General features: G+C 44.2%; 2 protein-coding genes across 2 annotated transcripts; one reads left to right on the plus strand and one right to left on the minus strand.

Annotated features, from left to right (window-relative positions):
• The first annotated feature begins 28053 nt into the window (after positions 1-28053).
• SNRPG (small nuclear ribonucleoprotein polypeptide G) lies at positions 28054-40091 on the plus strand. The gene is made up of 4 exons (XM_055399607.2): positions 28054-28162; positions 31799-31821; positions 32536-32660; positions 39912-40091. Exons 1-4 carry the CDS (start codon positions 28131-28133, stop codon positions 39960-39962), a joined length of 231 nt encoding a protein of 76 aa, XP_055255582.1. The 5' UTR covers positions 28054-28130; the 3' UTR covers positions 39963-40091.
• A 532-nt stretch (positions 40092-40623) lies between these two features.
• On the minus strand, positions 40624-60182 carry PCYOX1 (prenylcysteine oxidase 1). Its single transcript, XM_055399606.2, has 6 exons — positions 60002-60182; positions 58683-58889; positions 57489-57663; positions 44795-45006; positions 44293-44445; positions 40624-43859 (listed from the first exon to the last, which is right to left on the minus strand). Exons 1-6 carry the CDS (start codon positions 60120-60122, stop codon positions 43201-43203), a joined length of 1527 nt encoding a protein of 508 aa, XP_055255581.1. The 5' UTR covers positions 60123-60182; the 3' UTR covers positions 40624-43200.
• Between the last annotated feature and the right edge of the window lie 4779 nt (positions 60183-64961).

Genomic DNA, 64961 nt, shown 5'->3' on the forward strand with positions numbered 1-64961 from the left:
TCCTTACAGCAAAGCAATGCCATTCACCTAACTGCTTTTGGGAAAGGGGTTCTCTGGCTTAAGGGCCCCTCTTTGTCAGGGTCACTTAGCCAGCTATAAAGTATTTCTAACTGGACCTATCTCTGTGTCTTAACAGATGTCTCTGGAGCATCTTTCTAGGTCCAACCATGACGTGCATGGAGTGTTGCCCTCCTAGAGTCACAAGTGGTCCTCCTGGCAATATTGTTACCTTGAGTTAGAGAGAAAATCAAGCTGGGATATCACAGCCCTTTGTTATCTGTGCCTTCTGGGGGCCAGTTTCAGAGGAAGCCAACCCCGGGAGGGAACCCCAGGACCGATGTTTGGGAGAGGAGCACCTCAGTGGGGGCATCAGTTAGTGGCCAGTTTGGATATAGGAGTGCTTCCCTCTTTCCCTGCTGTATTTCTAATTCTAACATCAAGTAAAAATAGAATTTCCTGTTGATCTGATAAGAAATTCCTGTTTTCCCAAGGAGCAGGGCAGACTATATCGGGGGCATGGACAGCAAGGTTTACCAACTACTTCCGAAATGGATGACTACAGAAAGGAGTGGCCCAGTGGGCCCCTGTTTAAATTTATTTATTTTTAAAGTGTAAAGACAGCTCATACCAAGAAGAATCACAGGGTGTGATTAATGAGTTCCTACAAACATTGAAGACCTTGGCTGGCTTTGGAAAAGTTCTTTCTGCTGGTTCCCTGGAGCCTGGGTATTTTTAGTTGCCAGATGCAATTTGGTCCAGATACTCAGGCTGAGATGCTGAACCTCACACGTGGAATGTGGAGTATCAGGGTGGCAACCTGCACAGGGAATGTGGGTACCAGGCCCCAACCTTTGCCCCAAACCCCTAGTCACCACAACTTGTGGTCTGGTCCTAGGGGAGTCCAGAGCCTATGGCTCAGCTGTCGCTGCTGCACTTGCTTCTCATAAACAGTTCAAAGAGTTTGTCCCTAATGGACATCTGAGGCTTTGGGGTCTTCTAGCATCCACTTCCTATTCCTTCTGTTAATGGCTCACGCATTTCCACTTGGAGAATCACTTCTTCTTCCCAGTGTGCAGCCTTGATGGAACTGTCTGTCAAGGATTCTTGCCCTCCCCTGCTCAAGTGGCCCATCAATCAGACTCTCTCCTGGGGTTTGGAACCTTGAGTAGAGTGATGCAAAGACAGAAAAATGTCCATTACCCATTTACCCCAGCAGTCAGCCTCTGACCCCTGAACCCTGGGACCTGTCTGGCACCTGCCCTTTAGAGCCTGATTGTTCATGCCTCCTGGGATTCCCAGGTGGCACAGAGGTAAAAGGAGATACAGGTTTGATCCCTGAGTCAGAAAGATCCCCTGGAGGAGAGCATGACAATGCACTCTAGTAATCTTGCCTGGAGAATTTCATGGACAGAGGAGCCTGGCGGGCTACAGTCCACGGGGTCACAAAGAATCAGACACAACTGAGTGACTAAGCACAGCACACACACATTCATTCCTCCAATTCTATGGGCTATCCAGGTGCCTTCTGAAGACCTCATTTTCTGATACTTATAAGTAAAGCACTGCAACGAATGTACCAGTGTACTGACGGTGAGTCAGAGTTGTCACCTTGCATGTCTCCTAACAGGGAAGCACTAGTCATAGCACAGATATGTGATCCTGGACTGATGTAGAAGCACCTCACACCAGACAGCTCCTCAGCCATTTAACGACTCCATGAGGAAGGCAAGCAGCCATCACAGCACCTTTTGAGAAATGAGGAGGTGGACTTTCAGAGACCCACCCAGCAGCTACACAGCCTGGGGATGGAAGAGCCATCATGTAAATGCTGGTCTGTTTCCTACCCCCAACCTAGGATGATCTCTGCCAGACTGTACTCTCCCCCAGCCTCTTGAGATGAAGTGGAGCCATTTCCCCGGGTTGGGGGCTATCTGCTCTTTAACCTCTTCTGCCTATTGATGCCAACGTCCTGGTTTACCAGTAACTAAAACTGGGAACATAAACCCTGAGTGCAAAGTCTGACGTGCATCCAAGCAAAGAACCCATAAAAACACATCATCAAAGTCATTTTTAAAATGTCATCAGGATCGCATGTGCATGTTCCTACTGACTCTTCACAATAGCCAAAATGTGGAACAGTCCAAATGTCCATTAATGGATGAAAGTGAAAAGTGAAAATTGCTTGGTTGTGTTCGACTCTTTGCAACCCCATGAGCTATACAGTCCATGGAATTCTCCAGGCTAGAATACTGGAGTGGGTAGCCATTCCCTTCTCCAGGGGATCTTCCAAACCCAGGGATCAAATCCAGGTCTCCTGCACTGCAGACGGATTCTTTATCAGCTGAGCCACAAGGAAAGCCCCTTAATGGATGAACAGATACACACACTTTGGTATATCCATACAATGAACATTATTTTTCCATTAAAAAAATAAAGTACTAATGTACTCTAGTGGGTGAACCATGAAAATATACTAAGTGAAAGAAACCAGGCACAAAATGTCACATGTTATATGATTCCACATATATGTGATACTCCGAAGAGACAAACTTAGAGAGAAGATGGTTGCCAAGTGCTGGAGGAGAGGGAAGGATGGGAAGAAACTGCTTAATAATTACAGGGTTTAATTTAAATGATAGAAAAGTTTTGGAACCAGATAAAGGTGGTGGATGCAAAACATTATGAATGTTCTAAATGCCCTGGATTACTCACTCTAAAATGGTTAGTTTGTGTTATGTGAATTTTATCTCAATAAATCGTATAAATACTTCAGGGGATAAAATTATGATAAAACAGATTTGAGCAAAACAAGAATATCATTGGGAGCCATCCTTTCCTTTTAATTCCTATTAATCTCCCTGACTCCTTTCTCTTCCTCAGTCAAGCGTTCACAGTCATCTGTCACCACAGGAATTCCTCACACCATGTTTTACTCACAATGTTTGCTCTCTCAACAATGCCCAGTGACACTCCAGTGACTAGAGATGAAGACTCAGCTGGGTCTTCAAAGTCTTCCAACCTCGACATCTAAACTTCCAGCATCCCCTCGACTTTAGCCAGACTGCTCTCCCCTCTGCCACTGGTTACTGATGTATCTGTGCTCTTCCTGAGCCCAGCTCCCCTGAGAGAGATGGTGTCTTTGAACCTTCATCCTCTATAAAAGTTGGTGATGATGATGATTTGATGATGACGATGAAGATGATGTAATTAAACCACTGCCACTGCTATCAACAATAGCTTCTCATCTGCCCCAGCTCTCCTAGGTATTTTAGAGTGGGGTGAGGATTTGTTGTTGTTGTTTAGTCGCTCATGTCTGCTCTTCATGACCCTACAGACCGCGGCCTGCCAGGCTCCTCTGTCCATGGGAATTCCCTGACAAGAATACTGGAGTGGGTTGCCATTCCACTTTCAGGACCAGGGGTCAAACCCACGTCCAGAAGGATTTTTTACTACTGAGCCACCAGGGAAGCCCAGGGTGAAGATGCTTCCCATCAAATTGAGACACTTCTTCTGAGCTGCTTGTGTGTGGGGTGGGCTCTAGTGTTAAGTGTTCTGGTGACTATTTCTTGCCTTTTTCCTTCTGCATTAGATACAGTGCAGCTTTCTCTCACTCTGCATTTCTACCACGATAACCTCTACTCCCTTTTGTTTTACATTTCCCCTTAACCTCTCCCCTGGTTGATACGTAGAATTTGGTATTTGTATGACCCATTGAGCCTAGACAATGGGGCATTGGAGCCAAGATACCAGGACAATCACCATCTATCAAGAATCTTCCTCTGTGGTGGTACAGTGTGTTAGCAGGCCAAGAGGCCCTAAGAAGAAGATAAAACAAGATCTCTGAGAACAAACATATTTGATTTGTGGGCGAAGTGCCATGGATGGGCTGGTTTCCTCTCTCTTTTGTTGCATGCAGGATGTAGCTGAATTAGATCATGGGAGGGGCTGGATGGAGGCAGTCATGGTGTGGTGGTGGTGCTTAGGCATGTTCGACCCTTTGAGGCCCCACGGACTTGTAGCCCACCAAGCTTCTCTGTCCGTGGGATTTTTCACGCAAGAATACCGGAGCGGGTTGCCACTCCAGGAGATCTTCCTAACCTAGGGATCAAACCCACATCTCTTGCGTCTCCTGCATTTGCAGGTGGATTCTTTACCACTGCACTACCTGGGAAGCCCAAAATGTTGCCATGGGGGCATCACTACTGGGGGTATGTAATTATTTGTTTGAGGTTTTAGCGGGTTGAATGGCTATATGTGTGTCTGTTTCCTCCTGATTGATAGCTTTTGTCAAATGTACACTTTTGCACAAGGCTGTAAGCTGCCCAGCCCAGGGTCAACAGGCATCTTGGAATCAAGGAGCACGAAGATTCTGAGAACTGAATTTCAGGGACAACACGGGCATCCAAAGAAGAAAGGGTATTCCAGGAACACTTCACATTCTCTATCTTGTGTAGTATTGACAATAATTGTAGCTAGAGAGACCTAAAACTCTCCACGTTAGAGGTGAGGAAACAGACTCAGAATTTTAGCCAAGCCACATACCTAGTGCCTGTGGAAGGTGAACTGAATCCCGAGGTCTCTGCTCTCCCCCCACTCTAATATCAGTTCCCCTCTTCTCTGCTTTCTTATTCATTCCTTGGAGCTCTTCTGAAAATGGTCTGGCCTTAGATTAGCTGCCCCACATGTAGGATCTCTTTCTGGGACTCCTACAGTACATACAGTACAAGTGAATTGTGTTACTTACTTGAATATTTATTTTATAATCTTCTAATCTATTCTCACCTGAGTCTCCTAATGAGTCAGAAAGGAAGAGAGCAGGGTACAACCTTTAAAAGAATGACACAGACATTGAGGACAGGACAGAAACTGGTTAGAACAAACCAGCCTCAAGCTGGCAGAAGATTTGACTTCCAGTAGATCTTGAACCTCCGTATATGCTCACTGTAATACATTAGCATCTAAATGATACACCTACAGGTGCCATGACAGTTCTGAAGAAAAACGCCAAGAAGTGAGCCATGATGCAATTCCTGGAAATCCCTGCCCCTTCCCCAAATCTGTTGGAATAATCCTTCCACTCATTAGCCCCTGAAACTACCCAGCCCATAGAAACTAACCACCCCGTATTTCTTGGCTGCACTTTCTGAGACAGACCACACTCTCTGTCTATGGACTGCATCTTGCCCTCAATAAATCTGCTTTCATTTTACTCTGGCTTTTTCTTGAATTCTTTCCTGCAGGAAGTTAAGGACCCTCACTTGGCAGCCGATCCCTGGGACTCACCCAATGCCTCTCAAATCCCGTGTATTCCTACAATGGTATATTTTGTATTTATTTCAAGCACGTGTATCTGTAACCTTGATAAAAACACAAATTCCTTGAGAGAGGACAACTGCTCTGCTCCCCACTGCCCAGCCCTGGCTAGAAAAATACTAAATAAGTAGGAAATGACCACTCTGCCCTGGGATCGGAACATTTAAATGGTCCTTAAAGATTGTTCTCACCCAGGACCAGACCACTCTAGAAACTCCTCAGTGATCACATGAGCAAATGAAGAATGAAATATATTGTTTCAACTGACTTCACTACCTCTAGTCCCTTTTGCCCTTAGATAGCAATCTATCAGTTCTTCTAGGAGAAAAGAAAGTTATTCTTTACAGGGTTTTGGCTCTCAAAATTCCAGAGTTGACGATCACCACTACTGAAATTCATTTAGGGGACATACTGACTCTGCTTTTAAAAGCAGTGGAGGTTCACAACACCTTATCCTAAACTCTCGGAACCAGGTGTGTTTTAGAATTCATAATGCTTCAGATTTCAGGAAGGTGATGTGGTGCCTATACGGTATACCCTGTAATGACCCCAGCAGGCTCCAAAGCAGCACCTCATTAAAAGTGAAAGTGAGGTTGTGTCCGACTGTTTGGGATCCCATGGACTGTAGCCTGCCTGGCTCCTCTGTCCATGGAATTCTCCAGGCAAGGGTACTGGAGTGGGTTCCCATTTCCTTCTCCAGGGGATCTTCCTACCCAGGGATCGAACCTGGGTCTTCTGCATTGCAGGAAGATTCTTTACCAGCTGAGCCACCAGGGAAGCCCAGCACCTCATTAGTATTTCTAAATAAAGCTGCATCCCACATCAGGAGAGGTTTTGCTTCCAAATGAGTTTTGACACCAACCACACAATTTTCAGAGCTTTCCGACTTCAGAATCATATGCAGACCTCTCATAGATAATAATTGTTCATGTTTATTATATGACAGACATCCTGCTAAATGCCTACTATGAGTTACTTCATATAATCCACCAACAGCACTGAGAAGTAGGTTCTCATTTTACTTCCATTTCACAGATGAGGAAACTGAAGCTGAAAGAGGTCAGCGACATGCCCAAAAATCACACAGAGATAGCCTGGGAGGAGAGCTCCATGAGTAGTTAAAGGCACCACCACCCATTCCCCCTTCTCTGTAGTCCCCTCTGGGGGTGAGTAGGATGGTGGACCTAGCAAAAGCAAATGATTCCCGTGGGTCCCAGGCTATGGGCCTGGGCAGATTTTACCCACAGGCCTGGAGAGGTAGAGTCTCAGGTCTTGAAAGCAAAAGACAAGAGGAAATCAGCCGTCTTCCTGAACTCACTAAACCCCAGCCTTGACCGTGACCGAGACAAGCAAGACGTGAGCATGAGGGTCTTCAGAGCGCAGGTTGAGAGCAAGAGGTCTGAGCTCAGCTCACGGGGGTCAAAGCCCATAACTAGCTGGGGGATGCTGGGCAAACTTCCTTGTTAAGTTTCAGTTCCCTCGTTTGTATGATAAGATTTCGTGATGCTTCTTCACAAGACTGTTGGGAAGATTAAATGAAACAATTCATGGAGATGGAACGCCTGACACTGAGTGGGTCCTCAATATTGGCTTTAAATACAACCTGAAATAGAAAAAACAGGATCATAAACTGAGATAACCCAAGAGGAAAGGCATGGATTCTCTGATCGTTCAGTGTGCAACTGCCCCATCTGAATCGTTTTGCTGCTAAAGACACCCTCGTTTCACAGTCCTTCACCACTCAGCCGCCCTAGACTGAGGGCTTGAGATGGCAAGAGCAATGCCATGGGGGCCTCAGGAAGTCAAGCATATCCAGAACCGGCCACATAGAGATGGTGTGGCTGTTTTACATGGGCTCAGGTGAAAGGTGGGAGTTATGGTGGCCTGGGCTGAAGCATAGCAGCTCCAGCAAAGACCTTGACCTGCAGTCTCTGAGCCGGCTCAAAGACAAATGGATCGGTCACTACCCCTGTCAGTTCATTCTTCACAAACATCCTGGAAGTGGCCTTGATCGCCCATGGTTTTCCTCTGCACCCCTGAGACTATCGGAAATAATGGTCAGTCCTCACTGATAAGCAGTTTGCCCTTCCCCCACCAAACAGGGGCCATCAGAAATGGCCCCCTGGGGTAGCACAACCAGTCAGCCTTTCACCTGGCCCCTGAGGCACCAAGATTTGTCTAAAAGGGAAAGTGTTAGTCATTCAGTCCTGTCTGACTCTTTGCGACCCCAAGGACTATAGCCCAGCAGGCTCCCCTGTCCATGGAATTCTCCAGGCAAGATATTGTAGTGAGCAGCCCTTTCCTCCTCCAGGGGATCCTCCTGACTCAGGGATTGAACCTGGGTCTCCACCACTGCAGGCAGATTGTTTACCATCTGAGCCACCAGGGAAGCCCAAGATTTGCCTGAGAGAAAGCTAACAAAGCCACACTTCACAGGATCTTTCAGAGCCAACCCTGACATCACCTCAGGCCCGGCCACGTTCTACAAAACGCTCACTCACTCATGGAGACTCCGCGCCTGAGAAGCCTTCGGCTCACCCACAAACTCACAGCCAGACACAGGCAGCAAGCAAAGTTGCAGGAAGGCGGGGCGTTTGACCACCCACCACTGTGTCCCCAGGGAAGATGGCATTTGGCAAATGGTACAGGTGCTTAACAAACGTGTGCTGAGTGAATAAAGAAAAGGACATGCACCTCTTGGATGGTGCAGCCTGTGGCTCAGCGTCCCCCCAGGGGGTGTCTCTGCCTGGGCCTCTCCATCCCAGCTGCAGCTCCTCCTGGCCGGCCTGGGAGCTCATCTGAGCACAAGACCCCACACCTGAGGCTGGAGGAACTCGCACCAAAGCCGGAGGAGTCTGCCCCCACTGGCCGCTCTGACAGCGCTGTCAGGTGGGGCCTGTCAAGCCCCTCTTTAAATCTCACAATGTCTCTCTTGTTCCATAGACAGACCTGCTATTAGGAACGTTCCAGACCAGAGCTCAGCTGCTCCGAAGAGCAATAATTAAATCAGCAGACTGTGACGTCTGCTTTGGGTTCCTTTCACACCTGTCTGTCAGTGGGATTACTGGCTAAAAGAAGGTCTTGGCTGGGCCCAGACTGGTGAGCATCTGACACAAATATCCAGAAAGCCTGGGTCCAGTGGGGAAGGAGGCGGTGGCCATGTGCGGGACAGCTTCTAAGACCCACACAGCAACTCCCTGACATTTCTGGGGGACTGCCCTGTAGCCCAGGGGAGCTGCAGGAGGGGTTGGAATGAAGGAAGAGAATCGCAGAAGCTTATGAATATAGGCTGGGAATATTGCTCCCTTCTTGAGTATTTACTGAGTTCTCCTGAGCAGCATGGCTGCACCAGCTTCTCTGTCTCTCGGTTTCCTCCTCAAGTGGCCCAGACTTCAGCAGTTTCTACAGGCTGACGAAAGCACAGTGTGTGCCCGCGAGAGACAGTCCGGAAATATCTGCCAACTGGGCAGGGGCAGAAATGGGTGACAGCCCAGGTTGGAGGCTCTGCTGCTGGGTTCCCCGCCCTTCCTTGCACAGCTCAGTGGCCCGCCCTGGACAGTATCCTGGGTTTGGGGCAACAGGCTCGGGGGAGCGAGTAGAAGAAGCCTCTGGGCTCCCAGGGGCTATGGAATTGGGGGTCAGCTTATCGTTTTCCTCTCTCAGGACCCCATGGCCTTCTGTAAATAACACTGTCGACTGAAAAAAGATCCACAACTTGAGAGTGGGTGAGTTGTTTCCTTTGGGGTGAAATGAGGACTGCAGCCCAGGAGGCAGCACTCCAGTTAGCTCTGAGACTGCTCCAAAGAGGCAGTGGGGGAAGATCAGTATATAAGATTTTGGTGAAGGGGGAGTTCAGTGCAATCAAGCACTTACTTTACAAGAGGTTTTCTCCTAGTCACGAGGATCTGATGTCATCATGAAGGAATTTAGTGGTTTTCTAGATATGAGGACATGCAAGGATCGGGATCATAACATCAGTTCCTGAAAATATCCACCTATCTAAAGACCTGTCCCACCAGGTTCCTTGGAGCACAGAGTGCCTCACTCCACCCTGAACTCCCTCTCGGGGTCCTGAAGGTCAACAGCTGCAGCAGCACACGGTTCAGTTTCCACATAAGCAGAGGGCAAATGCCCTTGTTGTTCAGTCATTGGCAGCGCGCTTCAGTTCAGTTCAGTTCAGTTCCGTTCAGTTCTCAGTCGTGTCCGACTCTTTGCAACCCCATAAATCACAGCACGCCAGGCCTCCCCGTCCATCACCAACTCCCGGAGTTCACTCAAACTCATGTCCATCGAGTCGGTGATGCCATCCAGGCATCTCATTCTCTGTCGTCCCCGTCTCCTCCCGCCCCCAATCCCTCCCAGCATCAGAGTCTTTTCCAGGGAGTCAACTTAGCAAGAGCCAATTTGTGGTTGACAGTGCCCCCTTGTGGTCATAAATTAGACCATACTGATGCTAAAGCTGAAACTGCAATACTTTGGCCATCTCATGCGACGAGTTGACTCACTGGAAGAGACTCTGATGCTGGGAAGGATTGGGGGCAGGAGGAGAGAATGAGATGGCTGGATGGCATCACCGACTCTATGGACATGAGTTTGAGTGAACCCCGGGAGTTGGTGATGGACAGGGAGGCCTGGCTTGCTGTGATTCATGGGGTCGCGAAGAGTCGACACGACTGAGCGACTGAACTGAACTGGGGAGGTATTTCATGACCATTTTGTCCCGCGTTGCAAGGAGGCTCGTTCCCAGCTCCGAAGAAGATTTTAACAGATGGGACACTCAATGTGCTATTGCTGGACTAGGTCTTAATTGTCAAAGATCTTTCTGGACACCTGTCTTCTAGTTATGGTCCAGGAATGTATTCCCTCTCATTGCATCTTCCCATATCTAGAGTTAGACAGTTACAATCATTGATCACGTCAGTTCAGTTCAGTTGCTCAGTCGTGTCTGACTCTGCGACCCCAGGGATGGAAGCATGCCAGGCACATACCGAGCTATATATTTGATCAACTGCATCAAGTCATCATTATTTTCATTGGAGGCTCAGTCATACACTTGTAACACAAGAAACAATAATCTTGTAAAATAGGCAAAATACATACAATATCGCTAATAACATTCGTGGAATTATAAGCATATATTTCAGCCATGAGCCTCCTATGCCAAACCAGTTTTTTAAAAGGTCATCAAGACTAGGGAATGGGTCACTTAAGGCAGAAATCTGATTTTTTCATATGGCTCATCAAATGTGTTACATTAAGTAAAAGTCGCTCAGTCGTGTCCTACTCTTTGCAACCCCATGGATTTTGGCCCGCCAGGCTCCTCTGTCCATAGAATTCTCCAGGCCAGAATACTGGAGTGGGTTGCCATTACCTTCTCCAGGGGATCTTCCCAACCCAGCAATTGAACCATGTCTCCCACATTACAGGCGGATTCTTTACCGTCTGAGCCAAGATTCATCAGGTATGAAAACAGCATTCAGTTCGAATTATAGTACAAGTACCTACCTGAGGTGCTATAATGTGTGAAGGGCCTTGCAGTTTTGTAGCACCACCTGTCTCATCATAGAGATCTCAGAATTCAATAGGCTAATAGCCCGGTTACTACCATCTAAAGCGTATGAAAGTTGTTAAGGCTTTGATATGGCCAATTACATCCTCCAATCGCATTGAAGGAACAACAAAAAAAAAAAAAAAAATTAGCTGCTAAATGGTCTTACTGGTAGAATACAGATGTCTTAACTCATCAAGCTCACATCAATGTTAAGATTGTCTCGAGTTCAGTTCAGTTCAGTTCAGTTGCTCAGTCATGTCTGACTCTTCACGACCCCATAAATCACAGCACGCCAGGCCTCCCTGTCTATCACCAACTCCTGGAGTTCACTCAAACTCATGTCCATCGAGTCGGTGATGCCATCCAGCCATCTCATTCTCTGTTGTCCCCTCCTCCTCCTGCCCCCAATCCCTCCCAGCATCAGAGTCTTTTCCAGTGAGTCAACTCGTTGCATGAGGTGGCCAAAGTATTGGAGCTTCAGCTTTAGCATCAGTCCTTCCAATGAACACCCAGGACTGATCTCCTTTAGAATGGACTGGTTGGATCTCCTTGCAGTTCAAGGGACTCTCAAGAGTCTTCTCCAACACCACAGTTCAAAAGCTTCAATTCTTCGGCGATCAGCTTTCTTCACAGTCCAACTCTCATCTAACTTGTTATGTATACGACCTTGAGTACATGGGAATACCAGGCTACACCTTCCTATCCATCCGGTTAGAAGCCAAGCCATAAATGAGTACCACAAATCCACTGAGTTCCTTGCCACTCACTCTCTCTAAGGGTGATAGTAGGCATATCATAAGGCACTCAGCCTAGTTTCATAATATCACTAGGGTGATCATCCTTGGTATAATTTAATTGCTCCCAACACAGAGGAACTTTTAAACTTAAATGACCATAGGCCTGATGTTAACCATGTAGATCCATCCCATAATTGTGGGAGTTTTTCTTTCAGTAGACAAGAGGTTACAGGTTTTTTGGATTGAGACTCAGCTTGTCACTCTGAGTGTCCCTAAGAGAAAACTTAAATCTATGGCCAGGGTCAGAGCAGGTATTATTAACTGGCCAGGTGAGAGAATCTCATCTAGTAATATCTTGAATAGACAGAACAGAACTCAACTCTCTTCTAAAATAAATTTCCTAGGGGGGTATCCAATCAAAGTCCTGGAGGGGAGAAATCCACCAAGGTAACCCAGAAGTACTAGACACAGGTAATTGGCCACAACACAACAATGGGATTGAGTTTTAAACTAGCGTGGAATCGTGTCCATGATAGAAAATGTTTGATTGATACGCAGAGGTCCAAGAAATCAAGAAAGCATTATAAATGATCGTACGAATCAGGCCCAGCATCTTAGGCAAGCTGTCTACTCTTGATGTCGTCTTCTCATCCTAGTGTAGTGCAGTTTCCTCGGCTTGAGCATCATTTTAAGGTGAGATTGAGGTCAGCACTCCTCTCTATAGACCAGTCTGGTGTAGGGGCCTTTGGAAGTGGGAATTAATCCAAGAGTCAATTTCCCTTCAATTTCACTGTGCATGAGCTAGTGAAGAGTATCTGATTAAAAGGTCCTTCCATCCAGGTTGGAGACAGTTCCTTAAATTATGTCTTTTTCCTGCATAGAGGCAGATGGCAAATGCCCTTGTTGTTCAGTCATTGGCAATGCTCTTGGCAAGTGCCAATTTGTAGTAGACAGCACACAACCTGGAATTTCGGACAATCCCAGCTGGTTGTCCAGGAGAAAGGAGAAAAAAAAAAAAACACAGATGGCCCACTGAGCTCTGCCCCATTCCAGGTCCCATAAACACAAATGATCAAAAATACTTGGGGCCCTGGAAAGGATACCTTCTGCACCAGGGTCCAAGGGTGAGGCCACAGGCTCTGAGACAAGCAAGAGCAGCACCTAGAAGGGGAAGTAGAGGCAATGGTCACCTCCCATGGGGACCTGCGGGTCTCTGGTCTGGGGGCCTCTGGGGAGGAAAGCTGGGAACAGAAGCATCTCTGGAGCTCAGAAAGGCCTAGAAGAAAATGACGGAGGAGGCCAGTTGATTCTCACCTAGAAAGGAGTCCAACTAAGGTCTGTCACGGTTTTCCTTGTAGCTCAAAATTGTAATGAAATAAAAAGCAGAAAAGCCTGTCATTATCATCAAGGGAGTTTTCTAAAGGGAAACTTCTACTTGGGACCATGGAAGAGGTTCCATTGAATGATCAGCTGCAGCTGCCACCTGGGCACATTGAGTTTTTGTGCCACAAGGCTGGAAAGCAAGGAGTGGACTCACTGCCCTGGCAGGGTGGACTGACATGTTCACAGGAAGGGGTCAGGCAGCTGTGACCCAGTGGGAGCCAGGAGGGAGAGGTAAGGGCACCAGGCCATTCCCTCAGGTGCCCCTTGGTACTCCGTGCCCCAATCTTGACAGTAAATGAAAAATGAAGTCGTCATGGTCTTTGAAGAGCACTGATGAGACTCAGACATCTCAGGGATAAGGGTCTCTCTGGGTCACAGCACCAGGGAAGCTGCTGAGGCCAGCAGAAGGGCTGACCGAGGGCATGGGCAACTAGGAGGGAGATGTGGGCATTAGATGTAGCCATTAGATCAGCTGCGGTTTGTCTCATTTCTTCATGGAAGCGTCCGCCAGGAAAAGAGACCACCAGAATTCCAGAGGATCTGCTTCCAGAACTTAAAAGTGGGTCTGAGTGGTGCAAAGCCGGACCACTGAAGCTTCTGTGATGAGCAGCCCAGATGCCCCTTCAGGGCTAATGGACTTATTCCCTCAGCTGCTACAAGTGCTGCCAGCTGAGAACCCCCTTCAGTATCGCCTTGGTGGTAGAGGGTTGCCTCACCCCAAATCACACCCTCTCCCTGGGACAACTTGCACCCAATTTGACTTGACTCGGGAGGATAAAAGCCTGTACCATCACCACCGCTCAGGATGACTCTGAAGGTCCGAGCTCCCCACGGGGTTGGTGCAGTTGACGAGGGCTTTGTTACCGCTGCACCTGCCCCCACTTTCCCCTCAGCCGAGTCCTAACCCTTCCTTCCGCAGATGTCCATCCCAAGAGCACCCCCTAATCAACCTTGCACTCTGCACGCTGGTCCCACCTCCGTCTGGTGTACTGGCATACAGCCAAGCACCCCAGCACATGTCTGATGAAATAAATACACCCCCTGAAGTTTGTTCACTCCGTATGCATTATCGACTGATACTAAAAACTTAAATAATATTATTAGAGCAGATTGAAATGATCCCCTCCTCTGTATACACCAACCTCAGGGGGAAGCCCTGGAGTCACCTCCAGGAAGCCCTCGGGGGTTCTGAAAACCAAGAGTTTAGGTCCTCGCTCAAGGCAGAAGGGAATCCCACAGGGACACTGGCCCAATGCTAGAATGTCTGCATCTGACCTCACTTCTGTTCGGTGAGCTGAGGCGTCAGCCTGCTCCTCTCACTGCCCCACCCTCACCCATCTGAACTACCCGGCCTCCTCCCCAAGTGGTGTAAGAGAGCAAGTGAGATCTGCAAATGTTGTATTTGGAAGGATATTTTAGACGGTAAAGGGCTACACAAAAATAAAAGAGTATCATTTAGCAGATGGCCCATGAACTGTATTCACTCACAGTGTGCATGGTTGATTCTGGACACTCATCCCCTAGTGCTGGATTAAGCAAGACATCAATATGACCTGTCCCCAGTACATCCACCATCTTCTTCATCTGGTTTTAAGACTCAAATAAAATAACAAATGTGAGCGCGTTGAATATCATCCTAGTGTGTATAGGTTTGCTAAACTGTGGGTGGGCTGGGGCTGCCAAGAAGGGTGGATTGGAAGCAGAAGGGAAGACACGGAGTTCCACACCTTCTCCACTACTTACTAACATGGAAAGTGAAAGTGTCATTCACTCAGTTGTGTCCGACTCTTCGTGATCCCATGGACTGTAGACCGCCAGGCTCCACAGTCCTTGGATTTCTCCAGGCAAGATATACTGGAGTGGGTTGCCATTCCCTTCTCCAGCAGATCTTCCCAACCCAAGGATTGAACCAGGGTCTTCTGCATTTCAGGCAGATATTTTTTTACCATCTGAGCCACCAGGGAAGCCCCCTACTGGCTTGGTGGCTTTGGACAAATCACCTAAATTTGCCTCCATGAAATGGGACTAGTGGCCCAAGCTTTATTGTCCTCGTGTGCTCAGTCGCTTTAGTCATGTCCAACTCTTTGGACAGCTTACGGAGGCCTATGGACTGTAGCCCACCAGGCTCCCCTGTCCATGGGCATTCTCCAGGCAAGAATACTGGAGTGGGTTGCCATGTGAAGGCCCGAGTTTTTCCGTCCTTACAGAGTTTTAATTCTATTTTTTTCTTTTTTGGAAGGTCAGTGAAAATATGTGCTCGGAAGCATTTGGGATCAATTGAGACCAAAAGACAAAGTCCTTACCTCTTATAAATGGAGAAGTTAAACTGAACCCAGGGCTTTGACTCCCAAGTTCAACCTCTTTCCACACTGGGTCAGATCTTAGGACTAAAAATAACAATAGGAACAGCAATTACCACTGTGATCACCACCAACTTCAAAATAACCTCAGGCCACTTGGCACATCTGTGTTCATTAGATGGCCCCCCTGAGCTGAGGGAGTACAGCCTAGTGAGAGTAACAAGGTCTCTATTTCAGACCCCGCTCACACGTGCTGCCAGGTACCCTTGGGCAGGGCACGGCGTTGGCAGCCCCACTGGTTATCACCTTAAGTTTTGAGTTGTTCGGCACCAGAGCGGCTGTGTGCTCAACCTTTCACTATTTTGAAGGCTGTCCCCTCGCAGAGCAGTGAAATCAGTGAGCCAAGAGAGAAACGTGCCAACCTGACAAACACGGTGCCACCCTTCATCCCTGCCTTTCCTAGGAGAGAACAAGGGGAAGGTGAGCGGCCTGGAAGCAGAGGGAGGAGACGAGGGGAAGGAGAGCCCAGCAGGTGGTCGGGACGCCATCGTGGGAAGTTCTCAGCTTCCAGACACCAACAGGGCATTGTCAAACTTCCCTTAGGGAGGGAACATAGGGACAAGGGAGTTTTGAACATTCCCTGCACTTCGAAAGGGCATCTCCATTCCTGTTGTGAACTTTTCCCCATAGCCAGGAGGTCTTGCCGCCCACAAGGCAGCGTAGAAGCCCATTACGCCAGTGGGAAGAGGAGCCAAGTCTCTGGGGTGAGACGGGAGGTGCCAGGTTTGCTTCCGAACTTCCCAGCATACAAGCCCAGTGGCGTCCCTTGCCCTTTCTCTCTCCACGGATCACACACCCCTTCCCTTCATTCTGGGTGTGGACCAACAACATCCTGCCTTGGCAGGGAATGACCCAAACAAGACCTGTGACACACAGGGTTCCATCCACTGCCAGCCTCAGATGGACAACCTCGATAACTGGCGAATGTCACGTAGTAATTTGTAGATGAAGACGATCAGCAGGGATGCCACCTTGTGTGTTTCTAGGTCAGAATGAGTTTCTGGATCGGCGGGCGGAGCGGGGGTGGGTTGGGGTGTCAAGGTGTTATCTGAGAACACAGAGTTTCAAGTCAGCTTACCTAAATTCAAGTTCTGACTCAGCTACTTACCCATCCTACTCATGACTTAAGTAAGCTAATCTCTTGAAGTCTATTTCCTTATCTAGAAAATGGGATTCATGCTCACGTCACAGAGTCACTGTGAATTAAAAACAAAAGTATTTGTGACGAACAAAAGGCTGAACTGAGGCGGGATGGGGTGAAGGTAAAGAACATGATACTTGGGGTTAAAGAGCTCTGCGCTGGATCCCACAGTTTCACTGTTCACTCAGGCTGGACCTTGGGCAGGCACTGAAATATTTTTTTTTTTTATGTAGACTTAATTTTTCAGAGTAGTCTTAGGTTCACAGCAGAGCTGAGCAGGAATTACAGAGACTTCATGTCCCCCATCTCTCCAACCCAGAGCCTTGCCATCATCACCATCCTTCGCAATGGTGATACACTTGTTAGAAATGATGAGCCTACATTGTCACCCAAAGTCTATAGTTTACATCAAGTTTCACTCTTGATGGTATGCCTTCAACCACTGTCTATTGACACATATGCACCAGTACTGTATCACACAGAATGGTTTCACCGCCCTCAAAATCTCTGCGCTCTGACTCTTCATCCCTCCCTCCTTCCAGCCCTGGCAACCATTGGTCTTTTTACTGTCGCCATAGTTTTGCCTTTTTCAGAATGTCATGTAGTTGGATTCATATCCCATGGAATCTTTTCAGGTAGACTTCTTAGTAATGTGCGTTTAAGTTTCCTCCATATCTGTTCATGGCCTGATAGCTCGCTTCTATTTAGCACTGAATAGTAATCCATTGTCTGGATGTGTGTGTGTGTGTGTGTGTGCACGTGATCAGTTGTGTCTGACTCTTTGTGACCCCAAGGACTATAGCCCACCAGGTTCTTCTGTCCATGGAATTTTCCAGGCAAGAATACGGGAGTGGGTTGCCATTTCCTTCTCCAGGGGATCTCCCCGACCCAGGGGTCAAAGTCACATCTTCTGTGTCTGCTGCATTGGCAGATGGATCCTTTACAACGGAGCCACCTTGGAAGCCACATCAAGATGTACCACACTTTACTTATCCACCCACCTACTGAAGGACATCTTGATTGCTTCCAAGTTTGGGCAATTATGAATGAAGCTGCTATCAACCTCCACATGCAGGTTTTTGTATGGAAATACGTTTCCAATTCATCTGGGTAAATACCAAAAAGCACAACTGTGGATCATATGGTTGCTATAACTTTTCTGAGCCTCATCTTCATGATGTTTGATTGAGCTACTGCACATGAAACAGTTTGCACAGCATCCAGCACATAGGCAGTGCTCAACTAGTGGAAGCTTTGTTTGTTATTCTACTCAACTGTCAGTGAAAACACTAATGCTTGGATGTGAATCCAAGCACTGTCTGAGGGGAATGACATATGGGTACATCATTGTCATGGATCATCTCTCTAGAGTCCAAGAAGGCACAGAACAACACAAAATGCCGGAAGGCTATTGGACTAAGGACCACCACCACTGAAGAGGAATGTGGCTCCAAAGCGAAGCCCTGCCCATAGCCAGAAGCTCAGATGTGATGAAAACAAGGACCTTTTTGTTTTCCCTTTTCGCCTACTTCCTGTATACTCACATCATTGTTCCCAGAATTGACCAGGTCAGAATTACCAGGAAATTTCACTAGTGCAGTCTTTTTCTTTTCTTTTTGCTTCTCTGACCACAAGGTCTACTTAAGCCAATAGTACTTCTTTAGAAGCCACGTCTTTGGTATTTCTGTGGAGAGGCTGAGCGAGAATGACAAAATGAGGCTTAGTGTGTGGTGTGTGGTTTTCAAAAAGCAACATATACTTTACTGTAGAAAGGACTAAAGATGTTCTCCAAGCCTCCAGCCCTGGGCTCGGTTATCTGGAAACAGCAATGGTGATTATGCTTTGTCTGGGCTTCCTTCTCTGAACTGCTATGGAATGAATAAGTAATCTGAGTCAGAACTGGGCCTGGGCCTTCTAGAAGCTGGGAAGCTGGAGTTTTAGCCAATGATGCTTATATAAAGAAAGTCAGCGCAGGAGGCTGCATATGAGAGCAAGCCTGGTGTGGGTACCACTCTAGTGATAGCACCTGAGCACACCCAATACGTCACCTTCAAAATGAGGGTGTCAAATGCGACAACTTTTTGATCTCTTCTTAGACCCATTTTTTAATACTTTTCCAAACGACCTTAGCACCAACCATTAGAAGTTACTGCCATGATGGACATATTCACTAAAGCTACACGGTCCAACAGTGGTAACTGATAGCCCTGTGTGGCCACTGAACATTTGAAATATTCCTCTTGTGGGCAAACAACATTTTTTATTACATTTAATTTTGATTACTTTAAATTTAAGTACCCGTAATGGGCTGGTGGCTACCATATTAGTCAACACAAGTTCAGCAACCTGAATTCTGTTTCTTTAAAACTACACATTCTGTCAATTCTACTTAAAAATGGTATCATAAATTTGTCCCCTTCTCCTTTCAGGTTTCCACCCTGTGCTGAACCATCACCATCCCCTCCTCCCTGGCTTCTTCTTTTCCTACTTTCACTCTCTATGATTCTTCTGGTACAGTGAAGGGTAAGCTTCTTAAAACATAAAATTTATCAAGATACTCCTCTACTCAACCATTCAACAACTTCCCCATCGCAGTAAAATTGAAAACCCCCCATGAGGTTTGGACACCCTGCTCCTCTTTGTGGCCCAACACTAGGCAACAGGAAGCCACCTTTTCCAGCTCAGGTCCTTTGCACAAACTTTTCCTTTGTTCTGGAGTTGGGCTGTCCCATATAAGGGCCGTAGCCATATGCGACTTTTTTTTTTTAACACTTGTTTACTTGACTGAGCCAGGTCTTAGTTGCAGTACACAGGAACTTAGTTGCAGCAGGTGAACTCTTATTTGCAGCATGTGGGATCTAGCTCCCTGACCAGGGATCGAATCCCAGCTCCCCACATTGGGAGCACAGAGTCTTAACCACTGAACCACTAGGGAAGTCCCTATATGTGACTTTTTTATACATACACTTAAATAATTGAAATTAAATAAAATTGAAAATTCAGTTCCTCAGTCCCACGAGACACATTTCGAGGGCTCAGTAATCACATGCGGTTCACTGGTACCGCAGATTCAGAATATTTCTATCATCACAGAAGTTCTGGGACCTTCTTCCCTACACCAGAGCTTGGCTAATTCCTACCCACCTTTCAAGTCTCAGCTGAAATGCCACATTCTCAGAGAGGCCTTTTCTAATCCTCCAGTCAAAATTTCGAGTCCCTGCTTTCTTTTGTATAGAGACTGCAACTTTCCATTTTACTTTCCTTACAACTTTCCTTACAACTGTTTGCAAAGTTGTAGTGACCTGTGTGGTTGTTTAATATATGTGTCTATTAAAATCTAGAATAATGTCTTGTTGGTTTTCCAGTCAATCCTTGGGCCCTACCTCAGTACCTGAGACTTAGTAGCAGCTCATCCATGTTGGGTGGATAAATGAAATAATGAATAAACATATAGACGGAGAGAGTGGCTGCATATAATCACTCATCTTTCAAAGCACCAGGGGGACTTCCCTGGTGGTCCAGTGGTTGAGACTCTGCCTTCTAATGGGCAGGGTGCAGATCTGATCCCTGGTCAGAGAGCTAAGATCCCACAAGCCTTGTGGCCAAAAAACCAAAACATAAAGCAGAAGCAATGTTGCAACAAATTCAGTAAAGACTTTTAAAATGGTCCACATCAAAAAAATAAAAAGCACTAGGTACTGTGTGGATCACAATAAACTGTGGAACATTCTGAAAGAGATGGGAATACCAGACCACCTGACCTGCCTCTTGAGAAACCTGTATGCAGGTCTGGAAGCAACAGTTCGAACTGGACATGGAACAACAGACTGGTTCCAAATAGGAAAAGGAGTACATCAAGGCTGTATATTATCACCCTGCTTATTTAACTTATATGCAGAGTACATCATGAGGAACGCTGGGCTGGAAGAAGCACAAGCTGGAATCAAGATTGCTGGGAGAAATATCAATAACCTCAGATATGCAGATGACACCACCCTTATGGCAGAAAGTGAAGAGGAACTATAAAGCTTCTTGATGAAAGTGAAAGAGGAGAGTGAAAAAGTTGGCTTCAAGCTCAACATTCAGAAAACTAAGATCATGGCATCTGGTCCCATCACTTCATGGGAAACAGATGGGGAAACAGTGGAAACAGTGTCAGACTTCATTTTTTTCGGCTCCAAAATCACTGCAGATGCTGATTGCAGCCATGAAATTAAAAGACGCTTACTCTTTGGAAGGAAAGTTATGACCAACCTACATAGCATATTAAAAAGCAGAGACATTCCTTTGCCAACAAAGGTCCATCTAGTCAAGGCTATGGTTTTTCCAGTGGTCATGTATGGATGTGAGAGTTGGACTGTGAAGAAAGCTGACCGCCGAAGAATTGATGCTTTTGAACTGTGGTGCTGGAGAAGACTCTTGAGAGTCCCTTGGACTGCAAGGAGATCCAACCAGTCCATTCTAAAGGAGATCAGTCCTGGGTGTTCATTGGAAGGACTGATGCTAAAGCTGAAACTCCAGTACTTTGGCCACTTCATGCGACAAGTTGACTCACTGGAAAAGACTCTGATGCTGGGAGGGATTGGGGGCGGGAGGAGACGGGGACGAATACAGAGAATGAGATGGCTGGATGGCATCACCAACTTGATGGACATGAGTTTGAGTGAACTCCGGGAGTTGGTGATGGACAGGGAGGCCTGGCGTGCTGTGATTCATGGGGTCGCAAAGAGTCAGACACGACTGAGAGAATGAACTGAACTGAAAGAGCCAGAGCTTAGGAACCACATGGTCCTGGAATGAAATACTGACTTTCATCCTTATTATAGCCTGTCAGTTAACCTTTCCAAGCCACCCTCTGTCCACACGTAGGAGGGAATGCTGTTGCCCATCTCAGAGCATTGACATGAGCACAGAGTGGGTTAGATGAGGGCCTTGCCCACAGTCAAGAGCTGTGTGGACGTTCGGTCCTTCTTTTTTATCACTTCCCCTGGGTCCTTCTGGCCCTCTCTGGGGTCTTCTCCCCTCTCACACTGCATGTCTGACCTTGACCTCTAAGTTTCTCATTCCTTGGTCCCATTCTCTCTAAGAGAACTTTAGCTCTCTTTAAGCTGCCGCAACTCAAAGGATCAAATGAAAAGACTTCAACAAGGAGAGCCCACCTCACTCAGGCTCTTCTTCGCTGCCCTCCCCGTCTCTGGTTGTAAAAACCAGTCTGACCTTCAACACACGCCAGACTCATAAAGGCACACACCAGTCTGGAAATGCTCTCAGAATGGCAGGTACACCAGCATATGGCCTGGAGTGGGTCCACTCTGGTGCTAGGTATTTTTGGTCAATTTGTATCTATGAACCACCTACATCAGTAGCACCTGATTGTTTAAAATGCAGATGCCTGGGTCCCCACTCCTGACCCATTTAATCAAATCTCTTTTGAGGGGGCCAGTCCAATGGCAACCCACTCCAGTACTCTTGCCTGGAGAATCCCATGGATGGAGGAGCCTGGTAGGCTACAGTCCATGGGGTCTCACAGAGTCGGACACGACTGAGCGACTTCATTTTCACTTTTCACTTTCATGCATTGGAGAAGGAAATGGCAACTCACTCCAGTGTTCCTGCCTGGAGAATCCCAGGGACAGAGGAGCCTATTGGGCTGCCGTCTATGGGGTCGCACAGAGTCGGACACGATTGACGCGACTTAGTAGCAGCAGCAGCAGTCCATCCTAAAGGAGATCAGTCCTGGGTGTTCATTGGAAGGACTGATGTTGAAGCTGAAACTCCAATCCTTTGGCCACCTGATGTGAAGAGCTGATTCATTTGAAAAGACCCTGGTGCTGGGAAAGATTGAGGGCAGGAGGAGAAGGGGACGACAAAGGATGAGATGGTTGAATGGCATCACCGACTCAATGGACATGGGTTTGGGTGGACTCTGGGAATTGGTGCTGGACAGGGAGGCCTGGCGTGCTGCAGTTCATGGGGTCGCAAAGAGTCGGACATGACTGAGTGACTGAACTGAACTGGAAGCTGCATTTTCAATAGCCATCTCAGGTGACTCTCTTGCTCTAGATTAAGTCTTCTCAGTGTATAATATTATCCCATCAAGGACTGGTAAATTTCTTCCGTAAGAAATTTCTTCTTCACTGATCCTCCCTTTAATTTGTACACAATTTTATTTTTATATCAAAAGATTATTTATCAAATACCTACCAAGTGAGTTAATAAGTGAAGCACTATACATATATATATGTGTGTGTGTATGTGTGCATGTGTAAGAGTATATATATACTCATGTAAGCTCAGTTGCTCAGTCATGTCCCACTCTTTGCGACCCCATGAACTGTAGTCTACATGGCTCCTCTGTCCATGGGATTCTCCAGGCAGGAATACTGGAGTGAGTTGCCATTTCCTTCTCCAGGGGATCTTCCCAACCCAGGGATCAAAGCCACATCTCCTGTGGCTCCTACGTTGGCAGAAGAGTTCTTTACTGCTGAGCCACCTGGGAAACCCTATATATATATATATATATACACACGCACACATATGTGTATATATAGGGCTTCCCTGATAGCTCAGTTGGTAAAGAATCCACCTGCAAAGCAGGAGACCCCAGTTCAATTCCTGGGTTGGAAAGATCCGCTGGAGAAGGGGTAGGCTACCCACTCCAGTACCCTTGGGCTTCCCTTGTGATATATACACATAATCCCTCTGAAATTTGCTTTACAGTATCGTAATCAGGTTGGTTTTACACGTGACAGTATAAAGGACAGAGCTGGCCAGCTGGAGGCAGAGGCATTTAGCCAGCTCTACACTGCACACAGCTGTCATCAGTCCTTCTTACTGGCTTTGCCTCCAGTCCTCAGATACCTGCTTTCTCCAAGTACAGAATTTCTCCACTTACCACTTTCCCCAGGGCCCATGCTGGAAAAGCACAGCCGGCAATCCCAAGTGGGGGTTTCTCTGATGCTCAGAAATAACAGTCAGGAGCATCCCCAGCCCCTATCTTCTTGACTTTTCCCCGTCCTACCCAAGAAATCGTGGTGCATAGCAGCAGCCCAGAGCCATCTAAAGATCTCCCTGGAAAAGCTGTAGGTTCAGGAATGCTTCCTGCATGTTGTTCCCAGTCCTGCATCAGGCACCAGGCTGGGCTGTCACACAAGGGACCTTAGACTCTCACCACCAACTTGCACTTGGGGTTGACTCCTGGGTCCATCGTGCAGGTGAGAGAGCAGAGGGTGGGAGCTGACTCAACTGAGTCTCCCACAGGGACCCCTCCCCATAATCCCTCATGGGACATCATTCCCTGGACAGCCCCTCCTGTGCCTTTCTTCCTATTTTCCCTCCACCTTATCACATTTCTGTTAACTTGCACAGAAACAGCAAGATCCTGCTGGTTTGCAATTGCAGGACACATTTAATGGTTTTGTTTTTTTTTTTAATTATTGAGCATCATTTACGTATGGGCTCCCCAGGTGGCGCTAGTGGTAAAGAACCAGCCTGGCGGGCTGCAGTCCATAGGGTCGCAAAGAGACACAGCTAAAGCAACTCAGCACACACGCATGCATTTATGTATAGTGAAGTGCAGAGCTGAGAGCACCGTCCCATCCTGTGAGTTTGACAGATATCTGATCCACAGCCCATTCAACAAACAACGTTCTCATTGCCCCAGAAAGATCCCTTGTGCCCTTTCCCAGCCAATCCCCACCCTCCAGAGGAGAGTGCGGAGGAATGCACTAAGTTTTAAGGTCTCCTGGTTTGTTCCTGCAGGTAAAATTATACCATACACTTTAATTCTGTACAATTTTTTACTATGGAAAAAAATATAATGGCTGTTACTTGTCATTAGGTTTCTTTTGGGATTTCTTTTTTTTGTATAACATAAAGTTATACTCAATTACTTTCTGTAACATATAAATAAATGATAAGTATTAATAAATAATGATTAATCAATGAAAAAAGAAAAATAAATAGGGGAAGGCCAGCTGGCGGAAAAGCAGAGAAAGCAAAGCAGGAGGTGGAGCCAGTGAAGGACTCTCAGATACCGTCACTGTCCTGTCTGAAGCCCTTGGCAAAGGTTCATTCTCCCTTCATCCCACTGAAGCAATGTGTCTTATGCTGTTTTCCTTTTCCTTCCAAAGGAAACAGCCTCGAGAGAGGCTCTCGGGAAGCTCCAGCACTTGGAGCTTCTCTGGTGGCCTCTCTTCCCAGGGCTCACAGCCTGCCCCCCTGTTCTGCTGCCCACAGTACCTTCAGCTCACACCACCTGAGCACCCACTATCCGCAGCAACACTCAACCGCGGCTCCCATGCCCCCACCTCATGCTGCAGCGCAAAAGTCCTAACTGGAGCCCTGGGTGCAGCTGGATCAAGTTAATCACAAAACAAGACATACGTGGGAATAGCCAAGTGGTCCCACTGAAAGCACAGACAAGAAGCCGTTCATCCCAACAGTTGTGACTGCGCCCAGACTTCTCTCTACATTCCTGCTGGGAGTCTGAGCACATCCTTTCCAACATGTCTGCAGAAACAACCCTTGTTATGCTCATCTCAGCCCTGTTTATGATGGTAAAACCTCTTGAGAGCAAGCCAAATGTCAACATTGGGGGATTCATTAAATAAACAATGGTGCCATCCATACAATAGGAAACTACATACCCACTAAAAATAGCATCGAGGAAGAATAGACATAGAAGCTGAGTGTGTATATTGCTAAGATTTAAAGGCATCTCACAAACAGTGTTAACAGTTGTTCTGAGTGTTAGGATTATATGGGTGATTATCACATTTTTCTGCTGATTTGTCACTACTTTGTGCAATGATTGTGCTGTGTGCTGTGCTTAGTTGTTCAATCATGTCTGACTCTATGCAACCACATGGACTGTGGCCAGGCTCCTCGATCCATAGGGATGCTCCAGGCAAGAATACTGGAGTGGGTTGCCATGCCCACCTCAAGGGCATCTTCCCAACCCAGGGACTGCTGCTGCTGCTACTGCTGAGTCACTTCAGTCGTGTCCGACTCTGTGTGACCCCATAGACGGAAGCCCACCAGGCTCCCCCATCCCTGGGATTCTCCAGGCAAGAACACTGGAGTGGGTTGCCATTTCCTTCTCCAATGTGTGAAAGTGAAAAGTGAAAGTAAAGTCGCTCAGTTGTGTCTGACCCTTAGCGACCCCACGGACTGCAGCCTACCAGGCTCCTCCATCCATGGGATTTTCTAGGCAAGAGTACTGGAGTGGCTTGCCATTGCCTTCTCCGAACCCAGGGACTATGGAATATTAATTTTATTTATTAAAGATATACAGCTTTATACTGCTAAATATGAAGGAGCAAAGCATAGACAGGAAGTGTAGAAATGCTACAATGGCAATTTCACTTAAACACTAACAGCAAGAAGTAGAAAAGACATACAGTTATGACCCCTCTAGAGAAACTGCAAGGGCTAGGATTTTGAGTACCAAGAGAACACAAAATATATGATGAGTTTAAGTCTTTATTATCACTGGTATTTAAAGAGTTATTTCTGAACATTAGAAATGAGAACCATCCCCTACTTAAAACCCCCAATGCTTTTCGATTTTGGCCTGCTGCTGCTGCTAAGTTGCTTCAGTTGTGTCCGACTCTGTGCGACCCCATAGACGGCAGTCCACCAGGCTCCCCTGTCCCCGGGATTCTCCAGGCAAGAACACTGGAGAGGGTTGCCATTTCCTTCTCCAATGCATGAAAGTGAAAAGTGAAAATGAAGTCACTCAGTCATGTCCGACTTTTTGCGGACCCCATGGATTGCAGTCTACCAGGCTCCTCTGTCCATGGGATTTTCCAGGCAAGAGTACTGGAGTGGGGTGCCATCGCCTTCTCCCGATTTTGGCCTAAATCTTCTATAATCCCAATTGTATTTGATTCATAAATGTGGATGTATCTCTCTCTAGTAACTAAACAAGGAACAAGCTGGAGACCACTTGTTACACCTACACTCTTGTCTTGAAAATCAGTGCTCAAATTAGAGCTCATTTGCGTGCTGTACTTCATGTTGTATATAGAGGAGCAATGTACCTCAAATCGGGTCTTGGAGGCATTACTGAGCATTGCAGGACTGATCATAGGAAATACACTTCTAACTCTAGATTCAAACTCTTGGAAAACCAAGGCCCAGTCACTCTGTTCTCTTAACAGTGCAGAGGTCACTAATTGAGCTGTTTCAATTAGCTAACCCTTGGCTTAGCATGACATTATCCTGTGGGAGTAAAAGCAAACCTCAGAGACACTGAAGTTTGGTTGGAGACCACCACAGTGAAGCAGATATCTCAACAAAGCATGTCACATGAGTCTTCTGGTGTGATGTTATAATAATTACCAAAATGACACAGAGACACCAAATGAGCACATGCTCTTAGGAAAAAAATGGCACCAAGAGATTCGTCAGACTCAGGGCTGCCACAAAACTTCCATTTAAAGGGGAAAAAAAAGAAAACAAAATGTGATATCTGCAAAGCACAACACAATTCAGTTCAGTCACTCAGTCGTGTCTGACTCTTTGCAACCCCATGGACTGCAGGAGGCCAGGCTTCCCTGTCCATCACCAACTCCTGGAGATTGCTCAAACACGTTCATCAACTAGGTGATGCCATCCAACCATCTCATCCTCTGTCCTCCCCTTCTCCTCCTGCCTTCAATCTTGCCCAGCATCAGGGTCTTTTCAAATGCATCAGTTCTTCACATCAGGTAACCAAAGTATTGGAGTTTCAGCTTCAGCATCAATCCTTCCAATGAATATTCAGGGCTGATATCCTTTAGGATGGACTGGTTCGAGCTTCTTGCAGTCCAAGGGACTCTCAAGAGTCTTCTCCAAAACCACAGTTCTTCGGTGCTCAGCTTTCCTTAGAGTCCAATCTCACATCCATACGTTACTACTGGAAAAACCACAGCTTTGACTAGAGGGACGTTTGTTGGGCTTCCCTTGTGGCTCAGCTGGTAGAGCACAACACAGGGAAGCACAATAATGGAGGTATTGGCTCACACTGGCCAAAGAAATATTAGGGGCCCACTCCTCTTAAAGCTTATTTTCATTTAGCACAAATAAATAAGAGAAATGTTGCAATCCACAAACACAAGGGATTGACTAGCGTCCTTCAGAAGATAGTCTGAAGCTCGCCAAGTTTACAGAAGAAAGATGCAGTGCTGTCTCTTCAGTCGTGTCGAACTCTTTGCGGTCCTATGGACTGTAGACTGTAGCCCGCCAGACTCCCCTGTCCACGGGCTTCTCCAGGCAAGAATACTGGAGTGGGTTGCCATGCCTTTCTCCAGGGGATCTTCCCGACTCAGGGATTGAACCGGCGTCTCTTTCGTCTCCTACAGGCGCAAGCAAATTCTTTACCACTAGCGCCACCTGGAAAGCCCACAGAAGGAGGGAATGAAGGTGAATTTCTGAAGTCTCCTCCGTCCTAGCCAATCACTAGCTACACAACCGGAAGCTTGGGACTGATCGACAAACGCAGGCTTTCCCTAAGTATCGCGAGGTAAAGCGGGAAAGCGACCGACCATCAATTGGTTAACGGGATCAGTGACGTCAGACGCAAAGGCCCGGGCCTGCCGCTGGAGCGTGAGGGCGACTCGAATTCCGTTTGGAGGCTTCTTTGAGCTCGCAGGGTAGACATCATGAGCAAAGCACACCCTCCCGAGTTGAAGAAGTAAGTATGCGTGGGGCCCGCGGCCAAATGGCCGCTTTCTTGTGTGCCTCGAGTTCCTTAGATCCTCCCAGGAGTGTGCCTGGCGTGCGTATTCTGTTCCGCGGACGCCGAGATCCGGGCCAGTGTCGCGCGTTTCGGGGCCTGAGACCCGCGCAGAAGTAATACTTCGGCCGGGTGGATACGGTTGCCAAAGCCAACAAGGCGCCACCATCTGCTGACTTACTTCCCATGCCCGAACTCCCAGCACTGTCTCCCGGACCCTCTCCCTCGTTACTTGAAGGTCTCGAATGCCACACTTTGTTGAACATCTTGAGTAGCAGCATGTTTTCGATAAGGTGGCTTGAGAGTGATTCTGTAAAGGAACCAGGGAGATGGGTGTTTGATAATATCTGAGGAATCAAAAGCCACCTGAATCTTAGACTGTATTTGTAGCTATTTCTTTGAGCTTTAACTTAGAAATTATCTTGAATTCTTGTTCGTAGGTTAAACTTGAATGTCGTGTGATATCTACTCTGTTAACAAAACTGTGTGAGAATACTCATGTTTCTAATTAGAGAAGGCTAGGTTGTCGGGAGGGGGATGCCGTTGAACCCAGTAAAATCCAAGTAGGTTATTCCTACTGTAGGTAACACCCAATTTAAAGTTTTAGCGTCCTGAAATACTCTTGGCTGAACTTAGCATGTTCCATGTTTCCTGAGTGACTTCTCTGTCTTTGTACTATGTAATGCCAGAATTTTGCATTTATTAGTTGGCTAGCAGCAAGGATCGGAGAAGGCAATGGCAAGCCACTCCAGTACTATTGCCTAGAAAATCCCATGGATGGAGGAGCCTGGTAGGCTGCAGTCCGTGGGGTCGCTAAGGGTCGGACACGACTGAGCGACTTCACTTTCACTTTTCACTTTCACACATTGGAGAAGGAAATGGCAACCCACTCCAGTGTTCTTGCCTGGAGAATCCCAGGGATGGGGGAGCCTGGTGGGCTTCCGTCTATGGGGTCACACAGAGTCGGACACGGCTGAAGTGACTCAGCAGCAGCAGCAGCAAGGATGGAAAATTGATCCCGGGGTCAGTTTGTGAGTCACCCATCTGGTCTGCCTTGTGTACAGTTAATTTATGCTTGCCCCATAAAGAAGTCAGACTTAAGGGAAAGTTCATATTTAATTATTTTGTATTTAAATGCACATTTGTATTGAAGACATATTTTGTACAAAATCTCCGTGTATATTTTAGTCTGTTAATTAAGACAGTTATGAAGTCATAAGCCCGACATTGAGAAAAAGAGAAATTGCAATTAGTGAGCTGGTAAAATCTTTTTTTTTTTTTGGTAATTAATTTATTTTTTATTGGAGGCAAATTATATTACAATATTATATTGGTTGGTTTTGCCATACATTGACATGAATTTGCCCCGGGTTTACATAAGTTCCCCCTCCTGAACCCCCCTCCCACCTCCCTCCTCCCTTTATCCTCCCTCTGGGTCATCCCCGCATGCCAGCCTCGAGCATCCTATAACATGCATTGACCCTGAACTAGTGATTCGTTTCACATATGACAACATACGTGTTTCAATGCCATTCTCCCAAATCATCCCACCCTCACCCTCTCCCACAGAGTCCCAAAGACTGTTCTATACATCTGTGTCTCTTTTGCTGTCTCGTATACAGGGTTATCATTTGCATCTTTCTAAATTCCATATATATGCGTTAGTATACTGTATTGGTGTTTTTCTTTCTGGCTTACTTCACTCTGTATAATAGGCTCCAGTTTCATTCACCTCATTAGAACTGATTCAAATGTATTCTTTTTAATGGCTGAATAATACTCCATTGGTAAAATCTTAAAATGTCTTCTGAATTCATCATGAACTGGTGAAATTATTTTTTAACAAAGGACCATTCTCTACTTGTAAGACTTCCTTTTGATTAAGACATTGTTTGAGGATTTCAGAAGATGAAACTGGTTTTAACACCTTTCTCTGCTTATCTAGATTTTATGAGTTGTGAAATCCTGTCAGGTCGACCTCCAAAATGGCTTTTAGTATTTTTCCTTTACATTTCTCACAAATACCATCTTTAACAAGTGTATACCCTTCTCCTAGTTTAGCATGACTCAGTGGTTCTTAACTGCAGGAATGGGAGTCTGGTTCTGCCGGAATCTAGTAGGTAGAGGCCAGGGTTGCTGCCAAATGTTCTACAGTGCACTGGACATCACTCAACAACAAAATTATCCGGCCCCAAGTGTCAGTATGCTGAGGTGGAGATACCTTGGCCTAACCAGATTCTTCCTAGTGCTCTTAAAAATGGATGACAGGGTAGTCGCTCTTTGTTTTTTTCCTTCCAGTTTTCTTGAGATTTAATTGACATACAGCACTGTGTAGGTTTAAGGTGTATAGTATGATGATTTAACTTACACATGCCACAGTTGTCTTGCCCTCAGCTGCTTCTGCTGCAGTAACTTATTGCTGTCTACATAACAGAGTGCAGACTTCTTAACCCAGCATTCAGGGCCCTCCATCTGAAATCCAGGCACCAGATTCTACACACGTTAATAGTTGAATACTGCGTTCTCCTGCCAAACTGACCATTTGATTTTATCAGACTTTTTTACTGCTATGTGACTTAAAAAATTTTATTTAAACTTTATGAGCTTCAGTTGCCCATCTATTAAATGGTGGTAATTATTACTAATGTATATGTATGTAATTTATGGGCTTGCCAGGTGACACTAGTGGTAAAGAACCTGCCTGCCAGTGCAGGAAACATAAGAAAGTTGGGTTCGATACCTGAGTTGGAAAGATCCCCTGGAGGAGAGCATGGCAACCCACTCCAGTATTCTTGTCTGGAAAATCCTATTGGCAGAGGAGGCTGGCAGGCTACAGCCCATGTAATTGCAAAATAGTCTGTCTTCTTACAACTTCTGTCTGGCCCTTTGTCTTATTTATCTTTGAATTCTCCCATGATATACATTAACATTGAATGAAGATTCATATTTTTTAGCCTGTAACTGGAAGAGGTAAAAACTGGTTTGACTACATGTCTTCATATTATTCTATGCTCCTGATATGGAATTTTCTTCAATTCAGATTATTTAACTTCAAAATATGTATTTTGCCAAAGTGAACTTATGTGTTGAAGAATATCCTGAACACTTAAGATTGATGTTTAACACTAAATAAACAACACTACTTATTGTCTCAAATATAGAATAAAATACCTGTTGGATTGGGTATGGTTTGATTACCTTCTGTTTTCTTCACAACTTTGTTTGGTTTTGGAAATAACCAAAAATATAAGCAAATCTTGGTTTTTCTGTTAAGCCTGTAAATCCTGTTGTTGAAAATTAGGTCAGTATTGAACAACAAGAATGTTATTGTAGTTCACATCAATATAGAGACTCAATTTAATGTACGTTAATATGTTCTAAACTCATTCCGTTTTTTTTTTATCTTCCCCTTCACAAGTTACATTGCTCAGTTAGTATAAGTACTAGCTGAGGTAGCCCATCATTCTCATCCTTTACAGCAGTGCAAAGCTTTTAATTTTTAAAATGTCATTATTCCTATTATGTAAATTTAGCAGATTATATTGACAATATCTAAAATTAGTTATATGATCTTTACTCCTTTTGCTTTTTCAGATTTATGGACAAGAAGTTATCATGTAAGTTGTTGGTTTTTTATTTTCAGGGTGTTTTTTGAATATTAGTTTTTACATCTGCTTTGGTAGTATTTTTATTATATTTTATTATTATTATATTAATAATGTTTTGAGAAACTATAAAAATTCAAAGCACACAGATCTCTAATTCACATCCATTAAGCAAGCAGGTTAATCAATTCTAACTAGACAGCTTTATTTACTTAATTTCTGATATTTAGTAAGTTTCACAGTATTTCAGACTTTTATTTCATATAAGCCTTCTCTCACTTTGATAAAAATTAACGGGATTTTATATTTGAAAACTTAACCTTTTTTCCTTTAAACAAAGAACAGATAAGGAATAAAAATCTGACCTGCACAGAACTTGAAGTATGTAGGGGTTAAGACCATGGCTTTATTTATTTATTTATTTTTTAAGACCATGGCTTTAGAAACAAGCAGCCTTCAGTTTGAATTCCAGTTTTACCCTACAGTAACTATGTAATCTTGCATCAGTTACTTAAAAATATAATTCACTTGCTTCATAAAAAGTCAGGATGATTCTACTTTATAGAATTCCTATAAGTTTAAATGTGAGGTAAATGTAAAATGTTTAGCCCAGAGCTTGGCATATAGTAAAGATATATCAGGGTTTTCTCTCACTTTATTTTTAATGAATAGTTTAGATGATAGTTAATAGTCAGCTTTATTAAATTCCTTTTTCCTTTTACATAGTGAAATTAAATGGTGGCAGACATGTCCAAGGAATATTGCGGGGATTTGATCCCTTTATGAATCTTGTGATAGATGAATGTGTGGAGATGGCAACTAGTGGGCAACAGAACAATATTGGAATGGTGGTAAGTACCAATACAAGATCTCTCTTAGAGATTTCATTTTTCTTTTGGATTAAACATTAACATCCCTTCTATCCAGCTCTTGGATTAAACTGAAGTTAGGCAAATTACAGGCAAGATTAGATATTCCAACCCCCTTTGAGTTTAACTTATGGAGGTTATTCAACTGTGGTAATACCCCAGTTACCTGTAGGTTACATCTGAATCTTACACAGAATCCACTGAGGTCCTCGGACTTGAAATAGCTGTTGGAATTATTTCTGTGCTTTATTCTGTAATGAGGCCCATACTGGGTCTTCATTGAGCCATAGTGAAGTCACTCAGTCATGTCCAACTCTTTGCGACCCCACAGACTGCAGCCTGCCAGGCTCCTCCATCCATGGGATTTTCCAGGCAAGGTTACTTGAGTGGGTTGCCATTTCCTTCTCTAGGGAATCTTCCTGACCCAGGGATCGAACCCCCAGGTCTCCTGCATTGCAGGCAGATGCTTTACCCTCTGAGCCACCAGGGAAGCCCCTTCATTAGAGCAGTAGTACAGAGGGTTTTCAAGTTCCCCAGGTGATTCTAATAAATCAAAGATAAACTGTTGATCCAGAGTTTTTACAATCAATTAGTTAATGAAGAGTTTTTGTTTTAAGCAAGCAAATAAAAACTATGCCGAGTCCACCTCGAAGCAATTGAAACTGTCTCTAAGGGACAGTTTGTGTGTGCTGTTATAAGATCTTGTGTAATTTTAGTGTGTGCTGAGGATTCAGTTCAGTTCAGTCGCTCAGTCGTGACCGACTCTTTGCGACCCCATGAATCACAGCACGACAGGCCTCCCTGTCCATCACCAACTCCCGGAGTTCACTCAAACCCACATCCATCGAGTCGGTGATGCCATCCAGCCATCTCATTCTCTGTCGTCCCCTTCTCCTCCCACCCCCATCCTTCCCAGCATCAGTCTTTTCCAGTGAGTCAACTCTTCGCATGAGGTGGCCAAAGTATTGGATTTTCAGCTTTAGCATCAGTCCTTCCAGTGAATACCCAGGATCAATCTCCTTTAAAATGGACTGGTTGATAACTTTCCTTCCAAGGAGTAAGCGTCTTTTAATTTCATGGCTGCAGTCAGCATCTGCAGTGATTTTGGAGCTGAAAAAAATGAAGTCTGATACTGTTTCCACTGTTTCCCCATCTATTTCCCATGAAGTGATGGAACCAGCATCTGCAGTGATTTTGGAGCCCAAAAAAACAAAGTCTGACACTGTTTCCACTGTTTTTCCATCTATTTCCCATGAAGTGATGGGACCAGATGCCATGATCTTTGTTTTCTGAATGTTGAGCTTCAAGCCAACCTTTCACTCTCCTCTTTTCCTTTCATCAAGAGGCTTTTGAGTTCTCTTCACTTTCTGCCATAAGGGTAGTGTCATCTGCATATCTGAGATTATTGATATTTCTCCCAGCAATCTGGATTCCAGCCTGTGCTTCTTCCAGCCCAGCGTTCCTCATGATGTACTCTGCATATAAGTTAAATAAGCAAGGTGATAATATACAGCCTTGACATACTCCTTTTCCTATTTGGAACCAGTCTGTTGTTCCATGTACAATTCTGACTGTTGCTTCCTGACCTGCATACAGGTTTCTCAAGAGGCAGGTCAGGTGGTCTGGGATTCCCATCTCTTTCAGAATTTTCCACAGTTTACTGTGATCCACACAGTCAAAGGCTTTGGCATAGTCAATGAAGCAGAAATAGATGTTTTTCTGGAACTCTCTTGCTTTCTCCATGATCCAGCAGATGTTGGCAATTTGATCTCTGGTGCCTCTGCCTTTTCTAAAACCTACTTGAACATCTGGGAGTTCACAGTTCACATATTGCTGAAGCCTGGCTTGGAGAATTTTGAGCATGACTTTACTAGCGTGTGAGATGAGTGCAATTGTGCAGTCGTTTGCGCATTCTTTGGCCTTCCCTTTCTTTGGGATTGGAATGAAGACTGACCTTTTCCAGTCCTGTGGCCACTGCTGAGTTTTCCAAATTTGCTGGCATATTGAGTGCAGCACTTTCACAGCATCATCTTTCAGGGTTTGAAATAGCTCAGCTGGAATTCCATCACCTCCACCAGCTTTGTTCGTAGTGAAGCTTTCTAAGGCCCACTTGACTTCACATTCCAAGATGTCTGGCTCTAGGTCAGTGATCACGCCATCATGATTATCTTGGTTGTGAAGATCTTTTTTGTACAGTTCTTCTGTGTATTCTTGCCACCTCTTCTTAATATCTTCTGCTTCTGTTAGGTCCACACCATTTCAGTCCTTTATCGAGCCCATCTTTGCATGAAGTGTTCCCTTGGTATCTCTAATTTTCTTGAAGAAGTCTCTAGTCTTTCCTATTCTGTTGTTTTCCTCTATTTCTTTGCATTGATCGCTGAGGAAGGCTTTCTTATCTCTCCTTGCTATTCTTTGGAACTCTGCATTCAGATGCTTATATCTTTCCTTTTCTCCTTTGCTTTTTGCTTCTCTTCTTTTCACAGCCATTTGTAAGGCCTCCCCAGACAGCCATTTTGCTTTTTTGCATTTCTTTTCCATGGGGATGGTCTTGATCCCTGTCTCCTGTACAGTGTCACGAACCTCCGTCCATAGTTCATCAGGCACTCTATCTATCAGATCTAGTCCCTTAAATCTATTTCTCACATTTAGGTCATACCTGAATGGTCTAGTGGTTTTCCCTAATATCTTCAATTTAAGTCTGAATTTGGCAATAAGGAGTTCACGATCTGAGCCATAGTCAGCTCCCGGTCTTGTTTTTGCTAACTGTACAGAACTTCTCCATCTTTGGCTGCAAAGAATATAATCAGTCTGATTTCCGTGTTGGCCATCTGGTGATGTCCATGTGTAGAGTCTTCTCTTGTGTTGTTGAAAGAGGGTGTTTGCTATGACCAGTGCATTCTCTTGGAAAAACTCTTATTAGCCTTTGCCCAGCTTCATTCCGTGCTCCAAGGCCAAATTTGCCTGTTACTCCAGGTGTTTCTTGACTTCCTACTTTTGCATTCCAGTCCCCTATAATGAAAAGGACATCTTTTTTGGGTGTTAGTTCTAAAAGGTCTTGTAGGTCTTCATAGAACCGTTCAACTTCGGCTTCTTCAGCATTCCTGGTTGGGGCATAGGCCTGGATTACTGTAATATTGAATGATTTGCTTTGGAAACGAACAGAAATCATTCTGTCATTTTTAAGATTGCATCCAAGTACTGCATTTCGGACTCTTTTGTTGACCATGATGGCTACTCCATTTCTTCTAAGGGATTCCTGCCCACAGTTATAGATATAATGGTCACTTGAGTTAAATTCACCCATTCCAGTCCATTTTAATTCACTGATTCCTAGAATGTCGACGTTCACTCTTGCATCTCCTGTTTGACCACTTCCAATTTGCCTTGATTCACGGACCTAACATTCCAGGTTCCTATGCAATATTGCTCTTTACAGCATCGGACCTTGCTTGTATCACCGGTCACATCCACAATTGGGTATTGGTTTTGCTTTGGCTCCATCCCTTCATTCTTTCTGGAGTTATTTCTCCACTGCAGCATACTGGGCACCTACCGACCTGGGGAATTCCTCATTCAGTAACCTATCATTTTGCCTTTTGATACTGTTCATGGGGTTCTCAAGGCAAATATACTGAAGTGGTTTGCCATTCCCTTCTCCAGTGGACCACATTCTGTCAGACCTCTCCACCATGACCTGCCCGTCTTGGGTGGCCCCACACAGCATGGCTTAGTTTCATTGAGTTAGACAGGGCTGTGGTCCGTGTGATCAGATCGACTAGTTTTCTGTGATTATGATTTCAGTGTGTCTGCCCTCTGATGCCCCCTCGCAATACCTACCATCTTATTTGGGTTTCTCTTACCTTGGTCATGGGGTATCTCTTCACAGCTGCTCCAGCAGAGCACAGCCACTGCACCTTACATTTGACGAGGGGTATCTCCTCAAGGCCGCCCCTCCTGACCTTGTACATGGATTACTACTTATCAAACTTCAATGTTTATGCATTCCCAGAAAGTTAATTACCCTTTCCAAGGCTTGTGTTATTGCTTGTTTCAAGTATATTTCCATTATTGCATTTTGAAAAGCAAATCAGTCAGGGTTTGAAAAACAATTTGGAGTCCCTAGATATGAGTCTCCCTGGCCTCTTGCACACATTTCACGTAGATGGACCTTCTTTTCAGGTACAGTCCCCTTGAGATTCTGTTGAAAATGAATACAAGTCTGGCAAATCATTAGCATTTTCTTATAAAAGAGAGTTTTAAAAATACCCCAAGATTTCCCTCTAGCCCTTCCTTTTACAGATTAGGAAATCTTCATTCTGATAGAGGGTAGATTAACCCTATATCAACAGATTTGCAAAAAAAGAAAAAATTAAGGGACTTGACATTTAAAGTTCTAATTTGAGGAAATAACTTTTGAGAATGTGTGGCACTTTTCAGAATTTTTATTAGTGAAGGTATTGATGTTGTAATTTTCCCCGATTGTGATGGGGTTAATTTTCCTTACATGGAAAATCGTTAAAAGCAGTGCCATCACAAGTCATTCAAATAGTGAGCTCCAACTTAACTGTGATAGGCAGTCTGTTCTTCCATCTCTGATGCATGTTCTGTGACTAAAACAAGTCTATTAGTGGGTGCTAATTCTTATGGCTGAGTTAACACTTTGAAAATGAAATAATGATAACATATCAATTTTCTTTAATTTAAAAACAGCCTAAAGAAAATGAAAGAATGGTTTTTCTAAGGGAAAGAAGGGAAACTAGTTACTATTTTATTTTTTTACAAGCTGTTTGGCTAAAGAAACAGTTTCACTGGCTTCATTGTTCCCTTGTCTAATCAGTGACCCATTGAGGCCATTGAAACCACTTACTACAAGACTTCCCTGGCAGTCCACTGGCTCAGACTCTGCTCCCAATGCGTGGGGCCCAGGCTCAATCCCTACTAAGACCTGGTGCAACCAAATAAGTTTTGTTGTTTTTGTTTTAAGAAACTACTTAATACAGGATCTGTCAGGTGGATAATGATGTCTCAATTAGCCTCTTCTGAATATAACCAGAGTAGTCAGTAGCCTCACCTCTGTCTTATTTCCTTAAGATTCAACTTTACTTCAAGGTTCCTCTAAGAATATAGTAAAAATTGTGTAGTTTTTGATGCTATGTGTTTCAGAAGTTCTTACTGGCTTTGTGCTTCTGTAGCTCCAATTTAGGTTTGTATTCTTTATTAGACAGTTGTGCCCCTTCATGAAAAGACCTGGGCAACACTTTGCCAAAACTTAGTACTCAAGCCCAATCCAAGGAGCAGTATGGAATTCTGGACCTGATGGTTCCAGTTTGATCTGGAATATGGGGCATCCAACACAGTGGGGAAACAGAGAAGGCAGTGGCAACCCACTCCAATATGCTTGCCTGGAAAATCCCATAGATGGAGGAGCCTGGTGGGCTGCAGTCCATGGGGTCATGAAGAGTCAGGACTGAGCGACTTCACTTTCACTTTTCACTTTCATGCATTGGAGAAGCAAATAGCAACCCACTGCAGTGTTCCTGCCAGCCTGGTGGGCTGCCGTCTGTGGGGTCGCACAGAGTTGGACACGACTGGAGCGACTTAGCAGCAGCAACACAGTGGGAAAAGAGGAAGAGCCCTGTGAAGCAGAGGTGTTCACGACGAGCTTTAATTCCTGTGTCTTATGTGAGAAGGCAAAGAAGTGTGTGACACCATTTAGAAAACGTTGAGGAAAGTGGCAGTTTTATTTTTTTTAATGATGCCAAAAAGAAAAAGCCCATAGATCTGAAAATCTTAGTTATCTGAAATAACTTCTCTTCACCACCCTCCACTTCTGGGGAAAGTGTCACAAATGGACAGGTTTAGGAAGGAACTAGGAAGAAGGCTACTTGGTTTTTAAGTTTTGATTGGTAAGAAGTCATGTTCATCTTATGTTACAAATAAGCCAGCAATTTAAAACTCTTGAAAAAACTAGGAATCATGTTGTTTAGGTTTCTTCATTTCTTTTCCTAATTTGTAAGAAGAGTGAGCATCTGTAGCTTCTTTTAGTCTCCATTGTCATTTTCAGTGCAGCTCTTAATTCTTTGCCACTTTCTTACCACAATCATTGCTGTTTGTCTCTGCCAGGCTCCCCAACACTTTCCCATCTGTCATGGTCCTTCCCAGTTTGTCACCTGCAGTAATCAGATGCAGGTCATCTGTTTACTTAATTGAGCCTTTTGTGAGCCTGCCACTGCTTTAGGCACTGAGTAGGTGCACCAAGCAAGTCCTTGCCCTCAATAGAAATGACACTTGAGTGAGGAAGATAGTATATAATAGTGTATGTAATAAATAAAGCAAGTAGAGTGAGAAGAGGAAGAAACAAATTACAGCTATTTTTATGCCAGCTGCCTCCCAGCATAGCTCCACTTTGAATCTTACTCAATGAAAGTCACTCAGTCGTGTCCGACTCTTTGTGACCCATGAACTATACAGTCCATGGAATTCTCCAGGCCAGAATACTGGAGTGGGTAGACGTTCCCTTCTCCAGGGGATCTTCCCAACCCAGGGGTTGAGCCCAGGTCTCCCACATTGTAGGCGGATTCTTTACCAGCTGAACCACTAAGGAAGTCCATGAATACTGGAGTGGGTAGCCTATCCCTTCTCCTGCAGATCTTCCTGACCCAGGAATGGAACCAGGGTCTTCGGCATTGCAGGTGGATTCTTTACCAGCTGAGCTACTAGCAAAGCCCCGAATCTCACTCAGGATGCCTCCACTTCTAATAAATCGTTCTGCATCCCCTCATCCCAGTCCTGTCCTTTAACCTGTCTGGCTCTATTGAACTGATTTGTGGTTGCATTACCTACAGTCCACCAGGGACTCCTTATTTTCATAGTCCCCTTCCAGTTTGACTTTTCTATCCCATTGTACCAGCCATTTCGCCTATGCTTCATGACTATCCTGACTTACGTTCTTTTATAGAAGATCCCAGGAGTAGGAAATGGCAACTCGCTTCAGTAATCTTGCCTGGAAAATCCCATGGACAGAGGAACCTGGTGGGTTATAATCCATAGGGTCGCAGAGAGTCAGTCACAACTGAGCATCTGAGCACTCACACACATTGACTAGGGGAAAAAAAGCCTCACAAACTGACATTTAATACCTAAAAAACCATTAATGAGTTGATGAAAATTTTTTAAATCATCATTGATACGTCTGTTGAACGAACTGTGTTCTTTTCATTTTCTCTTTCTTAGGTAATACGAGGAAATAGCATCATCATGTTAGAAGCCTTGGAACGAGTATGAACAATGGCTGTGTTCACCAGAGAAATCAACTGCTTCCATGTGTCCCCGCTCCACATTCTACTACCAGAAAAATAGGGTTGTGTACATTTTCTTACTGAACTTTTTTGTTAAATAAACTTTTGTAATAGCCAAAAATGCTTTCTTAGCTGTTCTCAACTTAGAATATTTGCTCTTATTCTGATTTTTTTCTGTCATGACCTGTTATTGGTTGAGACTGATGAGTTCAGAGGTTTTTAATGCATTAAAATAGAAAAATCTTATTAAATATGAAACATTGGCAAGATGCCCTTTTCCCATATCTTTTACTACTGAACAAAGTTAAAGAAGCTGCATACCTGAGTGGGTTTCTTTAAAACATTAACTGGAATTTTCAAAGTTCTTGCAGTAACTTGGACAGACACTGACTTTTTCACATACATCTACATTCCAAGTACGGTTTCACTCAAACAACACGGGTTAAACTGTGCAGGTTCACTTATATACTGCTTTTTTCCAGTAGTAAATACTACAGTACTACACCATCCATGGTTGAACCCAGATTCCAAACTGAATAGAGGAACTACATATGCAGAGAGCTGATTGCTCAGAGGGTCAGCATCCATAACCCCCACAATGTTTTAAGGGTCAACCATATAGTACAACAGAAGTAAAACACAGGAAGTGATGATGTCATTGTTTTATTTTGAACACAAGTGGGAAAAAATTTTGAACACAAGAGTAGAAATACAATTCCAGAGGAAAACATTCCAGTGCATTGTGGTTCCTTATGGGGAAGAAGATGGTGATAATGCTGCCCATAATATACTCACCTAGTTTGTAAATTTTATGGTGCACAGACATGTATCATAAGTTTAAAAAAAATCAAGCAAATGCTTAAGCTTGTTTTTGTGATCTGGTAGAAAGCCTACAGATGATGAGTCACTTTAAAACTAGAGAGTGGGGTATACACAGTATGTGAGGTACTTGTAAACAAGTATGTAAAATGGTATTCCGTATTTATAGGAAATGTTGACAGAAAAAATATAGCTAGAGGGATCAAACTAGAGTTAATGTGAAGGCCATACATTTTTATTTTTCCATTCTCCCCTTTAAACCTTCCCTAACACTGCAACCACATAAAGTTGAATTTTAGAACTGGTAGAATTTCTAAGTGTGGCTCGTAACCTGCAGCATCACGCAGAAACGTAACAGAAATGCAGTCTTTTGTATGCCACTCCACACCTACTGCAACATCCTAGGGGTGAGGCCAGCCATGTTTTAACAAGCCTTCCAGTAACACTGGAGTAGGACTTGGCCTTCCTTCAGCCTGTGCATAATCTTTACCAGTCTCTTCTGTAAAAATTTCACTTGAGTAGCCTCCTGGAATAATGGGCCCTGACAGGTCTTTCTTCCAATCAAGTCTTTTTGAATTCTGTTAGTTGCATTAAAATTAATACGCTTACTATATGGATAACCTTTTTGCTCTTTAACAACTTCAGATGCCTCGTTGGAAAACAATCAGTTGGGTTTGATACAACAGTGATATTTAAAACCGGTGTTCTAAAAATATTTGCCATTGCAAAACAAGTCTGCAGATGTTAGAAATTATTCCACTAGAATTCACCCACTTTTAGCATATACACAACAGTGCTATACTCTACATGCTGTCGTCTTTAAAACCACAAAAGGAAAAAAGTACGAATGCCTCTTAACATACTTGTTAAGAATAAAAATAGTAAAAAGCTAACTCTGACAAACTATAAATTTAATTCCTGCCTCTACATCAAATATGGCAGTTTTATCGGCATACTAATATTCACAATTGTAGAGAATAAATCGCTTTAAGAATCAATGTTCTCCTTTTTGCTAAAAGGAGCAACTGCTATAATCTGGAGGAGTACTTTTTTAAAAAGAATATGTTAACTTGCTTGCAGTTCAGTTACTTTTAGAATTCACAAGTTTTTACTTGTTTTGTCCTTCCAGTGACTATAAGAACACTCATAATCTTTGTACAGGTGGAAAACCGGGTCTCAAGGTTGGCTGCATCCTGGAATCATTCAGGAAGCAGTCCTACAGGTGATTGCAACGTACAGCTGTACCACCACTTCAAAACAAGATTTCAACAACCAATTTCTCAATCAAAATGCTACAGTACCTTCAGAAGCATTTAACAGTTTGAACACAAACTGGATCTGATCAAGTGTGGCGTCACTGAATATTTTCTAGTGCCCGAGGCTCTAGAGTCATCTAAGTTGCCTCTGCTGTGAAGACTGTCAATGCTTCTTACTACCAAGACTACTAGAGTTCCCACTGAGAGAAATACTTTGCAACATGGATTTGCTTTGATAATGGATTGGGTTTCTTGGGACTTTTAAGGCACTAAAAACTCTTTGAAAACATCATAAACCCCCACATCAGTGACTCTAAACCCCAGTTGTACATCAGGAACTCTAAAAAGCTGAGGTCCTATCCTCAGTCCATTAAACCAATCTCTGTTGTGGGGCTCTATCACCATTTTTCAAAGCTCCTCAGGTGAGGGTTTGATAATAGAAGACAAATTTAAGAAATTTCTTAAATCAATAGCCTATACTCGCTTTTCATTTTACATGAGATTTTTGTGTGACATCTTTATATTACACTAAGAATTCTGAACTTCACCCCTAATGAAATAGAGACAGAAGCAATCAAAAGAACATTCTGAAAGTCAAGGCTTCAAGCATGGGCATATGTCCTTTGCAAAATGTAAGTTTGCCAGGCAAACTAAAACCAGGCATAAGATAACCTGTTCCCATGATAAAAGTTCCCATGGTAATTTTACCTGACTGAAGATCACATCCAACCGTGAAGTGCAAATGAACTAGTCCTGAACTAAAAGGTAAGTCTTCCTCAAGGACTCAGCTTAAAATGTTTTAAAGTTTCATTCAAAATCCAGGGCCCCATCCCAGACCTATTAAATCAACCTCCAGAGGAGCTAGAAAATTCATATGTCTAACAAGCTCCAGATGATTCTTATGATCAGACAAGTTTGGGAAATGCTGCTGATGGATATTCAAGAAAGTTCAGTTTTGGAGATGCAATAGGTTTACCTTCATGCTTAATTAGAACCTTGAGTTTCTCATGACTCACTGGGATTATTTTGTTAAACGATGATAATGGCAAAATATATTATTCAAAATCATCTCTGTTCAGACTATGTTCTTTTTTTTTTGCCAGTGATATTCCATTTGGAACCAGAAGGGGCATAAAAGAGAGTGGTATTTCATAGTTCCGTTTTAAGTCTCTCATATAAGTCCTCTTGGTCAATCATGTGTGTGTTCCCATTCCAGCGGTGATAGGCGAGGAGAGCAGCATTATAGCCTGCAATGGCACTCATTTCCATGGCACTTGCTGCAAACTCTATGCCGTTGAGGTAGTAAAGTCGATCATGGAGTATGATGGAGGGGCATTTCTCTGGAGGCGTATAATGAGGGTAAGCAAGCCATGACTGCTTCACAACATAATCGTAGGACACAAAGAGCTTTAAAATTTGTTTTTTAGTAAGTGGTGCTGCAGAAAAGATCTTCCAGACATGTGCTAAATCTGCTTTAGGCTGAGAAATACTGTCTTCTTCTACAGGGGACACAAGCCCAATGCTGTTAATGAATAAATCTGGATTATCAGTGGTTAAGATTGTACCAAGATGAAACTTATTTAAAGGTCTAGAACTAAGGACAAATGAATTCAACTCCCCTTTAATTAAAGTTGTCACTAAAGGTTCGTAGTGTTGATGGAATTCCTCAATTGGAGGATCGAAGTTGAGAAAATTTATATTGGACATTTTCCGATTCAATGGAGTGGCCACCAGGACGATGTCATAGAAGTCTGAATGGGTCTCAGATCCAGTTTGGTAGACCACTTCATACACCTTTGAGGGATTTCCTAGAGGAAATAAAAAAGCATTTTTTTTTTTAGTGTTTTGAACATACTATATTTTATACCTTCTAAAAATAATTCTATACCATAATAGTTTCTCCATAATTCTAAGGACTTAAACAAGTTTTATCCCTGAAGATAACTGGCCCCTGCATTTGTGTTATACTGAGGCCAATTTTCTACTTGGAATGGAAATAAAACCTATCAACAGGTACAAAATATGAAATGTTTACTTTTGAGGATGAAATTCTTTTTTAAATCCAAAGAGTCATGCCACTGTACTTGAGCACATGTGTATTTCCACACGACACGCAACACCTAACCTCCAATTTAAAATTTCATCATTTGGAACGGAGAGATGGAGAAACAGGTTTTTCTCCCTGAGCAATTATTTTCTGCAGGGGAAATTAGGAACAATAAAACAGGAGTTCAAGCTTACCTGTCTGCTTGGTCCTTGTTTTCTCCTCTATGGACATTACTAAGCCCGATACAAGATTGCTTCTGGAAGCCTGAAGGAGCCTTGAGCAAACAAGTTTATTGCCACCTTTTACTGCCCAAAGGCCAGGATCAGTACAGGACATTGACACTGCCCCTGTCAGCGGTAGGACAAAATGTGTTAATTCTGACTCTGTAAGAGGCCCTCTACCAACTCTCCCTTCCCAAGTAGCTGCATCTGGCTCCAAATCTAGACATTGCCAAATGACCCTCAGAGCAAAGTTTCCCCCAGCTGAGGACCATTCAACTAATAAAAACCAAAGACTCTGTTTCCAGAAAAATGCTCATCTATACGTGCACAATTTTGCCAACATTTTCATTGTGTCTGAGGTTTCACAAAGGAAGGTAGTCATCTCCAAATCATGGCCTAAAGTAAGGAGCCACCAAAGCATCAGGTAAACCGTGCTGTCAACTAATGTCCGTTACTATTCCAAGCCCTGACTTACCTACAAAGCCATTGATGTTTGTGGTTTGGCCATAATTTACCCTCATGACAGGAGTAATAATTTCATCAAGGAACTTCTCAGAGAAGCCTGCTTTCTGCAAGGTTTCAAGAAGTGACCGGTTAAATAATCCAAGATAGTCGTCCCCTCCTAGGGAATGCAGTAACTTTTCTACGCTACTGAAGGCATAGTCATGAGACTGGTAGCGGTAGATCCTTTTGAATAGAAGAGAAATGGTCATTAAACACCAGATAGTGGGGAGGGTACAAACAAAGAAGGAAATCAGCATCCTAAGACTCCAAGTGGCTTTCCTGTTTCCTTCAGACAAGTCCCTACCAATCCTGTGCGGTGCATCTTCCCCAGGTATCCCAGAGGCTCCTGGCCTCCCTTTCCCTCTGTCTCCTCTGGAGGAAGTCCACTGTCCTTTGAATTCACTCTTCTGCATGAATATGGTCATGGGATCACCTTTCAGGAAGTGGGTATGTCTTGTTCTCATTCATCTTCCAGCACAGTTAGACATGTCTAAAATTAAACTTTACCTTTCCACTAGGCTTGATCCTCTCCTCCTACCCCCAATTCCAACCAAAATAATGGGTTACTCCTAACATCCTACATATCATCCTCGGTTCATTTAGTTTTAAACATTTCATTTCTCCTTTCTGCTTCACCCACTTAAGAGAAGCTTCTCAATCTTCCTAACATCTCTCCTGTTATTTCTCATCTCCCTGATCTTAAGTGAAGCTTTATATTCAAACTACTAACAGTGCTCGCTTCGGCAGCACATACACTAAAACTGGAACAAACTACTAACATGAATAACTGATTTATCTGCCTCTAGTTTCTCTTTTTTATATAATTTTTTTTATATTTGTTATGTGTTAGAAGGTTAGTCTGTTGGATATGCTTCAGTTCAGTCGCTCAGTAGTGTCCGACTCTCCGCGACCCCATGAATCACAGCACGCCAGGCCTCCCTGTCCATCACCAACTCCCAGAGTTCACTCAAACTCATGTCCACAGAGTCGGTGATGCCATCCAGCCACCTCATTCTCTGTCATCCCCTTATCCTCCCGCCCCCAATCCCTCCCAGCATCAGAGTCTTTTCCAGTGAGTCAACTCGTCGCATGAGGTGGCCAAAGTATTGGAGTTTCAGTTTTAGCGTCAGTCCTTCCAATGAACACCCAGGATTGATCTCCTTTAGAATGGACTGGTTGGATCTCCTTTGAGTCCAAGGGACTCTCAAGAGTCTTCTCCAACACCACAGTTCAAAAGCATCAATTCTTCGGCGATCAGCTTTCTTCACAGTCCAACTCTCACATCCATACATGACCACTGGAAAAACCATAGCCTTGACTAGACGGACCTTGGTTGGCAAAGTAATGTCTCTGCTTTTTAATATACTATCTAGGTTGGTCATAACTTTCCTTCCAAGGAGCAAGCGTCTTTTAATTTCATGGCTTGGGTAAACTATTATTTTTTACTTGTTTGACATTTTAGTTTTTGGTCCCACTGCGCAGCAGATCTTAGTTCCCCAGCCAGGGATCAAACCCACACCCCCCTGCACTGGGAGAGCAGTGTCTTAACCACTGGACTGGCAGGGAAATCCCTCTGGTTTCTCTTCTTTGAGATATTTATCAATCTCCAAGAAGCACTAAAATACACTTCTGGTCAACCATCCATGTATTCAGAAACATCTCACTTATTACTACTACTTACTAAAGTTCTGACATTTAAAAAAATCATGAATTTTTAAGAGCCAAACTCATCAACTCCTTTGCTCCAACTGCAAATAAAGAAACAAAGGAGAGGTTAAAGAACTTGTCTAAAAGTGACATGTCAAGTAGAAGACTCAGAATCACTATTCCCCCTCTGCCCTCAACCACACACACACACTCGTAACTCACACTTGAACACAGCTGACCTATTCAGTACTCTCTAAATATGCTCTGGATATTGCTCCTAAACATTTTCACTAGCTCTTCCCTCCACCTGGAATACACTTCCCATCTGTAGTCATAGAACAGTTAACTACACATCCTTCAGAGCTTAAATCCCACCCACGTTACAAAGTCTTTATTTTAAATTTACTCTTGGCTGCACTGGCTCTTCATTGCTGAGCGTGAGCTTTCTCTGGTTACGGTGAGCAGGGGCTGCTCTTCAGTGTCGTAAGCATGCTTCTCCTGTCATGGAGCATGGACTCGAGAGTGCATGGGCTTCAGCAGCTGCAGCGCACAAGCTTCGTTGCTCTGTTGCATGTGGGATCTTCCCGGACCAGGGATTGAACTCATGTCCCGTGCACTGGCAGGCAGATTGTTAACCACTGGACCACCAGAGTCCTCCCTTTGCAAAGTCCTCCCCAGTTTCCCAGTCCACAGTGATACCATCATCTCCAAAAGTCCCATAAAACTTAGCACTCATGTTTAGCACTTAAATACTACTTTGTACTATTTATAGTAGTATATTAAATGCTACTTTGTACTAAAATTAACTATAATTAATTTTTAAGAAATATCACCTGACATTTCCCTATACTTTATGAACTTGAAAGAATGTCCACATAAATCAGTTCATGCAATAATTCAATATATAGTATTTCAGGCTGCAAGTGAGGATACAAAAATGAGGAAGTCATGGTTCCTTTCTCTCAAGGAACTTACAGTTAGGAACAGCTACTCAGGAACACACATAGCTAAGTCTATGAAGTAAAGGAAGAAATAAATGCCAAGGAAAGATCTCAATTAGTGGCCACAGGAGAAGAGTTTTTACATCAACTTTCTTCTCTCAAAATCAGCTGTAAACTTTTTTAAAAAGCAGAGATAATGTCATACACATTTCAACTTTACCTACTCTCTAACAAAGTAGTATGGGCTTCCCTGGTAGCTCAGCGGTAAAGAATCTGCTTGCCAATGCAAGAGAGGTGGGTTCTATCCCTGAGTCAGGAAGATCCCCTGGAGAAGGAAATGGCAACCCACTCCAGTATTCCTGCCTGGGAAATCCTATGGACAGAGGAGCCTGGTGGGCTACAGTCCATGGGGTCGCAAAGTGTCAACACTAGCAACAACAGTGTAGTATATAAAATGCTGAATAAATTTTTTGCGAAAATTCTCAGTGCCAAAACTGAGAAATTAAAATAATTCCTTGCAACCGTATCATTTGGCCTGTAGTGCCTAGGAAGTTGGAAAAAGTAGGATGAAAACACTGAGTTCTTCAGAAAAGTAATAAACTAAATACCTCATAAAACAAAGAGTGATCTTTTGCTAACGGTCAGCATGACAAAACAGTAGCCAATTAAGTAAGTTATATATGATGTTATGGATTCCCAGGTGGCGCTAGTGGTGAAGAACCCGCCTGCCAATGCCAGAAACACAAGAGACAGTGGTTCAATCCCTGGGTTGGAAAGATCCCCTGGAGTAAGAAATGGCAACCCGCTTCAGTATTCTTGCCTGGAAAGTTCCATGGACAGAGGAGCCTGGGAGGCCACAGTCCACTGGGCCACAAAGAGTCGCGAGCGACTGAGCACACACACACATCTAATGTTATAAAAAAATTATTCCTTGCCTCCTCCTGCCTGAGTCCCAACCACACTCAAGCAAGCCTCCTAAGTAAAGGCCTCATGGAGACACTCTATACCATATAAACACTGAGCACTGTAAGTGCATTACAGTACATATTTACTAAAAAGCAAGGTGTGAGTAACTACTAGTTTATACAAGCAACCTGATTAGCAGAAACTATCTTTTCTTTAAAAATCTGTACAACCCTTAATCATTCATTCACTCATTCATTCATTTATTCACGCAACAAATATTTATGGAGCATCAGTTTGAGCCAGACACCGTTCTAGATACTGAGGATGCTACTGCTGCTGCTAAGTCACTTCAGTCGTGTCCGACTCTGTGTGATCCCACAGACGGCAGCCCACCAGGCTCCCCCATCCCTGGGATTCTCCAGGCAAGAACACTGGAGTGGGTTGCCATTTCCTTCTCCAATGTGTGAAAGCGAAAAGTGAAAGCGAAATCGCTCAGTCGTGTCCGACCCTTAGCGACCCCATGGACTGCAGCCTACCAGGCCCCTCCATCCATGGGATTTTCCAGGCAAGAGTACTGGAGTGGCCTGCCATTGCCTTCTGCGAGATACTGAGGATACAGAGGTCAATAAACACAGAAAGAAAAATCGCTGCCACAACAGAGCTTTTGTTTTAGATGGGACAACAGGCAATAAAAACAAGCAACTTACATAACAGTTTGTGCTAAATTGCTTCAGTTGTATCTGACTCTTTGGGATCCTATGGACTGTAATCTTTCAGGCTCCTCTGTTGGTGGGATTCTCCAGGCAAGAGTAATGGAGTGGGTTGCTGTGCCCTACTCCAGGGGATCTTCCCGGCCCAGGGATCGAACCTGTGTCTCTTACATCTCCTGCACTGGCAGACAGGTTCTTTTATCAAGGAGAAAAGTAAACCAAAAGATTGGAAACACTTGGAGCTGGCAGAGTTGCAACTCTACAGCTGAAGCAGAGAGATCCAGGAGAGCAGGAGGCACAGACAGAAAAAAGTAGTAGAGGTGGGATGAAGGACTTCTAAAATGGAGTAAGGACCTTAGAAAAATCTGCCCCTACATAAAAGCAATAAGAACACTGGCAAACACTGTCAACATCAACTGTTTTGGAACTCTGGAAATAAAACAAACACTGGCAAAAATCCCAGGTATATTTAGATGGCTGACTGTAAGAACAAATGAGCCCTGTGGTATTTGAACTGTCCCTAATCTCATTCCCATCTTGCTAGCAACAAGGTAGCCTGCAAAATCAGCAGCCTTGCAACCACAATACCTGTGAAACCAGCAAGCTGGGAGCCACAGAGGTGATAACACATGTTTAGAGCATCCCCAAATTCCCATTGTCAAAGAAATGCCCCTATTTGCCTTATCAGGACTTGTTTTTTTTTTAATTAAAAATTTTAAAGGATATACTCCATTTACAAAATTGGGAAATGAGTACATCAAGGCTGTAACTGTCCACCCTGTTTATTTAACTTATATACACAGTTCAGTTCAGTCGCTCAGCTGTGTCCAAATCTTTGAGACCCCAAGAATCACAGCATGCCAAGCCTCCCTGTCCACCACCAACTCCCAGCGTTCACTCAAACTCATGTCCATCGAGTCGGTGATGCCATCCAGCCATCTCATCCTCTGTCATCCCCTTCTCCTCCCGCCTCCAATCCCGCCCAGCATCAGTATTTCCAATGAGTCAACTCTTTGCATGAGATGGCCAAAATACTGGAGTTTCAGCCTCAGCAGCAGTCCCTCCAATGAACACCCAGGATTGATCTTTAGAATGGACTGGTTGGATCTCCTTGCAGTCCAAGGGACTCTCAAGAGTCTTCTCCAACACTACAGTGAAAGCATCAGTTCTTCGGCACTCAGCCTTCTTCACTGTCCAACTTTCACATCCATACATGACCACTGGAAAATCATAGCCTTGACTAGACGGACCTTGGTTGGCAAAGGAATGTCTCTGCTTTTTAATATGCTATCTAGGTTAGTCATAACTTTCCTTCCAAGGAATAAGTGTCTTTTAACTTCATGGCTGCAATCTCCATCTGCAGTGATTTTGGAGCCCCCAAAAATAAAGTCTGACACTGTTTCCATTGTTTCCCCATCTATTTCCCATGAAGTGATGGGACCAGATGCCATGATCTTTGTTTTCTGAATGTTGAGCTTTAAGCCAACTTTTTTCACTCTCTTCTTTCACTTTCATCAAGAGGCTTTTGAGTTCCTCTTCACTTTCTGCCATAAGGGTGGTGTCATCTGCATATCTGAGGTTATTGATATTTCTCCCAGCAATCTTGATTCCAGCTTGTGCTTCTTCCAGCCCAGCGTTCCTCATGATGTACTCTGCATATAAGTTAAATAAACAATATACAGCCTTGACGTACTCCTTTTCCTATTTGGAACCAGTCTGTTATTCCATGTCCAGTTCGAACTGTTGCTTCCTGACCTGCATACAGGTTTCTTAAGAGGCAGGTCAGGTGGTCTGGTATTCCCATCTCTTTCAGAATGTTCCACAGTTTATTGTGATCCACACAGTCAAAGGCTTTGGCATAGTCGATAAAGCAGAAATAGATGTTTTTTCTGGAACTCTCTTGCTTTTTCCACGATCCAGCCGATGTTGGCAATTTGATCTCTGGTGCCTCTGCCTTTTCTAAAGCCAGCTTGAACATCTGGACGTTCACAGTTCACGTACTGCTGAAGCCTGTCTTGGAGAATTTTGAGCATGACTTTACTAGCGTGTGAGATGAGTGCAATTGTGCAGTCGTTTGAGCATTCTTTGGCATTGCCTTTCTTTGGGATTGGAATAAAAACTGACCTTTTCCAGTCCTGTGGCCACTGCTGGGTTTTCCAAATTTGATGGCATATTGAGTGCAGCACTTTCACAGCATCATCTTTCAGGGTTTGAAATAGCTCAATTGGAATTCCATCACCTCCACTAGCTTTGTTCGTAGTGATGCTTTCTAAGGCCCACTTGACCTCACATTCCAAGATGTCTGGCTCTAGGTGAGTGATCACACCATCATGATTATCTCGGTCGTGAAGATCTCTTTTGTATAGTTTTTCTGTGTATTCTTGCCGCCTCTTCTTAGTATCTTCTGCTTCTGTTAGGTCCATACCATTTCTGTCCTTTATTGAGCTGATCTTTGCATGAAATGTTCCCTTGATATCTCTAATTTTCTTGAAGAGATCTCTAGTCTTTCCTATTCTGTTGTTTTCCTCTATTTCTTTGCATTGATCGCTGAGGAAGGCTTTCTTATCTCTCCTTGCTATTCTTTGGAACTCTGCATTCAGATGCTTATATCTTTCCTTTTCTCCTTTGCTTTTTGCTTCTCTTCTTTTCACAGCCATTTGTAAGGCCTCCCCAGACAGCCATTTTGCTTTTTTGCATTTCTTTTCCATGGGGATGGTCTTGATCCCTGTCTCCTGTACAATGTCACGAACCTCCATCCAGAGTTCATCAGGCACTCTATCAGATCTAGTCCCTTAAATCTATTTCTCACATTTAGGTCATACCTGAATGGTAAGTGGTTTTCCCTAATTTCTTCAATTTAAGTCTGATTTTGGCAATAAGGAGTTCATGATCTAAGCCACAGTTAGCTTCCAGTCTTGTTTTTGCTAACTGTATAGAGCTTCTCCATCTTTGGCTGAAAAGAATATAACCAATCTGATTTCAGTGTTGACCATCTGGTGATGTCCATGTGTAAAGTCTTTTCTTGTGTTGTTGGAAGAGGGTATTTGCTATGACAAGTGCGTTCTCTTGGCAAAACTCTATTAGCCTTTGCCCTGCTTCATTCCGTGCTCCAAGGCCAAATTTGCCTGTTACTCCAGGTGTTTCTTGACTTCCTACTTTGGCATTCCAGTCCCCTATAATGAAAAGGACATCTTTTTTGGGTGTTAGTTCTAAAAGGTCTTGTAGGTCTTCATAGAACCATTCAACTTCGGCTTCTTCAGCATTACTGGTTGGGGCATAGGCTTGGATTACCATGATACTGAATGGTTTGCTTTGGAAACGAACAGAGATCATTCTGTCGTGTTTGAGATTGTATCGAAGTACTGCATTTTGGACTCTTTTGTTGACCATGACGGCTACTCCACTTCTAAAAGATTCCTGCCACATCATGTGAAATGCTGGGCTGGATGAAGTTAAAGCTGGAATCAAGACTGCCAGGAGAAATATCAGTAACCTCAGATATCCAGATGACACCACCTTAATGGCAGAAAGTGAAGAGGAACTAAAGAGCCTCTAGAGGAAGGTGAAAGAGGAGAGAGAAAAAGCTGGCCTAAAACTCAACATTCAAAAAACTAAGATCATGGCATCTGGTCCCATCACTTTATGGCAAATTGATGGGGAAACAATGGGAACAGTGACAGCCTATTATTTTGGGCTCCAAAATCACTTCAGATGGTGACTGCAGCCATGAAACTACAACACCCTCACTCCTTGGAAGAAAAGCGATGACAAACTCAGCACATTAAAAAGCAGACACCGCTTTGCCAACAAAGGTCCACATAGTCAAAGCTATGGTTTTTCTGGTCGTCGCGTATGGATGTGAAGGTTGGACCATAAAGACTGAGTGCTGAAGAACTGATGCCTTCGAACTGTGGAGCTGGAAAAGACTCCTGAGAGTCCCTTGGACTGCAAGGAGATCAAACCAGTCAATTCTAAAGGAAATCAACCTGGAATATTCATTGGAAGGATTGATACTGAAGCTGAGGCTCAAATACTTTGGCCACCTGATGTGAAGAGCTGACTCAGTGGAAAAGACCCTGATGCTGGGAAAGACTGAAGGCAGGAGGAGAAGCGGACGACAGAGGATGAGATGGCTGGGTGGCATCATTGACTCAATGGACATGAGTTTGATCAAACTCCAGGAGATAGTGAAGGACGGGGAAGCCTAGCATGCTGCAGTCCATGGGCTGCAAAGAGTTGGACATGACTGAGCAACTGGACAACAACTCCAAGTACAATTACAAAATACTGGCTACATTCCCTATGTTGCACAGTACATCCTGCAGACTATCTTACACCCAATACTTTATACTTTCTATGCCCCCACCCCAACACTGTCCTTCCCCCCTCGCCACTGATAACCACTAGTTTGTTCTCTGTATCTGTGAGTCTGCTTCTTTTTTGTTATAGCCACTAGTTTGCTGCATTTTTAGACTGTTTATGTGTGCGTGCTCAGTCATGTCCAACTCTTTGCGACCCTACGGACTGTAACCTGTCAGGCTCTCCTGTCCATGGGATTATTCCAGCAAGAATACTGGAATGGGTTGCCATTTCCTTCTCCAGGGAATCTTTCTGAACCAGGGATCGAATCTGTGTCTCCTGTATTGGCAAGAGGATTCTTTACCACAGGGAAACCTTTTCTTTTTAGATTAGGGCTTGTCTTTTTCTTACCTCACTCTATACAAACAGCCCATCCTGAGCACATCTGTCAAAAACTTTTGTTGCCTGAGGTCATGATACCAAGTGGGGCTAGCAAGAGACTTATCAGAAGATTTTAAAAAGAAATACTGGGGAATGAAAAATCCCAATTCGTTTCTAGGGACTTAGAAGGCCATGCCCATGTACAAGACTGTCACATGCCCAGGAAAGACCTCAGAAGGCCCTCATCTGTCACCTTCGGCTGACCTTGAGGCTTTGAGCAAGCCAGAATTAAAGGCTAGAGCTATAAACTACCTGCCAGAGCACTGCAAGCAGTCCTCACACACACACACACACTTGAGCAGCCAAACATGAGTAGCCAAAGAATACCAACTTCACAGAATGAGTTCCAGAGTCACTAACAAACAAACAGCAACAGTAACAAACTCCGGGGGTGAGCGGATTTCTGATGTCCAGAGTTACTATTCAATATTATTTTAAATGTCCAGTTTACAACAAAAATCAACAGAAATCCTCCCTAAGAAAACCCAGACATTGGACCTGCCAGACAAAGACTTCAAATCAGCTACTATAAATATGCTCAAAGAAGTAAAGGAAGCCATATCTAAAGAACTAAAGCACGTATGAAAACAACATAGATAAGGGACTTCCCTGGTGGTCCAGTGGTTAATACTCCATGTTCCCAATGTAGGGGACACAGGTTCGATCCCTGGTTGGGGAACTAAGATCCTGCATACCACACATCTTGGCCACAAACAAAGAAATGTAGATTAGAACAAACAGAGACTGCTAATAAAGAGAAAGAAAGAACAGAAAAAAAAAAAAAAAAAAACAACTGTGGAGTTGAAAACAGCAGATAAAATTAAAAATCCCCTAGTGAAATGTAAGGGAATTCACTGTTCCTGACTCCTCTTTGGCAGCCTCTGTGGCTCCTAATCCTGGTTTTTGTGACATAGGTGACACAAGTATTTAACAACTGGATTGAGGGCAAGAGGAAAAGGGGTGACAGAGGGTGAGATGGCTCAATGGCATCACTGACTCAACAGACCTGAGTCTGCACAACCTCTGGGTAACAGTGAAGGACAGGGAAGCATGGCATGCAGCAGTCCACGGCGTTGCTAGTAGTCGGAAATGACTTAGTGACTGAACAACAAGAGCATTAAACAGAAAGTAGACTGATTACAGCCCTGGAACTGAGTCAAGACTCCCTGCTGAGGGCAAGGAAAGAGATTCCTGGGGAAGAGAAAACATGCAGGCAGAAGCTATTTCATAAGACCAGCAGTATTTCACTATTTAGCAACTGGCACATGATGGCTCAATACTTGCCCTTTATCCAACAGGGTATGATGGATATGACAGAATTATCAAAATAAGATCTGCATGTTCTTACTGAAAGGAACAGAAATACATGGCCCTTTAAACAATATAACGGTCAGCACTCTATAATCAAGGATCAAAGATACATGGCGGGGCAGGGGGGCATAATTCCATGTTTGGGAATTATTTTCTAAAATCAAAAGTTGTATAATATACAGGGAACTATACGCAATGTATGTGTATGTGCTTGTGACCCCATGGACTGTAGGCTGCCAGGCTCCTCTGTCGATGGGATTCTCCAGGCAAGAATACTATAGTGGGTTGTCATTTCCTTCTTCAGGGGATCTTCCCAACCCAGGAAGATAGATTCTTTATTAGCTAAGCCACCAGGAAACCCCACTAAATGCAAAACTTTGTGATAAGTCATAATGGAAAAGAATATTAGAAAAGAATGTATATATGTATTAATAAAACCACTTCGCTGTACAGCAGAAATTAACACAACATTGTAATCACTATACTTCCAACAAAATATTTTTTTTTAATTCAGAGGATAACTGGTTTACAATGTTGTGTTGGTTTCTGCTGTACAACAACGTGAATCAGCTGTAAGTATATATACATATATCCCCTCCCTTTTGAACTTCCCTCCCACCCCCTTATCCTGTCCCTCACATTTTTAAAAAATAGTATAATCTATGTATCCCCTCCTTGGGCCTTTTTCACAGTTCTGTAATACACTAAATTCACTTCAAAAAGTGATTTCTTAATTACTGAAAGGGCAATTCTCTACATGTCAAGAAAACTGATTCACACAGGCGAGGCTGTATCTCATGCAAACTTGATTTTCCTGTTGAAGATGCAGCAACATGCCAACTTTCTTTAAAAAGTGACTGGCTCTACACAAATTCTATACATTTTCCTAGTGAACTGCTTATCTCTCTACTAGAATATATATTCGATAAGGGCATGGGTATGTTCTAGGTTCAACATCTTCAAGACCCAGAATACTGCCTGGCACATACTAAGCACTCAATATTTGGTGGATAAATAAATGAATGCATGACTACTTTAACAACCTGCACTATAGCTGACCTTTCCAGTAACTGGAAAGAAGTTCAACAAATTGACCTCAGAATGATGCTTAAAAAGAAAGAAATCTCCAACTACTACAAGTTACAGAAACTAGAATATATTTATCCTATTCAACTCTTACAAGCTGAATTTCTCCAAGATCTAAAATTGGAAACCAGCACAAAAATTAGCACATGCCAACAACCTTAAAAAAAAATAGGTTATATCATACATGTATATGTACAGTTGAGTCCCTTTGCTGTCTACCTGAAACTATCACAACATTGTTAAACGGCTATACCCCAATACAAAATTAAAAGATTTTTAAAAAAATAAGCTACAGTTTTCAAAGTCAGAATGTTTTTTGTTTTAATATTCTCTTGGCTGAGCTGTATAGCATGTGGCATCCTAGTTTCCCAACCAGGCATCAAATGTGCACTCCCTGCATTGGAAGTGTGGAGTCTTAACCACTAGTCCACCAGGGAAGGCTCTGCCGCTGCTGCTGCTGCTAAGTCGCTTCAGTCGTGTCCGACTCTGTGCAACCCCACAGACGGCAGCCCACCAGGCTCCGCCATCCCTGGGATTCTCCAGACAAGAACACTGGAGTGGGTTGCCATTGCCTTCTCTGGGGAAGGCTCTAGACTGGTTATTTTATGTTACTTTTCTTACTTACCAAAGCAATGCATATTCATATGTAAAGAACTTTTTGAAAATACAGAAAAACAAAGAAAAGGAAAAGAGGCACCTATATTCTCACTAGGCAGGACAGTGTGGGAATATAATACCTTAATATAAATTCTTGGGGCACAGAACTGATATGCTATTTCAGGCTGCTGGCTCACTGAAACTTCATGTCACAGTTAAATTAAGCTCATTTAAGTTTTCTACAAGCTCTTGTACATATCACCTCATCCATCTACACACAACACTAAAACAGTTCAGAGATTAAGAGGGAGGACTCTGGAGTCAGACTGCTTGGGTAAGAACTCCAGCTCCACCAGTTACTAGGCAGGTGGACTTGCATACCTAAAACCTCTATGCCTCCACCTTCCAGTAACCTACAAAAAGAAGCTAGCAACAGTACCTACCTCAGAGAGCTGTCGTAAGACTTCAAGGAGTTAGTATGTGCAGAGTATTTAAAAGAGTCTGACAGCATTAAATAAGCATTTGCAAAATATGTTTTCAGAAGCAAAAATAAATGACCCTTTCACATTCCAAGTGGATAAAAGCTCTGCATATCATATACAAAACATTTTTCCTAACGACCTTACAAATAGGCTTTGTGGTTAGGTAGAGAACTGTTCTAAAAAACTGTAATTCCTACAGATTATTTAATAAAAGGTCTTAGGTTAAATGCAAGAGAAAAAATTACCTCATAAACTTGTCTAATATATCCTCTACCCACATGTGCATTCGGAGGGACTGAAATCCATAGTGCCAAATTAGTTTAATCATGTTAATTATAAACCAGCTGCTCTCTTCATACACCAGAGTCTCTCCATTATACACCCCCATTAGGCCACTAGGGCTCTGAACAGCAGAGAGACCTGCAAAAACAAAGAAAGGGTAACTAAGTCAATGGTTTCTGTACTGATCAAATGAGAGAAGGTAATCTGAAGCTATGGGGGACACTCTGAAATGAGTGAATCTGGGCTTCCCCCAGTTCTCAGGAAACATGTTAACAGAGCTCTATCTTTAGAACAGTGTGTGATACTCTAGACATCACACTGTCCAAAAGCAGATTCCCTTAAAGATGGGTTGGATGATCATGCAGCTATATCAAAATTAGAAACTGGCTATATTTAGTCTCAAAAGACTAAAAAAGGCAAAAGAAAAAGCCAAAGGAAGCTGAATTCATCTTAAAATCAGAAATGTCAGACATGACTTTTGCAGCATAAATTGCTCCTGGCACACACTTGCCCTTGTGGAGCGAAGAGGCCCTGGAAGCATCCACAGGAAATGTGGAAAGCAGCTAAGGATAATAGGATTTCCATTTCTGTGCAAATCCTATTCTGCGTAACTCCATACTTCTCATAACTGGAAGGAGGCCAAAATTACACAATATTTCCTGAGGAGGGCGCCTGCAGAGGCCCCCCAGGCTTTCCCCACAACCTGTCCAATGCCTCAGATGGTAGCAAAGCAGTCAGATGTCCCAAGTTCCAGGCACATGTTTGACCCTACAGCTGTGAGTGACCTTAAGTCAGACACCTCAACTCTCTGGGCCTCATTTCCCTAGCTGTAAAATAAGCATGCTAGGTTTTGCTAACTCAAACCATTCTTTGATTCTTTAACACAAACCCAGAATATATAAGAATCAACAACAGCAACCATCCCCAACCCACGCCCCATGGCTGTAATTCCAGATAACTGAAGATATACTGTAGTGTCCCATTACAGCAGAGCAGCTCCTAAGGCAGTGCCAACTGCTAGCAGGAAAGTGAGGAAAGCAGTTTTACCAGCTTCACTGTAAAAGACAATTAATAAGGCAGAAAAGTTTCAGTTCCCTATCTGATAACAATATCCATGCACTTTCAAGTCTACTTTGCTCTCAGACCAAATTACATACCCAGATCCTTGACAAAACGCTTCATGTGCAGATTTAAAGGATGGATGACAGAACCTCCTGACTCAAATTCTTGCCCCCGCACATTCAAGGTGGCCAGACGGCCTCCCACCTTTCCTTTTTCGAACACGTCAATCTTCACATCTTTCCCAAATTTCTGCCGCAGATAATAGGCTGCTGATGTGCCACCAATTCCAGCTCCAATAACCGCTATGGTGGGGAAAAAAAAGAACAGGGTTTTTCCTCTTACTAGCTTCGCATGTTTGTTTTTGAAAGGCCGTAAATTAACAACGGACATTACCTAAAGCAGTTACCGACAATTTAGGGAAGTCTGGGGAGAGGGAGGCAAGGGACAGTTGCAGTGAAGATAGAAAGAACTCTAAATCTGGACAGACAATGCCCCCAGACAACAGGAGTAGTAGATTGTTATTTTTTTTTTTCCCCCAGCCAGATGCCCCAAGTCTTTCACAGTTCGTTGCTGAGGCACCAAGTGGCCCGCACACGCTCCTTTGTGCCCAATGCAAGGGAACAGAGGAGGTGGGGCCTTTCCAGCACGCATTTTAAATAAAGTGGCCGCCATTTTTGCCTAGATTTGTTCTGTCTCGTTAATGTAAATAGCTTAATGATCCCAAAGAAAACAGGTTAAAAAGGAATAAAAATAAACCACAACAAAAAAAAGCAAAACAAAATAAACAGGGAGCAAACTACCAAAACGAATCAAACTAAAAGAGTGACTGTTTCCGCTGGGTAGTTGTCCTAGGTAAAGTACTTGTGCAAGCCAGGGGCCTCTACAAGCCGGTCGACTTCAACAAAGCAGACGGCGGAGGGGTACCCCTCCAGCCCATCACCGGAAGCACACGCGGTCAGCCTGTTGGCGCTGCTCGGCGGGCTGTGCTCGCGTGCGCCCCTCATCTGCAGAGCGGAACTGGCCAGTCGCTCCCTGAGCAGCCAGAGGACCGGCCTCCGAACAAGTGCAGCAAGGGAAGGCCGCGGGAGGGGCCTTTGCTTCCTTGGAGCCCCAGGCCCCCGAGACAGGGGCTGCAGCGACGCCGGGCGCCCGCCCGCGAACTGGTCCGGGTCGCCCCCAACTCCACTGCCCATTTCTCAAGTGGGCATGCCTCCACGCCCGAGAAAGGGCGTTCCCTGGGGCACTGAAAGCGGCTCGGAGGCGCGAACCGGGAAGAGCGCCACATTCGCAGCGGGATGGTTCCGCGCGACCCAGCGGGCGCCGCGGGAGCCCGGCCTGCAGCAGCTGGCAGCGACCGCCCGGCGCGGGGCGCGCTCTCGCCACCCCGGCAGCGCGCCGCCTCTTCCTCGCCTACCGATCTTCTCCGGCGGGGCCCGCCGCTCGGCGCTCCCGGGGTACCACCAGCTGCACAGCAGCAACAGCCCCAGCCCCAGCCGCAGAGTCGAGCACGCAAGCCCAGGAGCTGCGAGTCCCATGGCTCTCCAAGCGCTGCGGTCGGACTGGAACGCCAGGCTGCCACCCGCATTTGAGTCTGCGCTCTCCGTCCGCCCCGCCCCCTGGCTGGCCTCACCCCTCCAAGCCCCGCCCAGGCCCCTCCCACCCTACCCCCACTCCTCAGCGCAGGCCCCTGACACCCCAGGGCCACACTTCTCTCCTGGAGTTCCCAACCGGGTGGTCTGGGTACTCCAAGCCGGCCCTGCCCCGCCCCCCGAAACTCACCCTGCTTCAGGGAGACACCAAAGGCCCCAGAGGAGGCTCACCCCAGCTTTTAATTTCTTCAGCTGTGCCCTCTTCTGTCCCTACAATCGCTCTCGCTCAAACAATGGTCACAGCTAATCGCTGCCAAAAACAGACCAGGGGTGCAAGAAATACTTTACTGAGTGCTTACTACGTTCGGAACTGCTGGATATGGGATGAATGCGTAAATGGTACTGACAGTGACAGTGGCAGTCGCTCAGTCGTGTCCGACTCTTTGCGACCGCATGGGCTGTAGCCTGCCAAGGTCCTCTGTCCATGGGATTCTGCAGGCAAGAATACTGGAGTTGGTTGCCATTCCCTTCTCCAGGGGATCTTAAAAGGAAAAACAGGGGAGCCCAGGGATAGGATAGTTCAAAGTGAAAGGAGTGGAAACATCGTGACAGACGAATAAAAATAATGTATTGACCTCATACAGGACAGAAATGGTATGGACCTAACAGAAGCAGAAGATATTAAGAAGAGGCAGCAAGAATACACAGAAGAACTGTACAAAAAAGACCTTCACAACCAAGACAATCACAATGGCGTGATCACTCACCTAGAGCCAGACATCTTGGAATGTGAAGTCAAGTGGGTCTTAGAGAGCATCACTACGAACAAAGCTAGTGGAGGTGATGGAATTCCAATTGAGCTATTTCAAACCCTGAAAGATGATGCTGTGAAAGTGCTGCACTCAATATGCCAGCAAATTTGGAAAACTCAGCAGTGGTCACAGGACTGGAAAAGGTCAGTTTTCATTTCAATCCCAAAGAAAGGCAATGCCAAAGAACGCTCAAACTACCGCACAATTGCACTCATCTCACACGCTAGTAAAGTCATGCTCAAAATTCTCCAAGCCAGGCTTCAGCAATATGTGAACCATGAACTTCCAGATGTTCAAGCAGGTTTTAGAAAAGGCAGAGGAACCAGAGATCAAATTGCCAACATCCGCTGGATCATGGAGAAAGCAAGAGAGTTCCAGAAAAACATCTATTTCTGCTTCATTGACTATGCCAAAGCCTTTGACTGTGTGGATCACAGTAAACTGTGGAAAATTCTGAAAGAGATGGGAATACCAGACCACCTGACCTGCCTCTTGAGAAACCTGGATGCAGGTCAGGAAGCAACAGTCAGAACTGTACATGGAACAACAGACTGGTTCTAGATAGGAAAAGGAGTACGTCAAGGTTGTATACTATCACCCTACTTATTCAACTTATATGCAGAGTACATCATGAGGAACGCTGGGCTGGAAGAAGCACAGCTGGAATCAAGATTGCTGGGAGAAATATCAATAACCTCAGCTATGCAGATGACACCACCCTTATGGCAGAAAGTGAAGAGGAACTAAAAAGCCTCTTGATGAAAGTGAAAGAAGAGAGTGAAAAAGTTGGCTTGAAGCTCAGCATTCAGAAAACGAAGATCATGGCATCTGGTCCCATCACTTCATGGGGAAACAGTGGAAACAGTGTCAGACTTCATTTTTTTGGACTCCCAAATCACTGCAGATGCTGATTGCATCCATGAAATTAAAAGACGCTTACTCCTTGGAAGGAAAGTTATGACCAACCTAGATAGCATATTAAAAAGCAGAGACATTACTTTGCCAACGAAGGTCCGTCTAGTCAAGGCTATGGATTTTCCAGTGGTCATGTATGGATGTGAGAGTTGGACCATGAAGAAGGCTGATCGCCGAAGAATTGATGCTTTTGAACTGTGGTGCTGGAGAAGACTCTTCAGAGTCCCTTGTACTGCAAGGAGATCCAACCAGTCCATTCTAAAGGAGATCAGTCCTGGGTGTTCATTGGAGGGGCTGATGCTGAGGCTGAAACTCCAATACTTTGGCCACCTCATGCGACGAGTTGACTCACTGGAAAAGACTCTGATGCTGGGAGGGATTGGGGGCAAGAGGAGAAGGGGACAACAGAGAATGAGATGGCTGGATGGCATCACCAACTCGATGGACCTGAGTCTGAGTGAACTCCGGGAGTTGGTGATGGACATGGAGGCCTGGCGTGCTGCGTTCATGGGGTCACAAAGAGTCGGACACAACTGAGCGACTGAACTGAACTGCGTAGAACATTATGAAAGCATTAAAAAGACTGTAGGATTTATATCATCCTAGTACTGTTAGGCGGAGAAGGCGATGGCACCCCACTCCAGTACTCTTGCCTGGAAAATCCCATGGATGGAGGAACCTGGTAGGCTGCAGTCCATGGGGTTTCGAAGAGTCGGTCACGACTGAGCGATTTCACTTTCACTTTTCAGTTTCATGCATTGGAGAAGGAAATGGCAACCCACTCCAGTGTTCTTGCCTGGAGAATCATCAGGTCGGATAAGCCTGGTGGGCTGCCATCTATGCGGTCGCACAGAGTCGGACACAACTGAAGCGACTTAGCAGCAGCAGCAGTATTGTTAGGTGAGAAAAGCTGCTAACTGAGTGATGGGTATTATATGATTCCATTTCTGTAATTAAAATACCCCTCCCAGCCAAAAAAAAGGAAAAGAAAAGAAAAAAACTAGTACATGATCATGAAGAATAGTATGGATGGAAGGAAAACAAGTTGGATGAAAAGAAATGTCAAACTTGGAGAAAGGAAGTAGAAAATCCACTACAAAAAAAAGGATTCATTTATCGCACATTTATTGAGTTCCTTCCAAGTGGCAGGCAGTGTTCCAGGTACTTGAGAAAAACCAGTGAACAAAATAGTGTTTTAAAAAAATATTAATTATAATGACACAGACGTTCTAGTGGAAGGAGACCGATGACAAGTAGAATAAACATGTAAATGATGTAGTGTGGAGAAAAAGAAATGGGGAATGGCTTGTAATTTTAAATAGAGTGGTCAGATCAGGCTTCATTGAGCAGAATGGCATTTGAGAAAAAGTAAATGGCTACCCACTCCAGTACTCTTGCCTGGAGAATTCCATGGACAGAAGAGCCTGGTGGGCTACAGTCCATGGGGTCACAAAATGTCAGAAACAACTAAGTGACTAATACTTGCAGTAAGTGAGAGAGTGAGCTAGGGAAAGAAAGACCCTTCTAGGCAAGGGAAATGCCTGGTGTGTTTGTGGAACAGCCAGTGGCACACAGTACAAACAGGAGAAATGGAGGTGTTAATGGAACAAGATGCAAGTCACACAGGAACTAAACACTTCCTTGTAAGAATATAAAAATATGAAGATTAAGTCTCCTTTTTCTACAAATTATAAAGAAAGATCTAAATTATGTCTTTTACTTTTTCCAAACTACATTATGCCCACAACACCTAAGTTACTGCTGCTGCTGCTCAGTCACTTCAGTCGTGTCCCCCATAGACAGCAGCCCACCAGGCTGCCCCGTCCCTGGGATTCTCCAGGCAAGAACAACCATATCTTTAGCCTAAAAGGCCTTCAATAAATATATGCTGGTTGATTAGAATTTACCATGTCAGTGACCTTGACACAGGTGTCCTAAGAAAGACTGTGCTGAAAGGACCCTTGGTGAAGAGACAGTGGAGGTGGATTGAAGGCTTTCTCATTCTGCCCACTTATCTTTTCAAAAGAATTCTGTCACTAAAATTTAAAAAGATATTTTTTATGTCATTTATGGAAAATGTTACCATGTACATGACGTATAATATAAAGTAATACTAGAGATCTTTATTCAAAGAAGTATTCAAGAAAACAGTCCACCGTAGGAAGCTGAAGCCTAAGATACTCTCCTTGACCAAATTCTCTTTAGCCAGGTCCCTCTAAGACCTCTTCTCAACAGCACCTCAACTTTAGCATATGAAGACTAACCTAGTTTAGGAGCTCAACGCCACATCCTTGGAATGAGCCTGGCTTCCCTTAAAGTGCCTATCTGAGAAAAACTCAAGCCTGCCAAAAAAATTTAGTATTGGTTCCAGGTAACAAATGAAGATAGAGAGCCCCTATTTTCTAGTCTTAGTGGAAAGACAGGAGACTAAATTTGATAAGGAACAGTTAACGAAAGCAAAGTGATTTCACTTGCCTAATGGCTGCTTCTCAATTTTTGTAAACTTTCACTTCCCTAACTCCACTAGGCCCCTGCTAATTCCCCAACTTCCATTCTCTTATTCTCCTTTTAAAACATAAGATCACCTATGTACAAATCAAAGTTGATTTCTACAATTCACACTGGACTTTTCTCTATTGCAACAGTATACTATTGATTTAAATTTAAATACTGATAAATGTCTGAGTTTGTATTCACACTGCACTTCTCCCCAGTGAAATAGTATATTACAGATGACAATAAAAATATAACTAGTGTATGGCTTTGTTTGTTTTTGACTCAAATCGCTAATATTACCATATCTCCAGGCTTTTTCCTTCATTGAAATTAACTCGAAGAAATTCATTTTCATATGTTCTTACTTCCATACATCTCATTTCTTTCTTATTCTAAATAGTCTAAATGATATTTATTGCCTTAGGTAAGAGAACGAAATTCAGAGGCAATGTGAGAAAAGATAAACATGTTTGATTACATAAAACATAAAGATTTTCAGATGGCAAGAAATAGAATTTTAAAAGTTAAAAAAAATACATGAGCATTAATATTTGCCTCTAAA

The sequence above is a fragment of the Moschus berezovskii genome, chromosome 11 (assembly GCF_049115385.1).
Source record: "Moschus berezovskii isolate FMDL1 chromosome 11, NW_MosBer_1.0, whole genome shotgun sequence".
NCBI lineage: Eukaryota > Metazoa > Chordata > Mammalia > Artiodactyla > Moschidae > Moschus > Moschus berezovskii.

Excerpts from the sequence above, each read along its gene's own strand:
- SNRPG (XM_055399607.2), top strand. The coding sequence starts at position 28,131 with ATGAGCAAAGCACACCCTCCCGAGTTGAAGAA. Across the intron at positions 28,163-31,798 it reads CACCCTCCCGAGTTGAAGAA|ATTTATGGACAAGAAGTTAT; the intron begins GTAAGTATGCGT and ends TTGCTTTTTCAG. Across the intron at positions 32,661-39,911 it reads AGAACAATATTGGAATGGTG|GTAATACGAGGAAATAGCAT; the intron begins GTAAGTACCAAT and ends TCTCTTTCTTAG.
- PCYOX1 (XM_055399606.2), bottom strand. The coding sequence starts at position 60,122 with ATGGGACTCGCAGCTCCTGGGCTTGCGTGCTCGACTCTGCGGCTGGGG. Across the intron at positions 58,890-60,001 it reads GGCCCCGCCGGAGAAGATCG|CGGTTATTGGAGCTGGAATT; the intron begins GTAGGCGAGGAA and ends TCCCCACCATAG. Across the intron at positions 44,446-44,794 it reads AAACATCAATGGCTTTGTAG|GGGCAGTGTCAATGTCCTGT; the intron begins GTAAGTCAGGGC and ends TACCGCTGACAG.